Source organism: Triticum aestivum, chromosome 3A (assembly GCF_018294505.1).
Source record: "Triticum aestivum cultivar Chinese Spring chromosome 3A, IWGSC CS RefSeq v2.1, whole genome shotgun sequence".
NCBI classification, from domain to species: Eukaryota; Viridiplantae; Streptophyta; class Magnoliopsida; order Poales; family Poaceae; genus Triticum; species Triticum aestivum.
Genome location: NC_057800.1, coordinates 714,529,088 through 714,601,176, shown reverse-complemented (window position 1 = coordinate 714,601,176; position 72,089 = coordinate 714,529,088). Strand labels below are relative to the sequence as shown.

The window sequence follows — 72,089 nt, the reverse complement described above, 5'->3', positions numbered from 1 at the left end:
AGTAAAACTCACTTGAAGTTGTAAGGTAAGAGTATTATATCTTTGTTTTCATTTATTACCAACGATCGTAGCAAGTTGGCCTCGGTAGCTGCGGCATGAAATTTAACCTGAGTTGCATCTATGAGATATGTGTTAATGAACCCAATATCACGGACTTGTCTTTTCTTCAATTCGGCGATCTTCAATCTGCATAATATAGTGAGGATGATTATAAATACATACAATGAAAGAGCTGAGCTATATAGAGAGACTTAATGACAGAAGTAGTACTACTTACAGACAGTAGCAGGCGACCGTTGTTTTATCGAGGGCCAATTGATCGAAAAACTGATAGAACTCCTCAAATGGAACAGGCAACAGTTCAATTCCAACGAGGTCATGCTCCTTTTTAACTTTCACATACAAAGTACTCCTCCCCCAGAGTCTCTGCAGATTTTCAAGGACCAATCATGCAATCTTCGCATCTCGTTGATAGAGATCTTTCATCTTTGACAAGAGGCTTCCCGTACTCGTATCTTTGTATCTGCACCTCCATGGGTTCATAATGTACATTGTCGGGCAGGTAATCTGCAAGATTGCTATAACCGGGCACTATCCTCGGATCATTAGCGACATTGTGGCTAGGCACCTTGAGCGGGGGGCACGATTGCTTCGCTTGTTCGCCGAGCTGGGCAATTTGTTTCCCAGCTCATCGTTCTTTCAGCCTTTGATCACTGACAGTACTTCCCGACCGCTCCGCTTCGGCAAATTCCTTTCCAATAATGCGCTCATAGTTTCCTTTCGGCGGAGACTTGGGTGGTTTTGTCAGGGCAGCCAGAGTGCGCTTCGCTTTCACCGGATCTACCTTCTCCTCCGGAGGTGGATGTCTCTTTGCTTTCAACCCTTGAAACCAGTCATCCACTTCGGTTCGCGCGATCTCGGCGTTCTCCTCCGGGGTCCTCTCGTATGGTAACTTCTCTGGAGTCTTCAGAGAAGGACTGAATCTGTATGTCCTTCCGCCTCTGGCTGTACTGCTAGACGCCGACCGAGCAGACGGAGCGGTTGTCTTCTTTACTTGCTTACGAGGCGGAGGAGAAGGACTATGACGCGCCGGAGCAGCCAGAGCGGCGGCAGGTCTCTTCCGCCCTTGCTGACGAGGCGGAGAAAGAGGAGGCTGGCTGCTCGGGCGCGTCGGCGCAGGCGGAGAAGGAGGCGGAGTGCCGCCACACACTGGAGAAGGAGCCGATCGAGTGCCCTGATCGTCACTCGCCGGAGGAGGAGGCGGTGGAGGAGGCGGAGTGCCCTGACTCGCCGGAGGAGGAGGTGGTGGAGGAGGCGGAGTGCCCTGACTTGCCAGAGGAGGAGGAGGAGGCGGAGGCGTCCAGTTCGGAAGGTTGATGAGCTCCTTCCTTCATAGGCATGGAGTCTTCAGATCAGACCCCAGCCTAGTCTCCCCTTCACCGGTAGGGTGGTCAAGCTGGAGGTCCTCAAATCCCTCCGTTATTTCATCCACCATCACCCTAGCATATCCTTCTGGAATCGGCCGGCAGTGAAAAGTTGCGTCGGGTTCAGTAGGATAAACAGAGCCAACAGCCGCCTTAACCTTCAAATTCATCCATTGCGTCATAAGGTGGCAATTTTGAGACTCCGTGATAGCATCCACGGGATAGCTGGCAGTAGCCGTCAAGGCATGCTCCGGCTGAAGCAGCTCGGTGGAAGCCACGCTGCTTCTCCGCTGAGATGGCGGGGTAGCTTCGGGGGAAGCTTCGGTAGTACGTTTGCTGCGATTTGCTTCTCGTTCCTCTATCGCTTGTACCCTTGCTTGCAGCGCCTGCATTTGGGTCTGCTGCACTTTTTTCCTCCTCTCATGGGATTTGTAACCGCCTACGTCCGGAAACCCAACCTTCCACGAAATGGAGCCTGGCGTGCCTCGTGTCCGTCCAGGGTGCTCAGGATTCCTGAGGGCCATTGTGAGCTCGTCGTTCTCCCTGTCTGGAAAGAACGTCCCTTGCTGCGCTGCTTCGATATACTGCTGAAGCTTCCTGACTGGTATGTCTATTTGATTGTTCGTCCAAATGCACTTCCCTGTTACAGGGTCCAAGGTTCCGCTAGCCCCGAAGAACCAAGTCCGGCAACGGTCTGGCCAGTTAATTGTCTCTGGTTCGATCCCTTTATCAACCAGATCATTCTCAATCTTGGCCCACTTAGGCCGGGCTACGAGGTAGCCACCTGACCCCATGCGATGGTGATGCTTCTTCTTCGCAGCATTTTGCTTGTTTGTCATCGACATCTTCTTACTCTTTTCTAATGTCTTGTGGGCCACAAATGTAGGCCAGTGATCTCTGATCTTCTCATATCTGCCCTTGAATTCTGGTGTCTCATTATTTTCGACAAACTTATTCAGCTCTTTCTTCCACCTCCTGAATAGTTCTGCCATCCTCTTTAGAGCAAAAGACTTGATTAATTGCTCTTTAACTGGCTTCTCTGGATTATCCTCTGGCGGTAGGGTGAAATTTGACTTCAGCTCAGTCCAAAGATCATTTTTCTGCATATCATTGACATAAGACACCTCAGGGTCTTCTGTAGCCGGCTTAAACCATTGCTGGATGCTGATCGGGATCTTGTCCCTAACCAGAACCCCGCACTGAGCAACAAATGCGTTCTTTGTTCGGATGGGTTCAATCGGTTGGCCGTCGGGCGCGATTGCTATGATCTCAAACCTTTCATCCGAGCTCAACTTTTTCTTCGGGCCTCGTCTCTTTACCGAAGTTGTGCTCGATCCGGAGGGCTAGAAAAAAGAACAAAGACTTAATTAATATGTGTACATACCAAAACAATGAATACATCAATTAGCTAGTCAGCACAGGCTTAACTAATATATATACCTGGCCGGACTCGGTTCGGTCACCGGAGCCGTCATCACGGTCTCCTTCTTGCACCGGCATTGGGTCACCGGAGCCGTCCTCATGTTCTTCTTCTTGCACCAGCATTAGGTCACCGTAGTTAGCTTCTTCACCCTCTCCTTCCAGACCATCGGTGTCATTGAGAAACAACGAGACGGCATCACTTCCTTCTGCGATTATGTCCCTCAACAACGCTTCTTTTGCTTCGTCTCGGGCGGTGTCCATAGTTTCTACAAATATTGACAACATGGCAATTATTATTCAAACATGACAGATGGATATATTAGTGGCAAACGTAGAACTAGCTACCTAATCATAGTAAGGAATCATATATATTAATTAGTGGCCTCGACGCTGCTTCTCTAGGGTTTGGGGTGGCCTCGACAACGCTTCAAGGGTTTGGGGTGGCCTCGAGAACGCTTCAAGGAGGGGGTAATATCGACCCCCCCCACATGTTGAAGCTATCGAGAGGGGGTATATCGACAACGACGACACTACATCTATGTCCCTCGACGATCCTCGTTCCCGAAAAAAAAAGAGGAAGAAGAAGAAAAAAAGAGGAGAAGAAAGAATAGAGGAGAAGAACTCCTCTATTCTTTCTTCTCCTCTTTTTTTTCTTCTTCCTCTTCTTTTTTTATCCTCTTCTTCCTCTCATGTTCAAGAGGATCGCCGAGGGGTCGGGAGGTTGCCTAGTGTCAAAGGATTCAACAAAACCATGTCTTCATCATTAGGCGAAAGTAACAGGTGCATGATGGTACGAAGCTCTCCAAAGGAAAATTATCCTATCCGGGACACCATTCCAAAATAACTTTGGAGGACTTCGCCATGCCCTGATTACTTCCGGCTAATGATGAATCAATGGATTTCTTCAATACTTTGACACTAGGAAACCTCTCTCGACCCCTCGGCGATCCTTGACCCCTCGAACCCTCGACGACCCTGGAACCCTCGACCCCTAGATGACCCTGGAACCCTCGACCCTATAGAACCCTCGAAGAAAGGAATAGCTAGAGGAGAAGATCGAAGAAAAAAAAGAAGAAAAAAAAGAGGAGAAGAAGAAAGAAATAGTGGAGAAGAAGAGAAAATAATATTCTATTTTCTCTTCTTCTCCACTATTCCTTTCTTCTTCTCCTCTTCTTTTTCTTCTTTTTTCTTCTTCTTATTTATTTCTCCTTTTCTTCCTCTCCTCTTGTTCTTTCTTTCCTCTTCTTATTTTCTTCTTTCCTATCCTTCTTTTCCTTCCTTTCTTAATATCACTTAGCAAATGCACTAACCTAAAATGCAACAAACATAAAATGCAACAAACATAAAATGCAACAAATCGACCAACTAACCTAAAATCAGTGATAAAATGCACTAACCTAAAATCGATATCTACTAACAACTTAAAAAAATTAATACATATATGAAAAAACGCATATATGAAAAAAAAACATCATCATATCATCAACAGAAAAATAGTATTTTTTCTAAAAATCTATCTTTTCAGCACATACATATACTCATACATCATCATATACTCATACATATACTCATACATGTACATATAATCTACAGGAAAAAAACATATATATGTTTGCAAAAAAAGGGGGAATGAAGAGGGGGGCGGTGTCGGCTCAGACCACAGCGAGGCAGAGGCGACGGCGAGGTAGAAGCGGGGCGGCGACGGCGTCGGGGCGCGACGCGGGGAGGCGACGGCGTCGGGGCGACGCGGAGAGACCGCGACGGCGCGGGGTGGCGCGCAGCGACCACGTCGGGGCGGCGCGGGGTGGCGACGGCGTCGGGGCGGCGCGGGACGGCGTCGGAGGCAGGGTGACGACGGCGACGGCGAGGCGCAGAGGGGCAGCCTGCGGCGTCGTTGGGGCGCGATCGAAGATATGAACGAAATTTTTCACAAGTCTTGCTTATATAGACGGCGCATTGGTCCTGGTTCGTGGCACAAACCGGGACTAATGCCCCCCTTTAGTCCCGGTTGGTGCCACCAACCGGGACCAAAGGCCTCTTTTCAGCAGCCCAAAGGGCGGGAAGCGGCGGCCTTTGGTCCCGGTTGGAGGCACCAACCGGGACTAAAGGTGGGCATTGGTCACGGTTGGTGCCACGAACGTAACCAATGCCCCCTTTAGTCCCAGTTGGTGCCACCAACTGGGACCAAAGGCCTTGTGCGGCCCCGCGCCCAAATGTTTAGTCCCACCTCGCTAGTTGAGAGGGAGCCGCACCTGTTTATAAGGTGCGGTGCGCCTTCCCTCTCGAGCTCCTCTCTAAAGCAGGCTTTCGGGCCTAACCATGCAATGTGTGCCTGTGGGCCTACTGGGCCTCCCGCGGGCCTGAATCCTGGCCCATGGTAGGGTTTCTAGTCGTATTCAGGCCGTGGGTGCCCAGTAGGTGGCACTTTTTTTTGTTTTTTTTGTTTTCTTTGTTGCTTTATTTATTTTATTTTGTTTCTACTTACAACAAAATACTTATTGTTGCTATTTTTATTTTTTCTAGTTTTTTTGTTTTGTTTTCTGTATTGTTTATTTTCTTTTGTTTTTTGCTTTGTTTTTAATTCTTTTTGCTTTTAGGTCAGCAAAATTATAAACTTTATGTTGCTTTATTTATTTTATTTTGTTTCTACTTACAACAAAATACTTATTGTTGCTATTTTTTTCCAGTTTTTTTGTTTTGTTCTCTGCATTATTTATTTTCTTTTGTTTTTTGCTTTATTTTTTTAATCTTTTTGCTTTTAGTTTTAGAAAAATTATAAACTTTCTGTTAGTGCCATTAGTTTTCAAATTTGAAAACACTTTTTTAGTTTTTTTGTTTTCTTTGTTGCTTTATTTATTTTATTTTGTGATTAACTTTACTATAAAAATAGTTTTTTTCCTGTTTTTTTGATTTGTTTTTTCCATTATTTATTTTCTTTTGTTTTTTGCTTTAATTTTTAATTTTGTTTGCTTTTAGGTTAGCAAAATTATAAACTTTCTGTTAGTGCCATTAGTTTTAGAAAAATTATAAACTTTCTGTTAGTGCCATTAGTTTTCAAATTTGAATAGTTAAAATTTGAATTCTTTGAAAATTGTTTGAATCACAAGTTTGTGATTAACTTACTAAAAATGAGAATAGATGCGCTTATAGAGAAAATTCAACCTAAATTCCTAGTAAATTTCTATGAATTTCAGAGAAATTCACTATGTATTTAGGTTAAACTTTTCTCTATTAGGGCATCTATTTTCACTTTGAGAGGAGCTCAACAAGGCAGAGAGGGAAGGGCTTATAAACCGGTGTGAGCCCCCTTCGGTTGGCGAGGTGGGATTAAACTCTGCCTGCAAGAATTTGAAATGAACTCTGAAAAAGTTGAAAGTTGGGATGGTATCATAATTTCACCCACATAACATGTGCATGTACAAAACGGACAATGCTGGCATGTTCGTGTGTTACAAAGTTGGCATGGTATCATCATAATAGTTGCGGGAGAAAGTCTTCACTTTTTCTTCGCTTGTGTCATTTGCTTATTGCGCCGTAACCATGGATAATCTTCATTGTTTATCAGGATGCTTGGGTCAGCCTTGACATTGAAGGGAGGAATTTCATGAAACTTTTCATAATCTTCAGACATGTCTGTCTTGCCGTCCACTCTCAGGATGTCCCTTTTTCCTGAAAGAATTATGTGGCGCTTTGGCTCATCGTATGATGTATTCGCTTCCTTATCTTTTCTTTTTCTCGGTTTGGTAGACATGTCCTTCACATAGATAACCTGTGCCACATCATTGGCTAGGACGAACGGTTCGTCGGTGTACCCAAGATTTTTCAGATCCACTGTTGTCATTCCGTACTGTGGGTCTACCTGTACCCCGCCGCCTAACAGATTGACCCATTTGCACTTAAACAAAGGGACCTTAAAATCAGGTCCGTAGTCAAGTTCCCATATGTCCACTATGTAACCATAATATGTGTCCTTTCCGCTCTCGGTTGCTGCATCAAAGCGGACACCGCTGTTTTGGTTGGTGCTCTTTTGATCTTGGGCGATCGTGTAAAATGTATTCCCATTTATCTCGTATCCTTTGTAAGTCAATATAGTCAAAGATGGTCCCCTGGACAACAAGTACAACTCATCACAAATAGTGTTGTCACCACTGAAACGTGTTCCCAACCAACTGCTGAAAGTCCTGATGTGTTCACATGTAATCCAGTCGTCGCACTGCTCCGGGTGTTTGGAGCGCAGACTGTTCTTGTGTTCATCGACATACAGGGTCACCAAGGTAGAGTTCTGTAGAACTGTGTAGTTTGCTTGAGACCAAGAATATCCGTCCCTGCATATTATTGAGTCTCTTCCAAGAGTGCCTTTTCCAGTCAGTCTCCCCTCATACCGCGATTTAGGGAGACCTATCTTCTTAAGGCCAGGAATGAAGTCAACACAAAACCCGATAACATCCTATGTTTGATGGCCCATGGAGATGGTTCCTTCTGGCCTAGCGCGGTTACGGACATATTTCTTTAGGACTCCCATGAACCTCTCAAACGGGAACATATTGTGTAGAAATACAGGCCCCAGGATGACAATCTCGTCGACTAGATGAACTAGGACGTGCGTCATGATATTGAAGAAGGATGGTGGGAACACCAGCTCGAAACTGACAAGACATTGCGCCACATCACTCCTTAGCCTTGGTACGATTTCTGGATCGATCACCTTCTGAGAGATTGCATTGAGGAATGCACATAGCTTCACAATGGCTAATCGGACGTTTTCTGGTAGAAGCCCCCTCAATGCAACCGGAAGCAGTTGCGTCATAATCATGTGGCAGTCATGAGACTTTAGGTTCTAAAACTTTTTCTCTGGCATATTTATTATTCCCTTTATATTCGACGAGAAGCCAGTCGTGACCTTCATACTGAGCAGACATTTAAAGAAGATTTCTTTCTCTTCTTTCGTAAGAGCGTAGCTGGCAGGACCTTTATACTGCTTCGGAGGCATGCCGTCTTTTTCGTGCAAACGTTGCAGGTCCTCCCGTGCCTCAGGTGTATCTTTTGTCTTCCCATACACGCCCAAGAAGCCTAGCAGGTTCACGCAAAGGTTCTTCGTCACGTGCATCACATCGATTGAGGAGTGGACCTCTAGGTCTTTCCAGTAGGGTAGGTCCCAAAATATAGATTTCTTCTTCCACATGGGTGCGTGTCCCTCAGCGTCAATCAGAACAGCTAGTCCATCGAGACCCTTTCCAAAGATTACGTAGTGTAAATCATTGACCATAGCAAGCACGTGATCACCGGTGCGCATGGCGGGCTTCTTCCGGTGATCTGCCTCGCCTTTGAAATGCTTGCCTTTCTTTCGACATTGATGGTTGGTCGGAAGAAATCGATGATGGCCCAGGTACACATTCTTCCTGCATTTGTCCAGGTATATACTTTCAGTGTCATCTAAACAGTGCGTGCATGCGTGATATCCTTTGTTTTTCTGTCCTAAAAGGTTACTGAGAGCGGGCCAATCGTTGATGGTCACGAACAGCAACACCTTCAGGTTAAATTCCTCCTATCTGTGCTCATCCCACGTACATACACCGTTTCCATTCCACAGCTGTAAAAGTTCTTCAACTAATGGCCTTAGGTACACATCAATTTCGTTGCCGGGTTGCTTAGGGCCTTGGATGAGAACTGGCATCATAATGAACTTCCGCTTCATGCACATCCAAGGAGGAAGGTTATACATACATAGAGTCACGGGTCAGGTGCTGTGATTGCTGCTCTGCTCCCCGAAAGGATTAATGCCATCTGCGCTTAAAGCAAACCATACATTCCTTGGGTCCTTTGCAAACTCATCCCAATACTTTCTCTCGATTTTTCTCCACTGCGACCCGTCAGCGGGTGCTCTCAACTTCCCATCTTTCTTTCGGTTCTCACTGTGCCATCGCATCAACTTGGCATGCTCTTTGTTTCTGAACAGACGTTTCAACCGTGGTATTATAGGAGCATACCACATCACCTTCGCAGGAACCCTCTTCCTGGGGGGCTTGCCGTCAACATCACCAGGGTCATCTCGTCTGATCTTATACCACAATGCACCGCATACCGGGCATGCGTTCAGATCCTTGTATGCACCGCAGTAGAGGATGCAGTCATTAGGGCATGCATGTATCTTCTCCACCTCCAATCCTAGAGGGCATACGACCTTCTTTGCTGCGTATGTACTGTCGGGCAATTCGTTATCCTTTGGAAGCTTCTTCTTCAATATTTTCAGTAGCTTCTCAAATCCTTTGTCAGCCACAGCATTCTCTGCCTTCCACTGCAGCAATTCCAGTACGGTACCGAGCTTTGTGTTGCCATCTTCACAATTGGGGTATAACCCTTTTTTGTGATCCTCTAACATGCGATCGAACTTCAGCTTCTCCTTTTGACTTTCGCATTGCGTCCTTGTATCGACAATGACCCAGCGGAGATCATCATCATCGGGCACATCGTCTGGTTCCTCTTGATCTTCAGCAGCTTCACCCATTGCAGCATCATTGGGCACATCGTCTGGTTCCTCTTGATCTTCACCAGTTCCCCCCGTTGCAGCATCACCGTATTCAGGGGGCACATAGTTGTCATCGTACTCTTCTTCTTCGCCGTCTTCCATCATAACCCCTATTTCTCCGTGCCTCGTCCAAACATTACAGTATGGCATGAAACCCTTGTAAAGCAGGTGGGAGTGAAGGATTTTCCGGTTAGAGTAAGACCTCGTATTCCCACATTCAGTGCATGGACAACACATAAAACCATTCTGCTTGTTTGCCTCAGCCGCATCGAGAAACTCATGCACGCCCTTAATGTACTCGCGGGTGTGTCTGTCACCGTACATCCATTGCCGGTTCATCTGCGTGCATTATATATAATTAAGTGTCCAAATTAATAGAAGTTCATCATAACATTAAAACCAAAGTGCATACATAGTTCTCATCTAACAACATATAGGTCTCCAGAGCATCTAATTAATTAAACCATACATTGAAACTATGTAAAATATTTCAATGCGAAAACAAATGCGATCATAATCGCAACCAAGGTAACAATTGATCCAACGGCATAATGATACCAAGCCTCGGTATGAATGGCATATTCTCTAATCTTTCTAATCTTCAAGCGCATTGCATCCATCTTGATCTTGTGATCATCGACGACATCCGCAACATGCAACTCCAATATCATCTTCTCCTCCTCAATTTTTTTATTTTTTCCTTCAACAAATTGTTTTCTTCTTCAACTAAATTTAACCTCTCAAAAATAGGGTCGGTTGGCATTTCCGATTCACATACATCCTACATAAATAAAATCTATGTCACGTTGGTCGGCATAATTTTCATAAACAATAAATGAACCAATAGTTATAAAGATAATATATATACCACATCCGAATCATAGACAGGACGAGGGCCGACGGGGGCGGATACCAAAACCATCGCACTATATAAGATGCAATAATAAAAGTAAGAAAATAATACAAGTATCTATGTAAACATACAAGTAAGAATATTTTTCCTTTCAGAAAGAAGATAAGAACAAGAGGCTCACCACGATGGTGCCGGCAATGAGCTCGGCACGGGTGATCGACGGCGGTGAAGACGGGGACGGGGCGTGACGGACCGCTAAACCTAGACAAATATTATGGAAAATGGAGCTTGGAGGTCAAGCTTGGAGAGGAGAAAGCTTAAGTAGTGTGGCTCGGGCATTCCATCGAACACCTTGTGTGCATAGGAGGTGAGCTAGAGCACCACCAAGCCCTCTCCCCCTCGGCCAGAGAAAAACAGAGCACTGGGGTGCTCTGCTCGCGGGCGAGGGGTATATATAGGCACCTCATTGGTCCCGGTTGGTGGCATGAACCGGGACTAAAGGGGAGCCTTTGGTCCCGGTTCAAGCCACCAACCGGGACCAATGGTGGTGGGCCAGGAGCGAGGCCCATTGGTCCCAGTTCATCCCACCAACCGGGACCAAAAGGTCCAGATGAACCGGGACCAATGGCCCACGTGGCCCGGCCGGCCCCCTGGGCTCACGAACCGGGACCAATGCCCACATTGGTCCCGGTTCTGGACTGAACCGGGACTAATGGGCTGACCCGGCCTGGACCAAAGCCCTGTTTTCTACTAGTGGTAGTATAGCCTAGTAGTAGCATAGCTCACCTTGGGTGCCCCTCGTTAGATTTGAGGCTCCGTCAAGCTTTTCTTATCATCTCCCTCTGCTCAGTCACCGCCACAATCCTTCTATGTGTCGACTTTGCATTGTCTAGTCCTAGATGTTCCCATGAAAATAACCTCCCCTATTGTCCTGTTTTCGTTGTATCTAGCCTTTTTCCACCCCTGGTAGCATGCTATTGGGATTTAAAGTATGGTTCTTTGCTAACATATCGAGATATATTTTCATTGTTTTTATTCTCCTAAACTCCTTGCATTTTCTGCCAGTTTCTTCTCCAAACTTCGAGTCCTCGTGCTTTTGAGATCGAGCAAGGTGATTTGAAGATGGTGCATGTTGTTCGCTCCTTCTTCTTTGCATTATCTTCTTCTTTGTCTGGACTCACCGGTGTGAAGAAACTTGTTAGCAGGCGATGATGACACATGGATCATTCCTGGAGTGTTTTTGCAACACTCTCTCCCTCCAATTGAAGGCATATGAAGAGACACATGTTATTTGCTGGGTTGTTGCACACTTGTCAAGCTTATGGTTATTATTTCAACTTTTAGGGAAGCTTTTTATGCCCTAGGTTGGCAGGTTATTTGGGATTTTTTTGGTGCCAACATACTAATAATATAAGCAGTGGTATGTCAAAAAACAAAGTGGCAAAAAGATTGGGTCAACGCTGAGGCGAGTGAGACTCACATCACAACACATTGATAATAGGCGGGGGTTGTGAGCACGTCGAAGTTTCGAAACATCCTGATAGTCCCATCAATAAGGGGAACGACGTCTCCAACAATTTGGTGGACATGTCACCGCAGTGCTTTCATAGGGCGGCGAATTGTAGGCATGGAAGAGATGAACATTAGCATTCTTGGGGAATCTCCCACTAGCCTTCACCCAAACTAGAGAGCGAAACGACAAAGAAATATGACGTGGTTGACCGACTTAGAGTTCACACTATAGACGTGCAGATCACCTTAGCCACGAGGGGCCTCTTCCACGAAGAGAGAGATGCCTAGATGGGAGACTGAGAGAGGAGCCAACTGAAGAAGTTCTCCTTTGACGAATTGTAATTTCCTCGGAAAAATCATCAAAGAGGGAATCGACGCCTCTAAACCAAGCAAGATATTAGGGCAGAGATGCATTAATGGAACCACAATAGGGCACCCACACTATTGGAACGATGACTAGGAAGTCCTACTGCGGTGAGCCAACGAACGAGGGCGTACATTAACTAGTTGCTAACCAACAAGAATAGAATGTATACGTATTCAAAGCATGGGTGAACGTGCCTGGCATGTGGTGACCGATGAGTGATGACATTGTCATTCAGCTAATAGTCGATCTATAAAGCCATTTAGCACCTTCATACGTCTCCGTCGTATCTACTTTTCCAAACACTTTTGCCCTTGTTTTGGACTCTAACTTGCATGATTTGAATGGAACTAACCCAGACTGACGTTGTTTTCAGTAGAGTAGTCATGGTGTTATTTACATGCAGAAACAAAAGTTCTTGGGATGACCTGAAACTCCACGGAGATTATTTTAGAAATAATAAAAATACTGGCAAAGAATCAAGGCCAGGGGCCCACACCCTAGCCACGAGGGTGGGGGCGCGCCTGCCCCCCCTGGGCGCGCCCCCTGCCTCGTGGGCCCCCTGGAGCTCCACCGACCTCAACTCCAACTCCATATATTCACTTTCGAGGAGAAAAAAACAGGGAGAAGGATTCATCGCGTTTTATGATACGGAGCCTTCGGCAAGCCTAAACTCTCTCGGGAGGGCTGATCTGGAGTCCGTTCAGGGCTCCGGAGAGGGGAATCCATCGCCGTCATCATCATCAACCATCCTCCATCACCAATTTCATGATGCTCACCGCCGTGCGTGAGTAATTCTATCGTAGGCTTGCTAGACGGTGATGGGTTGGATGAGATTTATCATGTAATCGAGCTAGTTTTGTTAGAGTTTGATCCCTAGTATCCACTATATTCTAAGATTGATGTTGCTATGACTTTGCTATGCTTAATGCTTGTCACTAGGGACCGAGTGCCATGATTTCAGATCTGAACCTATTATATTTTCATGAATATATGGGAGTTCTTGATCCTATTTTTCAAGTCTATAGTCACCTACTATGTGTTATGATCCAACAACCCCGAAGTGACAATAATCGGGACCACTCCCGGTAATGACCGTAGTTTGAGGAGTTCATGTATTCACTATGTGTTAATGCTTTGTTCCAGCACTCTATTAAAAGGAGGCCTTACTATCCCTTAGTTTCCAATAGGACCCCGCTGCCACGGGAGGGTAGGACAAAAGATGTCATGCAAGTTCTTTTTCATAAGCACGTATGACTATATTCGGAATACATGCCTACATTACATTGATGAATTGGAGCTAGTTATGTGTCACCCTAGGTTATGACTGTTACATGATGAACCGCACCCGGCATAATTCACTATCACCGATCCATTGCCTATGAGCTTTCCATATATTGTTCTTCGCTTATTTACTTTTCCGTTGCTATTGTTACCATCACTACAAAACACCAAAAATATTACTTTTGCTATCATTACCTTTCGCTACCGTTACCACTACTATCATATTACTTTGCTACTAAACACTTTGCTGCAGATATTAAGTTTCCAGGTGTGGTTGAATTGACAACTCAGCTGCTAATACTTGAGAATATTCTTTGTCTCCCCTTGTGTCAAATCAATAAATTTGGGTTGAATACTCTACCCTTGAAAACGGTTGCGATCCCCTATACTTGTGGGTTATCAAGACTATTTTCTGGCACCGTTGCCGGGGAACATAGCTCTATTCTTTGAGTCACTTGGGATTTATATCTGCTTATCATTATGAAGAACTTGAGAGATCCAAAAACCAAGATTTATCCCTCAACTACAGGGGGAGATAAGGAACTGCCATCTAGCTCTGCATTTGATTCACCTTCTGTTTTGAGTAAGCTTGCAACACCTAGACCTGCTTCTGCTATTAATTCTGATCTGTCGCATATTATTGATGATGCCACTTCTGCTATGCATGATACTTATGATGAAACTACTTCTATGCTTGATACTACTGTGCCACTTGGTGAATTTCCTGATGAACAACTTGCTAGGGCTAGAGAGAATGAAATTATTGAAACTGATAATATTGATGAAAGTGATAATGAAGGCTCTCCTAATAAATATGAATTACCTGTTGTGCCCGAGGGCTATGTTATGGATGAAGAAACTGAAATAGACTTTCTTGCTTGCAATGATAGAAGTGATCTTAAGAAATTATTAGCTAAGCTTAAACAAAAAACTCTGAATGCTAGAATGAAATATGATCCTGCTTATGCCACTTCACCTATCTTTGTTACTGATAAGGATTATGAATTCTCTATTGATCCTGATATAATTACTTTGGTTGAAACTGATCCTTTTTATGGCTATGAATCTAAAACTGTGGTGGCACATCTTACTAAATTAAATGATATATCCACCCTGTTCACTAATGATGAGAGAACTCGCTACTTTTATATCCTTCAAATATTTCCGTTCTCATTAAAGGGTGATGCTAAGATATGGTTTAATTCTCTTGATCCTGGTTGTGTGCGTAGTCCACAGGATATGATTTATTACTTCTCTACTAAATATTTCCCTGCTCATAAGAAACAAACTGCCTTAAGGGATATATATAATTTTATGCAAATTGAAGAAGAGAGTCTCCCACAAGCTTGGGGGAGGCTTCTCCAATTACTTAATGCTTTTCCTGATCATCCTCTTAAGAAAAATGAAATACTTGATATCTTTTATAATGGACTAACCGCTGCTTCTAGAGATTACCTGGATAGTTGTGCTGGTTCTGTTTTCGGGGAAAGAACACCGGATGAAGCTGAAATTCTATTGAATAATATGTTGACAAATGAAAATAATTGGACACTTCCTGAGCCAGCTCCTGAGCCTATTCCTAAACCAACTCCGAAGAAAAAGGGTGTTCTATTTCTCAGTCCTGAAGATACGCAAGAGGCAAAGAAATCCATGAAAGAAAAGGGTATTAAAGCTGAAGATGTTAAGAATTTACCTCCTATCGAAGAAATACATGGTCTTAATTTACCGCCTGTTGAAGAAATATATGGTCTAAATCCATCACCTATTGAAGAAACACATGGTCTTGATAACCTGACATAGGTAGTAAAGGTAAATTCTCTCTATAGATATGATAAAGCTGAAATCCCTCCTACTAAGTTTGCTAGCCAATGTTTGGATGAGTTTGATAACTTTATGGTTAAGAAAGCAGACTTCAATGCTTATTTTGGTAGACAATTGAAACAAAATGCTTATATGATTGAACACTTGGGTGATTATATGTCTAGAGTTAAAGGTGAACTTAAACTCATTAGTAAATATGCTTCTATGGTCACCACTCAAGTAGAACAAGTACTTAAAGCTCAAAATGATTTGCTCACTGAATTGAATAGTAAGAATAATGACTATGTTGTTAGAGTGGCTACTAGAACTGGTAAAATGACTCAGGAACCTTTGTATCCTGAGGGCCATCCTATGAAAATTGAGCAAGATTCTCAGAGAAATAATATAGATGCACCTAGTCCTTCTAAGAGGAAGAAAAATAAAAATGATAGGACTTTACATGCTTCTAGTGAACCTGTTATTGACACACCTGAGAATCCAAATGATATTTCTATTTCTGATGCTGAAACACAATCTGGTAATGAACATGAAACTAGTGATAATGTTAATGATGATGTTCATGTTGATGCTCAACCTAGTAATGATAATGACATAGAAATTGAACCTGCTGTTGATCTTGATAACCCACAATCAAAGAATCAACGTTATGATAAGAAAGACTTTGTTGCTAGGAAGCACGATAAAGAAAGAGAACTATGGGTTCAGAAACCCATGCCTTTTCCTCCCAAACCATCCAAGAAAAAGGATGATGAGGATTTTGAGCACTTTGCTGAAATGATTAGACCTATCTTTTTGCGTATGCGATTAACTGATATGCTCAAAATGAATTCTTATGCTAAGTATATGAAAGAAATTGTTACAAATAAAAGAAAGATACCGGAAGCTGAAATTTCCACCATGCTTGTTAATTATACTTTTAAAGGTGGAATACCTAAGAAACTAGGAGATCCCGGAGTACCGACTATACCATGCTCCATTAAAAGAAACTATATTAAAACTGCTTTATGTGATCTTGGAGCCGGTGTTAGTGTTATGCCTCTCTCTTTATATCATATACTTGATTTGAATAAGTTGACACCTACTGAAATATCTTTGCAAATGGCTGATAAATCAACTGCTATACTTGTCGGTATTTGTGAGGATGTGCCTGTTGTGGTTGCAAACGTTACTATTTTAACAGACTTTGTTATTCTTGATATTCCCGAGGACGATAGTATGTCTATTATTCTTGGAAGACCCTTTTTGAATACTGCAGGGGCTGTTATTGATTGCAACAAAGACAATGTCACTTTTCATGTTAATGGTAATGAGCATACGGTACACTTTCCGAGGAAACAACCTCAAGTCCACAGTATCAATTCTATTGGAAAAATTCCATTGATTATTTTTGGAGGTTTTAAATTTCCTCTTCCTACTATCAAGAAGAAATATGATATTCTTTTTGTTGGGGATGTGCATATCCTTGTTGAGGTTACATAGTGTCATTCGAAATTTCTCCGGTTTCATGTTACTCAAAATGAGTTTGTTAACAAGACTTGATCAACCTTGTTAGTGGATTCCTTTTGGTGAGCATTAGATGGATGAAGTTAGAAAGCACAACCTTCTGTCTCTCTTTTTATACTTTCTGCTATTTATATTAAATAAAGCAAAAATAGTAATTTCTGTCTGTTTTCTGATTATCCGTGCAATATAAAAATACCCCGAAAATAAAAGTTCTCCAAATGCCCTGAAATTTAAATATGATTTTTTTTTGAAATATTTGAGAATATCTGGCACTAAGAACACATCAGGGGAGCAAGCACCTGGCCACGAGGGTCCATGGCGCCCCCACCCCCTGGGCGCGCTCCCTACCTCGTGGGCCCATGGTGGCTCCCCTCCACTTATTCCTGCACCCACACACTTCTTCTTCCTCCCAAAAAAATCACCATCCAGATCAAGCACGAGTTCTAGCTCAGTTTGTTGCGATTTTCGATCTCCTTGCTCAAAGCACCTCTCACAAAACTGCTTTGGGGGATTGTTCCTTGGTATGTGACTCCTCCATTGGTCCAATTAGTTTTTGTTCTAGTACTTTATTCATTGCAAATTTGTGATGCCTAGGTGACCATATTCTTGAGCTTGGATGTCAAATTTATATGGTTCCAAGTAATTCTAATGCATGATATAGGTCCTAGGCACTTGTAGGAGTAGTTGCTATCAATTTTGTTGATCCTAGTTCACTTTTATTTGAAGTTACTAAAAATTTCAGAATTTTTCAAAAAATAATGAAGAGATTTTTGAGGGGCTCATCGAGCCAAAGCTCTAAGGAAAAGAAAAATGAAGAAGCAGAGAGGCCCAAATATAATCCGCCTCGCACCACGGAGAATGCAGGCCTCACCGATTTCCTACGCGACCAACGCGAACAGCAAGTACCTTGTTCTGTTTGAGGCCATTCACGCCTACCGGAACCCTACATCAGCTGCAGAGCCAGAGCCGGAACTACAGTTTGAGCCTCCACGACAGTCTGATTACCAGTGGGATCCGGAGGTGATTGCCAGCCAGTGGCAATCTGACTATGCATCACAGTACGACCCCAGTTACAACTTTGGATATCCGCCAGGCCATCCGTGGCATTAGACCAACTTAGGCCAAAAGCCTAAGCTTGGGGGAGTACATATTTCCCACCGACATTACATTCATGTTCACACAATCATTGCTAGTTGTTGGTGCTCATACTTTTTCATTATATCATCCATACTAGTTTATTTCCTTTTTATGCTTTCTTCTTGTGTGTTTGATAAACCTTAAGAAAAACCAAAAAAATTAGTTGTAGCTTTTAGCTAGCTTTAATTCTATGCATGTAGTAGTAATTAAAAAGAAAACCCAAAAAGATTTCCTGTTCTTTTTTCGCTTGTTGGGAGCTTTCCTGTATAAATAGTTTTATTTCTTTTCTTTTCTTTGGGGGTTGATAGGAGAAGACCATAATTAAACTGTTAAAGTGGCTCTTATATGCATTATTGTTGATCAGACAAAGGAGCCCATATTGCCTTGTCTTCTCCTGTTTACTGAATGCTTGCAGATTCCAGCTTAGTCCAATGCACGTGAACTGTTATTATTATTCAGATCATTTGGTCGTGCAAGTGAAAGGCAATTATGACGATATATGATGGACTGAGTGAGATGGGAGAAACCGGTATGAACTCGACCTCTCTTGTTTTTGTAAATATGATTAGTTCATCGTTCCTGATTCAGCCTATTATGAATAAACATGTTTGCAATGACAATTAAAGATTATAGTTGTTTATTCCATGCTTAATTAGCTAGGAGCTTATAATGGTTTACCTTGCGTGCCAACATGCTATTAAAATGGTTGTGATGTGGTATGATAGGGTGGTATCCTCTTTTGAATGATTCGAGTGGCTTGACTTGGCACATGTTCACGCATGTAGTTGAAACAAAATCAACATAGCCTCTACGATATTTATGTTCATGGTGCATTATATCCTACTCATACTTGCATTCAGTGTTGATTAATTTTAATGCATGTTCATGACTGTTGTCGCTCTCTAGCTGGTCGCTTCCCAGTCTTTTTCTAGCCTTCACCTATACTAAGTGGGAATACTGCTTGTGCATCCAATCCCATAAACCCCAAAGTTGTTCCATATGAGTCCACCATACCTATCTATATATGGTCTCTACCTGTCGTTCCAAGTAAATTTGTATGTTCCAAACGCTAAACCTTCAAATAAACATTCTGTTTTGTATGCTCGAATAGCTCATGTACCAACTAGGGTTGTCCGTATCTTCCATGTTAGGCGGGTTATTCTCAAGAGGAGTGGACTCCGCTCCTCACTCACGAGAAAATGGCTGGTCACCGGGATGTCCAGTCCCATGCTTTATGCAAATCAAATCAAAATAATTGCAAACAAAACTCCCCAGGGACTATTGTTAGTTGGAGGCACTCGTTGTTTTGAGCAAGCCATGGATTGATGCTTGTTGGTGGAGGGGGAGTATAAACTTTACCATTCTGTTTGGGAACCGCCTATAATGTGTGTAGCATGGAAGATATCGCCATCTCTTGGTTGTTATGTTGACAATAAAAGTATACCGCTCAAAATATTATTCATCTCTATTTCAAAATCGAGCTCTGGCACCTCTACAAATCCCTACTTACCTCTGTGAAGGGCCTATCTGTTTATTTTTACGTTGAGTCATCATCCTCTTATTAAAAAGCACCAGTTGGAGAGCACCACTGTCATTTGCATTCATTACTGTTAGTTTACATTGAGTATGACTTGACTGGATCTCTTTTACCATGAATTACAATGTCTAGTCAGTCCTTGATCTTTGAAGGTGCTCTGCATTTATGTTTTGCGGTCTCAAAAAGGGCTAGCGAGATACCATCTTGTTATATCATATTATGATTGTTTTGAGAAAGTGTTGTCATCCGAGATATATTATTATTGCTCGCTAGTTGATTATGCTATTGATATGAGTAAACATGAGACCTAAGAGTTATTGTGAATATGGTTAGTTCATAATCTTGGCTGAAAACTTGAATGCTGGCTTTACATATTTACAACAACAAGAGCAAACAGAGTTTGTAAAAGTTTTTTTATCACTTTCAGTTTATCAACTGAATTGCTTGAGGACAAGCAAAGGTTTAAGCTTGGGGTAGTTGATACGTCGTCATTGTATCTACTTTTCCAAACATTTTTGCCCTTGTTTTGGACTCTAACTTGCATGATTTCAATGGAACTAACCTGGACTGACGCTATTTTCAGCAGAATTGCCATGGTGTTATTTATGTGCAGAAACAAAAGTTCTCGGAATGACCTGAAACTCCATGGAGATTATTTTTGGAAATAATAAAAAAAATACTAGCAAAGAATCAAGGCCAGGGGGCCCACACCCTAGCCACGAGGGTGGGGGGGGGCGCCCCCCTGCCTCATGGGCCCCCTGGAGCTCCATCGACCTCAACTCCAACTCCATATATTCACATTCGGGGAGAAAAAAATCAGGGAGAAGGATTCATCGTGTTTTACGATACGGAGCCGCCGCCAAGCCCTAAACTCTCTCGGGAGGGCTGATCTGGAGTCCGTTCGGTGCTCCGGAGAGGGGAATCCGCCGCCGGCGTCATCATCAACCATCCTCCATCACCAATTTCATGATGCTCACCGCCATGCGTGAGTAATTCCATCGTAGGCTTGCTGGACGGTGATGGGATGGATGAGATTTATCATGTAATCGAGTTAGTTTTGTTAGGGTTTGATCCCTAGTATCCACTATGTTCTGAGATTGATGTTGCTATGACTTTGCTATGCTTAATGCTTGTCACTAGGGCCCGAGTGCCATGATTTTAGATCTGAACCTATTATGTTTTCATGAATATATGTGAGTTCTTGATCCTATTTTGCAAGTCTATAGTCACCTACTATGTGTTATGATCCGGCAACCCCGAAGTGACAATAATCAGGACCACTCCCGGTGATGACTGTAGTTTGAGGAGTTCATGTATTCACTATGTGTTAATGCTTTGTTCCGATACTCTATTAAAAGGAGGCCTTAATATCCCTTAGTTTCCAATAGGACCCCGCTGTCACGGAAGGGTAGGACAAAAGATGTCATGCAAGTTCTTTTCCATAAGCACGTATGCCTATATTCAGAATATATGCCTACATTACATTGATGAATTGGAGCTAGTTCTGTGTCACCCTAGGTTATGACTGTTATGTGATGAACCACATCCGGCATAATTCTCTATCACCGATCCATTGCCTACGAGCTTTCCGTATATTGTTCTTCACTTATTTACTTTTCCGTTGCTATTGTTACCATCACTACAGAACACCAAAAATATTACTTTTTGCTATCGTTACCTTTCGCTACCGTTACCAATACTATCATATTTCTTTGCTACTAAACAATTTGCTGCAGATATTAAGTTTCCAGGTGTGGTTGAATCGACAACTCAGCTGCTAATACTTGAGAATATTCTTTGGCTCCCCTTGTGTTGAATCAATAAATTTGGGTTGAATACTCTACCCTCGAAAAATGTTGCGATCCCCTATACTTGTGGGTTATCACACCTGCACCAAACTGGACAAATAATATGTCCCGATAGGTGGGAATTAGGCAGATATGCTACAAGGGATTTTCTAGGCACCAACATGGTGAAAACATTGGCCAAGTGTAATTAGCACATTAACCTCTGCAATTAAACTCCTGTATTCCTCATCCACAAAAAAGGCTTACCAGTGCATGCAATCCTTGCGGAATTAACTTCCCTCTTTCACCCCACGAAAAAGCCTTGCCCGGTGCATGCAATCCGCGGAAATTAACACACCGATTTCGTTGATATTAATCACCACACTAAAGTCGTGTTGGTCGCATTGGACTGCATAGGACCCAACCCACCCGAATGGAGGGGGTAAGGGCTCTTTCAATGCAAGTTTCTTAATTACTAGTACAATTTCTTATGTATTTTTGGTGATATGGCATAATAGTTAATGAAGAGAGAGAAGAAGGTTGTATATTGGCTAAGATACAACCCTTGCACGTGGACATAGGCAACAGAATTATTTCTAGCTCAATCACATGTATGCATGAGCCTCAAATCATTAAATTTATATACAACCTCTAAGAAAAATGTATTATGGTAGTTGTCTCTTTAACTCTTATAGCTCCTATGATAATTTGCTAAGAATTTATGCATTGGGAGACCACTAAGGATAGCCACAATGATCCAAGGTGTACTATATATATCTAAAGCATGCCTCATAGGTACAAATCTGATATGGCACCATGTTTAATGAGGAAAGAAAGTACTATTTTATCTTAATCTAGAGATGTCTCTTAGCACCAAAACCAAGGAAACTAATGATTTTCTCTCACAAACATATTAAATGAGGGTACTTTTAGATACAAATCTAAGATATAGTCCATTGGTATCAAAACACACAAATTATGTATATGATATAGCTTAAGATATAGTAGTGCATTGGTAGTGCCCAAATAATGGTTGTATTCAATGTTCTACTGAGCTGTCGGTTTCAAAATTTGCAACACATGTTTTCATTACGTTTATATTCTAAAGAAGAGATATGACTATGATCAAAGAACAAATATGTCAACATTAACCCAGGGGCGTATATGAATGTAGTGCAACCATTTGTCTTTTTTGTTCCATTAATGTAGAACGGTCATGCCGCCAGGAAGATAGGTTGATCAAGTGTACATGAATGGGGGAAGAGCCCGCCAAGAAACGCTCACAAATCCAATCATGAAAATATATTTTCACTACATTTATATGCCAGAGAAGAGGGTTTGACTATGATGGATGAGCAAATATGTTGACATTGTATAGATGCGGTGGCAGCAGAATAGGAGAGGAGATTGTGCCAAGAAGCAATTACAAATCTGACCTTTAAAATATGGTGCCCTTGCACTAGTGTTAGTGTGCACTTTTGTAATTTCACACATCGAGAATCTATATCTATATCTATATCTATATCTATATATCTATCTATATCTATATACCAATATAAAAAATTTAAAGGGGCAGATTCAACTAATGTCGGCCATCAAACCAGGCCAATTCAACGACTCAGGTTGCTTCAATTGTAAGCGCTTAAAATATTTAGCGTGCATTAATACCATATCAAATATTAGCTCCAGCGTATATCAAATAATATCCTACCTAAGATATGTATGCAATTAATATACTGCCTAATATTAGGTGCATCGCACGCGGGCATTTAGTAGTGAGTATAAATACATGGTTGCCCAAGCCGTTTGTGATATGCACCAATAGTACATTGCATTGTTAGAGTAGAGAACAAAGTAAATCGGGGCTGTCGAATACAATGCGGAACATGCGAGGCTTTTCTTCGGTGTTTGCGGTGGCTTTGCTTGCAGGAGTTTTCCTCGCTTCCCTTCATTCAGGTATGTCTTTGTATATATGTGGTTTTGTATGTATCTGTATTTAGATGTTTCTGTAAGTATGTATTACTGAATTTTGATTTAAATGACCCCTTCTTGCCGGGTTCTACTATATTTTGTCTTCTATAAAGTAGAGCGTGTTTGTAAAGCAGTTGTATGTTTGTACTGTTTTTAATATATGACCCATACATTCTTGTCGGGTTCTACTATCAAAGCAATAATACAAGAGTCTGTTTAGGACACATATCCACTATGTTTGTGGTCTATTTTTTTTGTCCCAGCTTTTTTTTCTGTTCCTTGTTGCTGCGTTATTTGTGGGAGCTTAGATGTGACATCCTTAGAAAACATCTAGATGTGAATTAGACAAACTGATAATACAATTGTTGGATATGTATATTGATACCGTTAAGGTTTCATAACTATATCCACGGGAAAAAGGATTCATAGCCACATCCCGCGAAAAACAATGGTTTCATATCCACACGAAGAGTTCCATCGAAAGTATTGTGACATCAACCAACATATGCCTTTCACTTAGTTTGCTGGTTTATTGTGGTCAATATTATGTTTAAAGTACAGTAGATTTTAGCCATTTTTATATCTGGATATTAATTTTTCTTAATAAATTATGGGTCTGTTTAGGACACATCTAGATGTGACATAGTTATGTCACATCTAAGCTGATAAGCACTATGTTTGTGGTCTATTTTTTTTTTGTCCCAGCTTTTTTTTTATTTCTTGTTGCTGTGTAGTTATTTTTAGGAGGTTAGATGTGACATCATTAAAAAACATCTAGATGTGAATTAGACAAACTGATAAATTATTATACGGTGCAGGCGTGCAATCCATTGGCGTGTGCTACGGCATCATCGCAAACAACCTCCCACCGCCGAGGGAAGTGGTGCAGCTCTACAGGTCCAAGGGCATCACCAACATGCGTATCTACTCCGTCCAGCTCCAGGCGCTCGACGCGCTCCGTGGCTCCGGGATCAGCCTCATGCTCGGCACCACCAATAACGACGTCGCCGTCCTTGCCGGCAGCCTGTCCGCCGCCACCTCCTGGGTGCAGGCCCACGTAAAGCCCTACCACAGCACCGGGGTGACCATCCGGTACATCGCGGTCGGCAACGAGGTCACGGGCGGCGCCGCGCAGTACATCCTGGCGGCCATGCGGAACCTCAACAAGGCCCTGGCGGCGGCCGGCCTCGGCGGCGCCATCAAGGTGTCCACGGCGGTGAGGTTCGACGTGCTCACCAACTCCTACCCACCCTCCGCCGCCGTGTTCGCTCAGCCCTACATGGTCGACATCGCCCGGCACCTGGCCAGCACCAGCGCGCCGCTGCTCGCCAACGTGTACCCGTACTTTGCCTACAGCAGCAACCCGAGGGACATCCAGCTCGACTACGCGACGTTCCAGCCGGGCGCGACACCCGTGAGGGACGCCGGCACCGGGCTCGTCTACACCAACCTCTTCAACGCCATGGTCGACGCCATGTACTTCGCGCTGGAGAAGGCCGGGGCGCCGGGCGTGAGGGTGGTGGTGTCGGAGAGTGGGTGGCCGTCCGCCGGCGGCCTCGCTGCGACGCCGGAGAACGCGCGGGCGTACAACCAGGGCCTCATCAACCACGTGGCACACGGCACGCCCAAGAAGCCTGGACCCATGGAGGCATACGTGTTTGCCATGTTCAACGAGAACCAGAAGCCCGGGGCTGAGACAGAAAGGCACTTTGGGCTCTTCTACCCCAACAAAACGCCGGTGTACCCCATCAATTTCCCAGGAGCAACATTGGCGGCGGCCAACCACACGAACTCGTATGGATTCGGTGGACACTAGAGATTAATTGATGCACGTTTACTAACATAATAATATGCTTGTAATAAAGAGAATAAAAAATAGTATGGAATAAATTACGCATACTGGCAAACATCTTCTCTGCCTAATCTCTTCTATATCTCTATATCTGTCTCTAGAGACCATATCATGACACCATGATTTTACATTGTTCTCACTTCATTTTCATTCTTTAAATTTTCAAAACCCAAAAACTCCAAGTAGGTGTTTGAGTTTTCCCATTGAAATGTTTTGATTGTAAAAAGGTTTATTGGATAAGATCTACAAATAAACTCAAGAACTTAATTGTGATCTATAACCAACTTTTGAGCAATTTTTCATGGCCTTGTATTTCAAATCTAGCTTATACACATTAAATACCCAGAAATCTATTTATATTTAGGAACGGAGGGAGTAGATTAAATGTACATGAATAGGAGAAGAGACCACCAAGAAACAATTACAAACCTATCCTTTATAATATGGCGCCCTTACACTAGTGTCAGTGTGCACTTGTGTAACTCCACACACCGGGAATCAATATCCATTCTATATACCAATATAGAAAGATCCAACGGATTTTTTGTCCAAAAGGACCCCCTGCCGAACGCTATTGACAAAAAAGACTACCTACGGATAAAAATGTCAAAAAAGACCCCCTCACCAGTGGCGGCAGGCGCGGCAGGTGACACGTGTCACCTGCCGCCACACCAGGAGGCGGCGGGCCCGGCCGCCACGACAGGAGGCGGCCGCGCGCGGTATAACAGATTCGGCACAGTGCAACGGAACGGGTGAGGCCAGGTGGGCCACGCCGCCACTGGCTGAGGCGGCCGCTGCTGCCCATGCCGCGCCCAGGCCGACAGCAGCATCTTCACGGGAAGCGAGGCGCGGGCCCGGCCGCCACCGGGTGAGGCGGCAGCGCGCATGCGGCCCGACAGCCCTGACGGCGCTGATTTCTACGGCGCTGATTTCTATGACAGCGACCTGACGGCGCTAATTTGGACGGCTGCAGGGCGTGATTTCCGCAGATGCTTTGTAAATTGGAATCTGATTCCCGCAGCCTGCGTGATTTCCGCTTCTTGCCGACACCCGAGAGCGGTGTAGTTGCTGTGTGTGATGAGACAACGCAATGCTGGAATCCGAGGCTGCGGTAGCTGAGTGTACCTCGTTCTGCCGACAATACAGTGCTCCTCCTCTTTATATACGGACAACCGCGGCTGCGCATACACTCTCTCGAATATCTCTCCTTGCCTTCACTGCCTCTCTACTCTGTCTAAGTCTAGAAGAATACACAGAAGGAAATACTTGGTAGCTACTTTCACTCGTGATTTTGGCCGATTTAGAGTTGGTTTTCGAAGATGGTGAAGTTGAAGAAAAGATAGATTAAGGTAAGATCTATCCATTTTTGTTGGTTTTGTTTGCATGCATGATGTTTTAGTTCTGTTTGATTAGTTCCTAAGTGTGTACTCTATGTTGTTTTAGGCATTATTTCAGCACTTGGAGGAGTCATTTGGAGTTTCTGGAGTAGGATTTGCCGTGCTAAGTGAAGTACGAAGGGGGAGATCAAGGTATGAGCTTTGCAATACATGGATTTTTTTGTGATGCACGGTGGTAATTAGTTAGTCATTTAGCTCGTCATTAGCTATGTGATGTTAGTGCTTAGAGGTTCGGAAAAAATTCAAACGACGGATACAACATTTAAACTATTTTTTTGATAAGAGTAGGTTGAAGATGTTGTATCAATGTTAGTTGCATACATTTGTATTGACATGCGAGAAGCTCTTAATACGGTAATTAAGAAAAAATTACACTGTAATTGTTCATTGCATGTGGTATGATATTTCATGTGGTATGTTTATTAATAAGTCTATGGTTAGGAAATCGTAGGTCTACTTTGTTATGTCACAATAATCTAAATTTTATATGTTAAGATTAGGTGGTAATGTACTTAATGATAAATGTAATTAGGTAAAATAATTCATCTTAGTAGCAAACAAGGAGGAGATGACGTGATTGAAGAAATTGTGTTACCATCTTCGCTATCCCTTTTGAGATGATGACCACATACATGCAAGTGTTATTTTCATACTTTTGATAGCAGAAAGAAAAATCCGTGTGTAATATTGATGTTCATGTGATAATAGGTTGACTCTGTTCATATTTTACTGGTGACGGATATTTATTCGAACTATTTGGACGCTTAATTGCATTTGCAAGCACATCCATATTGGACCTAAGGTATAAAATGACGCCGTAATTTTGTTAATATTTTTTATATTGATGTACTGTCATGCCGCTGCAAATATTATTATTTGTAAATAAATGAAATTTATCGTATGATATGAAAAACATTATATCATGCCGGAAGAAATTAGATATTTTACTCATATGATATTTAAATGTTATTATCGTAATATTATGTTTAGTGGTTGTTTGGATAGCGAGTACTTACCCTCAGTTTTGTCATAACCTGTTGTAAGGAAATTATGTAGAAAACCATATTTTACGAAAAGTCGTTTTTCCAGAAGCTAAGTTTTTGCATGTTACGAGAACTATTTTAGGATATTTTTGGGGTAGTTAGAGAAAAGCAAACAGAGTTTTAGTTTGTTACGCTCATAGACAAATTTGAGAAAAATAGATCTTTAAATACCCGTTAACCAAACAACCCCTTAAAGTCTAAGCAAATGATTCTAAAAACAAACCGAATATTTATAACGAAAATACGGTTATTATTTTAGTCATAAGATATGTAAATGTTGTCATCGTTACTAAATGTTCAGTTACTAATTATTTGAAATGTAAACATGTATGTTGGTTAGGTACTATGGAAAATTTAGTAGTGTACTATGGGAACGTCTTACGCGACGGTCCATGCGGGGTGGATGTGTCCTTCTGTGAGTCGACTACAGTAGTGGTGAGAGACATGGTCAACGTGGGTTACGCAGCTGTTAGAAGGTGCATCCGAGCGGTGTTTGGCCCAGTGATGCAGGAAAAAAAATGACAATGGAGGCCTTCGTCGTTGACGGAGGAAATGATGGGACAGTTGCCCGTTGGGGTTTGCGGCCTGTCACAGGTGATCGGTCGTGGGGGTCGTACATGAGGTTTGCAAGCAATCCCAATAACTCAATGTATGGTCAGCCGATGGTGTATGTGGAGTTCATTTCAGTCACTGATGTTGCCGGATGCAGTAGCAGGGGTGGTGAGGTCGAGTTGGCCATCACATCAGCCCCTAGCATCGGCCCATCGGAACCGACGGGCGGCCAGCCTGTGTATGACACAGGATATTGGTCGGCGGCCGTTGACATGAGCGAACACGTGGAGGGATTGCCGGAGGCGCTAGATGATGATGATCATTCTTCTGCGTCTTCGGAGTCAAGCGGAGAAGAAGATGTTCCTCCTCAGAGGGCGGTCGCGGCGGCACTGCAACCTGGGTTTTTACAGGATATGAGCATCACCAACGAATTTCACTCTGCTTCTGGCCTAGGAGCGGGAAGCCTGGAGGTTGGGCAAGTTTTCCCAGATAAGAAGTCTGCTTACCAGGCAATGGGTAGCTATGCAATCGGCATCCACCGCCAGCATAGAGTGAAGCAGTCTGATAAAAAAGAGTTGAAGGTCATATGCATCCACACCGCGAAAGGTTGCCGCGGAAGAGTTCTCGCTAGACTGAAGCCTGGGGTATGTCAGTCATGGCATATCACAAAAATAGTGGAGCATACCTGTGAGCAAACTGGGACTCTTTCAGATCACTGCAATGTGACAGCAAAATTTGTGGCACAGACGATGGAAACAATTGTGCAGGGAAGTCTCAACATTAGTGTTAGGGCTCTGCAAAAAGATGCAGAGGATCTAATTGGATTCCCTGTTAGCTACAGCAAGGCTAGGCATGCGAAGGAAAATATATTCAAGAACTTGTATGGTACCTATGAGGAGGCATATTCTTATGCCCCTAGAATGCTTCATCAAATAGCAAGTGCTAATAGGGGGACTCAAGTTTGGCGGAGAGAACGTCCAAACCCAATGAACCCGGGTGAGCTAATCCTGGACCGCTTATTCTGGGCATTCGCCCAGACTATACAAGCCTTCAGGCACTGTCGCCCGGTATTATCTGTTGATGGTACCTTTCTCACTGGAAAGTACAAGGGCACACTATTGGTGGCGATTGCAGCGGATGCAAATAATCAGCTTCTTCCTATTGCATATGCATTGGTCGAGAGCGAGAACAAAGATAGCTGGTTGTGGTTCCTGAGCTGCGTGAAGATTGGTGTCGTGAAAGAGCGTAAAGGTGTTTGCATCATTTCTGATCGCAACACTGGATTATTAAGCGCTCTTGAAATAATTAAGGCGTCGGAAGAAGAGTGGGGCTGGCCCGATCTAGAGGGAAGGTGGTGCATGAGGCATTTGGCAGCAAACTTTTACTCCAAATTCAAAAACAAGGATTGGTTCAAGTTATTCAAGAGGATGTGCATGCAAAAAACTGTAGCCAAAATGAATGCGATATGGGCAGGTATCAATGGTGAGATCGACCGCGCGGCCTTGCCGCAGAGAGAAGACCGGAGGGGTCGTAGGACGGCCATAAATTTGAGCCAGTGGATCACCGAGAATTGCCCTCATTTGGAGAAGTGGGCACAAGCTCACGACACCGGGGCTCGGTATGGAATAATGACCAGCAACATGTCAGAGGTGTACAATGGTGTTCTTAAAGGGGTGCGAGCACTGCCTATCACAGCCCTAATTGAAGAAACTTGGAACCGGACCCTGTCATACTTTGCAGACAGGGTCACCGTCGCCAAAGCACAAGTTGAATTGAACAAGCCATGGTCCGAGAAGATGCAAAGACATCTGGACGAGAAAGCAAAGAAGTCCCAAAGTCATGGCTGCAGGAAAGTGGACGCACTTAGGAATAAGTGGGAGGTCAATGTGCGAGCCAAGTACGTTAAGGGTCACCACAGAGGATCAAAAAAGCAAGCTGTCACCCTTGGCTCAACCTCCTGTGAGTGCACTTGTAACAAGCCCAAGCTTGAGGGCTACCCTTGCAGTCATGTGCTCCGGGCGGCTGCTGTTCAAAAAATCAGCGTCGAGCCATACATATCGCCGTACTTTAACATGTACAATCTGTACAACACTTGGAACGGTGAGTTCTGGGCTTGGGGCATTGATATGAACTACAAAATGTTGTGGCCAGATGGGCCGAAATGGGTTCCGAACACCGACTTGATGAGAACCGCAAAGGGACGACGTCAGTCTAGGCGTCATCGCAATGACATGGACCATAGCCAGATGGGAGAACCAAGGCGATGCCGCGTTTGCAGGTGTCCTGGACATTCACGCAAAGACTGCCCGTATCGAGCCAACAACAACGCATGATGTTGATATATATGTACTCGCCATGTCTATTTATATTTGTACTCGTTATGTGTACTTATATTGAATTTAAATTCATTCTCTTTGTATTATTGTACTCCTGATGTTAACTTCAGATAATTAATGTAAATCGTATCTCTTTGTATTTTTTAAGTTAATTTAGATTTGCATTTGTATTTCTGTCTTCCTCGTAATTTATATTTGTATGTTTGTGTGCAGGTTATGGGTGAAGTGCCAGTGCTTTTGCAGGGGCCCCATGACGCCGGGCACCGTTGCCACCTATTTTTGAAACCAAATACTAAGCATGATTATCGGCCTTTCAGACTTCGAACCATAAAGAAAACATGGCCAATACACAATCATTTCCTTGCTCACCTTGACGCTTATGGACTACAAGGTTTTGCTAGGCTCACATCATGCGACGACCAAGTACGTTCGGACCCATCCCTTTTGACATCCCTCGTTGACCGGTGGAGACCTGAAACCCACACCTTTCACTTTCGTTTTGGGGAGCTTGCACCTACACTGAAAGATGTTTCTATGATCACTGCTCTACCAATTAGAGGTGAGCCGGTAGTCTCTCCACGAGTGTCTCCATCTTGGGCATTAGATATAGCAGCCCGTCTTGGGATGGAAATGCCAGAATCACAACGTTCTGGTAACCCTCGGGGCATCCCACTCGTCTGGCTTCGTGATAACTTTCTTAATTTATCTAGCTTCGCCAATGAGGAGACGAGAAAAAGACATCTGTTTGCATATTTGTTGTGGCTCCTCGGGAATCTATTTCCAAATTCACATGGGGACGTTGTTGTCCCTGGTCTCATCTACATTGCAGAGAATATGGTAGATGAACCTTTACCCGAGCAGCCAAAATACAGCTTCGGTTCTGCCATGCTATCTCATACATACAGAGGCTTGTGTGATGCCACGCAAAAAACCTCTTTCGCACAAAAAGCTCCATTACTTTGTGTCGCCTATGAGTTTCTACAGTTGTGGTCCTGGGAATACCTCCCTGTAGGACGACCTCGTATAGTACAACCCATATACCCATATGACTTTGGCGAGGGTGCTAGCGCAACTATGGCCACCAGGTGGACAAAGGCACGGAAACGTTGGTCTCCAGATATTGCGAAAAATTGTTACCCTATGTACCACCAGCAGTTTGAGATACTTGATGAGGCAGAAGTCACATGGAACCCGTGGACTCAGGACCAGCTAAAAATGGTCTTTGATGCTCGACACTTCACACCAGGCATGTTGACCGATAGTGCATTCTGGCTGACTCGCTGCAACTTATTGTTCCTGTGGTGTGTTGAACCTTACAACCCAGAGCGTGTAATGAGACAGTTCGGTCTCTATCAAGAAATTCCACCACCTTTTCCCAGACGTATCGATGAGGAAACACATAAGTAAGATGTGACATCCCTAAATAGTTAGTGTCATTTTTAATTTACTAAACTCACACTTTGTTACATAATTTGCAGGCTAACCAATATGGGCAGGGGTTGGAGTTTATACGATTGGAGGGAAGAGAACAGTGAATGGGTACACAAGTGGACAAATGAAGCGCTAGCAGATATAGTGCGTCAACTTAGGTATATTTTATGTACATTATTTTTTTACGATGATCATACGATGCGTGAAGATGCTTTGCTTTCATCACAACGGTTTATGTAATTATTTAATTTTGCAGGCCGTACGATGGAAGTACAGATCAAGCGTACAAGCAGTGGTACTGCATGAACACACGTGCTAGCCTGGCCAGTCAGCCAGCTACTATACCAACACATCTCACACAAGAGGAGCAGGCGCGGAGACATGTTGAGCTGCATGCAGCTTACTATCGTGACCACCTGGTAATCACTTGTAACTTTTTTAGGTCCATCATTTCATAATCATTGGAACTAAATAACATCCAAATATTGTTCAGCTTGAAAATGTCAACGAAGTAGGGCAGATGGCTACGGATAGCATGCCGGCCCAGGGCCCATATCGCAAGACATTCCAGAAACTTTTGCAACAATTCGTGGCAAAGAAGTTCAGATGCGGTAGAGGCGACGACGTTGCCACTGGAGCATACATGCCGGTAGCGAGGTCAGCCAGACCGAGTGCGGCACCGTCGTCCAGACCGAGCGAGGCGCGTACGAGCCATGAGCAATGGGGGGAGGGTCCGAGTACTAGAACGACATTGCCACGACATGACTCATCTCTGCCACTGCATCGCTCTTCTTCGATGCAGCTTCGTCAGGGGCAAACATCTCAGGACCATGGCACGGGCTTGGATTCGATGCCCGAGCAGTTTCTTTCCCCTAACCCATATGCGTACACAGGATATGATGCATACACCCAAGGTGAGGGATCTCAGCCGTTTCTCTCCACGCGAGGGATCCCCATGCCCGAGGAGACTCGTGTACCAGATTTAAACCAGCACCAAGTACAATGGCCAGACAGTATAGGAGAGGGATATGCTCAGGTAGTCATGTTTACATTTCAATGCATTTACAATGATATCATATATTATCCTCTAACAGTTTGTTTAAAATGTTTCTATGTGCAGGACACACCTGATGTTAATTGGGGCGATGAGAACACCCAACGCGGCGTCAACACAGGCCTCCGAGGAGCATCACATGATCATGGCGTCAACACAGGCCTCCGGGGAGCATCACATGATCTTGGCGACACGGTTACATCATTAGTTACAGAGTTCTTCGGAGGGGATGTTATTGGCCCATCTTTTATCCCCCCGGAGTCACAACCATACGCCTACAATTACGCTTCAGGTTCGCAACAAGGATTCGCGACTCCACCACCTACGCAGGACTCGCAGACACATGAAGCCGAAGTGGAGTACGGCCGCGGTCTTCGTGTGACCCGGCCACCTAATCGCTTGTCGCCTTCCGGTCGTAAGGAAAGGCCAGGTGGTCGTCGTTAAGTAGGGTGATTCATCTATGCACGTGCGCGACCCATTGTATCTATATATGTGTGTATCAGACTTTTCGATTTGAACATCTATGTTTGCTGAAATAAAAATGCACCAGTCAACGCTTTCCCCTCAATATTTTCAGGCAACGCTTTCCCCTCAATATTTTCCCGCCAACGCTTTCCCTCCATATGTTCCGCCACCCGTTTCCCGCCAACCCCTTCCCGCCATATCTTCCCGCCACTCGTTTCCCGCCATATGTTCCCGCCAACCCTTTCCCGCCATACTGCACTCGTTCTTTCCCGCCATTTTCTCCTCTCTACCTATAAAACCCCATTCAGACGGAGGTGGATAAGCATTCGAGTGTAGTGTAGTCGAGATGTCCCATTATCCTTTCGATCGTAGTTTTCACCCTGGGATGAGCAGGACTCTTCTGAGGCTAGCTACCGATTTCAGGATGGACAATAGGATAGTTCCATGGGACGAACTCACCGGTAGTGACACCATAATGAATGAGTTGGCTCACCAATTACGTAGGTCTGGGTGGCCTGAAAGGACCTATGAGGAGGTACGTAAAGAACTTCTTAGGTTGCATGCAAGGTGGAAGAATGTAGTGGAGCCGAAGAGTGAAACTTTCAGAAGGACTGCAGAAATGCATCCATTTTTATGGACTGAGGAGAGCGAGGATGAAGATGATATCTTCATGCCGCCGCTTCCGGGTGCTGCATCATCAAAGGGCAAGAGTTCTGCATCGTCTAAGGGCAAGAGTACTGCATCCTCGAAGAGCAAGAGTTCTGCATCGTCCAAGGGTAAGAGTTCTACATCCTCGAAGGGCAAGAGTTCTGCATCGATGGAGGATGACGATGATGCCTTCATGTAGTTTTATTCCAGTTCTACCGTTTAATTCGGATGTACTTGCATTATTAGTTTGTACTCTGTTATTGTAGGGCATTATGTTCTATCTTAATTTTATTTTGTAGTTGTTGCACGATGTTCGATATTAGTGGAGGGAAAGAAAATGCCACTACTTTATTCTTAAACTATATTTTTTTCCATTACGACACGGCACAACTGAAAATAAGATACATTGTAGGAATATACCTACATTTAACTCCTGAAATAAAGCTACATTAAAGTGCAGAAATAAAGATACAAATGATTGCGGAATTTTAAATACTACCACAGGAATCTACTGAGTCCAGCGTGGATATTTTCCTTTTCCATCGCCAGCTTCTTCTGCTGCCTTGGCCTGACGAGCCCTTTCTTTCTTTCTCTGCCTCTCTGCCTCACGAGCCTCCTTTCGCTGTCGTTCCTGCTCCTCCATGCGACGAGCCTCTTCCCTGTTTTTCTTTCCCATTTCCTCAAAAAAACGGTGTTGCTCCGCATAGTATTCTTTTAACTCTCTCTCTTGCTCTGCTTTCTCCTCAGCTTCCGCCTTCTCGCGTCGCTCTTCCGCAAATAAACTATTCCACGCACGGCGACTTCTTTCACGAATCTCAGTCACTGCCCAAGCCGGCTTCTCCGTGTCAATCCAATGATAGTACATGCACAGAGGCGGAGGAGACTACAACAAGAAACAAGAATGTTACTAAAGAATCAATGAAAATACCAACAATATCTATTCGTGATGGTTAAAGCATACCGGAGGCTTGTCGTACTCTGAAATAGCTACGGCAGGATCTTCCTCATAATTGGCGCACATGAAAAACTTCATGCCCAACCAATCTGAAAAATCCGTCACCTCCTTCACCTTGCAAAGATCGCCACACCAACATCGCAGGACTGCCACCCCAGGAGGCAAACTTGCGTTCTTCATTTTCCTCGGCCTAATGCTTTGATCCGAGCAAGGCAAACTCATACCGACTGAAAAAATTGTGTTATACACTTTGCGCAGTGGCGATTTCAAGGATGGCTGGACGAGAGCCTCGGTGTCTCCTTTTATAAGCCCAGACGATAAATAATGGCGAGAAAATTAAGCAGTAAATTTTAGGATCCCTGTAGTGTCGGCACAATAGCTTCCCGCAGTATTGGATTCCCGCAGCGAGTGACTGATGCCGTCGCATCCTCTCAAGCAATAGCCAGAGCGATTCTCACAGTGCGGTCCTATCCGCTGAGGCAAAAGAAGCTAAAGCAAGACTGTTTCTTGGGCGAAAGAAGCATCAGCGTGCATTTTCCCGCTCGTGGGAATCACCGCCGTCAGGGTCGCTGTTGCACACGGGAATCAGCGCCATCTGCAATAGGAAAATGCGTCGGGCGTGAAGAAAGATGCCGCCTCCTCCGGTGGCGGCCTGGCCCACGCCTCGGCCCGCGCGCAGCTGAGGCTGTCGGACGGGAAGCGACAGCGGCAGAGCCCGCCGCCTCACCTAGTGGCGGCCGGGCCCACCGCTCCTGGCCCGTTCCGTCGCACTGTGCAAGAACCCGTTGTGCACCGCGCGGCCGCCTCCTGCGGTGGCGGCGGGGCCCGCCCCCTCCTGGCGTGGCGGCAGGTGCCACGTGTCGCCTGCCGCACCTGCCGCCACTAGTCAGGGGGTCCTTTTTGACGTTTTTATTTGCAGATAGTCTTTTTTGACAATAGCGTTCGGCAGGGGGTCCTTTTGGACAAAAAATCGACCCAACGAGGCTCATGCAACTAATCTGGGCCATCAAACCAGATCAATCCAACGACTTAAGCCTCTCCATTGGTGAGCGGTCAACATGTTTAGCATGCAATTAATACCATATCAAATATCAAATCCAGCATTAATCATATTAACGCGCAAACAATATCTTACCTAAGATATGTGTACAATTAATATACTATCTAATATCAAAAGATACACATTTACTAGCGAGTATAAATACATGGTTGCCCCAGCCAGTTTGTGATATGCACCTGTACACTCGTAGTACATTGCATTGTTAGAGTAGAGAGCAGAGGAGATCAGGGCTGTTTGGATACGATGCTGAGAACGCGAGGCTTTTACCCGTTGCTTGTACTGGCGTTGCTTGCCGGAGTCTTCCTCGCTTCGCTTCCTTCAGGTATGTTTTTGTATCTAGGTGGTTTTGTGTGTACATGTATTTAGATGTTTTTGTATGTACGTATTCAGAGGTATGAAGTGGACCTGTGAGATAATGCATTTTTGGGTAGAAGTAGAGCATGTATTACTGCATTTTGATTTAAATGTGCCCTTCTTGCCGGGTTCTACTATAGGCGTGTTGGTAAAGCTGCTGTATTTATATACAGTTTTTGATATACGAATCATTTCTTGTTGGGTTCTACTATCAAGGCGGTAATAAAATTGCCGGATATGTATATTGATGCCGTTAAGGTTTCATAACTACATCCATGGGGAAAAGGTTTCATGGCCACATCCCGCGAGAAACAAAGGCTTCATATCTACATGTAGAGTTCCATCAAAGTATTGTGACACAGACCAATCAATCTCTTTCACTTAGTTTGCTGGTTTAATCTGTCGCCAAAATTATGTTCAAATTATAGAGGATTTTAGCTACCTTTTGGGATAGATTTATTAGAGAGGAGCAGAGCATGTTTTGTAAATTAGTTGGGTATTTATATCTTTTTAAATATGCAACCCCCTTTTTTTTGAGGTTCTGCTACCAAATTGATAACAGATTTGTCTGTATCATTACGGTTTCGTATATAAATTCACGAGAAAGAGTTGCATAGCCATACCCCCACAAAAATAATGTTTCATAGCCACAACCTCCCTAAAAAATTGTATCATAGCCACATGTTGGGTTCCACCGAAGTATTAATTGTCTTTCACTTATAGTGCCGTATATAAATTTCAATGAATGTCTTTTTAAAAGTATCTGTTGAGTTTAGTGGTAAATTTGTATTTGGTATGATGTACTAATGTGTAAATTATAAATGTCAGGAGGACAAGAGTGTAAAGAAGGAAGAGAGAGATAAGGAAAGGAATGGACGGCAGCTCATGATGTTGCTCCAGTTCTCTGTATTGTGAACTCCTCTCTCAAATCCCCTCTCAAATCCCTAGTTGATTCACACCAAAATTCGTTTCTTTTTGAGGGATTCAACATGGTATCAGAGCAATCGGTCCTAGACCCGGATTTGATCTGATTGAGTTTGCTGCTCGTCGTGGTCGTAAGCGGTTGTCCGCCTTTGTGCGTGGCAGCCAAACTTCGCCAAGGTCGCCGTCGTCCTCGTGCGGGGCCGCATCTTCCGGCTGCGCCGCAGTGCCTTTGTGCCGCTGTCCTCCTGGCAGGCGGCATCCTCCTGCTGTTCCGCTCCACGTTGCCTTTGTGCTGCTCCGCTGCCGTCGTCGTGCTGTACAGGTCTGAACTCTAAAGTGTTCCTGTGCTGCACTAAGTAGGAACTGCCACGGACCAGCTGGTATTGCCTTTTCTCTCAATAAGGTAGAAGTGTTTTTAGTCCAGCAGCTTGTGGTGGATTGAATCTTCCTGCTTTGTGGCAACTCGGTGTAGAGAGGATTGAACTGTGTGAAGGTTTCGTTTTTTCCAGAAATACACTAATTGTTCAGTGGTCATGGGAGATACCAGTAGGGATTCCGGTATTGAGAAATTGTGTGAAAGTATGCAGCGTATGATTTCACAGCTGATGGAGCAGGCACAAACAAAGACAAGCAGAACTTCTGAAATTTTGAAGACCATGGAACCCAATCCTGTCAGGTTAACTGGTCCAGGTGATTTTTTTAGCTGGTCTCGGAACGCCACATTGATTCTGGAGTCACATGGACTTCAGAAATTTTTGAAGGACGATGAAAAAAAACCAACGGATGTCACACAAGAGCAATGGGATCAGAATCAAAAGCGAGTTATGGTATGGCTGTTGGGGTCGATGGAGAATACTGTTAGGGAACAAGTTGAAGGGTTTCAGTCTGCAGCTGAGGTGTGGACAAGCATTGAGAAACAGTTCTCAGGAAAATCGAACAAGATGCAAGTTAGTAGGATTTTCCATGAATTGAGGCAGATCAAGCAAGAGCAGAAGACAATGACTGAATTTGCGGGAGAAATCAAGAAACTCTATAGAGACCTGGAGTATTTTAGACCATTTAAGACATGATCCCAGGGATGTACCCCTCCTTCGAGAGTGGTTTGAACCATTGTTGGTTCAGACTTTTCTTGATGGTCTGAACTCAGAGTTCAATCTCCGTTCCCAACTCATACAAGCCACAGCAGATTGGCCTACATTGGATCAAGCCATCTCAAGTATACTTGAGGAAGAAACACGGCTAGCCAATCAGATCACAACTTCACAAACAAATGTTGATAGCAGAGCTGCACTATCTTCAGTTAAGCAAATTCAGTCTCCTGGTACTTCAAGAAATGAGCAAGCAAATGCTACTAGATTCGACTACACGAGAAAGCCTAAGATGGTGTGTGACCACTGTAAAAAACCAGGCCATTTGAAGAAGAGTTGTTTTGATATAGTTGGTTATCCTCCTGGATGGCAACCGAAACAATTTAACAGATTCACTAGTGGCGGTAGTAATGCAAGAGGACCAGATCGAGCTCATCTTACTTTATTTGGGGGAGAACGGTCTGCTGTAACAGCCCAAGCACTTCAAGAATTTAAAGGCAAACTTATGGCAAATACTTCAGAAGGCCCTGCTGAAGCTACATCTGATGCTCATTCTGGGAAAGGTACGAAGAATTTTTTAACATCTTGGATAATTGATTCAGGGGCCACAAATCACATGACAGGCTCATCTAAGAACTTTTCATCATATACCCCTTGTTCTGGAAGGGATAGGGTACGCATAGCTGATGGATCCTTAGCTCCGATAATGGGTTATGGGAACGTTAATTGTACTCCATCTCTGTCCTTAAGCCCAGTCTTACATGTCCCTAATTTGCCAGTGGACCTCTTGTCAGTTAGTTCAATTACAAACTCACGTAATTGCAAGGCATCCTTCGACCCTCACTCATGTACATTTCAGGGTCTGAAGACAAGAAGAAATCTTGGGACTAGAATTGAGCATGACGGCCTCTACTACCTTACCAATGCCTCGTCTGCATCTCCATATGCCCTCAGTATGATGAATAGCTTGACCACTGATGAATTTCTACTGATGCATTATAGACTAGGGCATCTGTCATTCCAAGCCCTTGGTCGCATGTTTCCATCTCAAGTTAAAAATTATTGTAAGGAGAAGCTTTTGTGTGATGTGTGTGAACTGGCTAAACACACTAGAACCAATTATCCTAGTAGTAATGAGAGAAGTAAGATACCTTTTGATGTGGTGCATTCGGATGTATGGGGTCCATCAGTTGTAACTGCCCTCACAGGGGATAGATATTATGTGACCTTCATTGATGGTTTTAGTAGGTGCACATGGCTGTACCTCCTAAAGCATAAATCTGAAATTCTCCCTGCATTCAAAGATTTTTTTAATATGGTGCGTAACCAGTTTGGCATGAATGTGAAAATATTACGCTCCGATAATGGTACCGAATATATCAATGGTAAATCTAGTAATTTCTTGTCTTTTATGGTATTATACATCAAACAACTTGTGTGAATACTGCAGAACAAAATGGGGTGGCAGAGAGAAAGAATAGACATCTACTGGAAGTTGCTCGAGCTCTCATGTTTATGATGAATGTGCCAAAATTCCTTTGGGGAGAAGCGGTCAAAACTGCTGCCTATCTAATAAACCGTATGCCTTCTAGAGTTCTGGGCCATAAGACTCCTATTGAATGTTTGTATGGCTCTAACTCATTTATTGTGCCACCAAAAATATTTGGATGTACCTGTTTTGTTCATGATTACGGGAGTTCAGTACGAAAACTTGATCCAAGAGCCGTCAAATGTATCTTTGTGGGCTATTCTTCCACAAAAAAGGGATATCGGTGTTGGTCGCCTACTGAAAGGAGATTCTTTGTGAGTATGGATGTTACCTTTCACGAAAAAGAACCATTCTATTCCTTAAAAGGGAATGACAATGGTACAGGCAACAAGGAGGAGAATATCATAGGAGAGAGCAATGATAGGGGAACTGTAATAATACCTATTGGGGATATCATACGCTCAGAAGATGAAATCGAGGGGGAGGAAACTACCAATACAAATGTAGAAGGTGATAATACATTAATATCTGAAGCGTATGAAAATCTTTCAGGTCAAGAGGAGATGGAAATAGAAGATGGGGAAGGTGTACCTTAGGAAGTTGATGAAGAAGTTGTGAATCAATCACAAGTACTAGAGGAGGCACCAACAAGTGAAGAAATGGCCCATGATGAGGGTGATGTTGAAGGTACTGAAACCCATATACCATCCTCTAGTACTCAAATAAATGATGAGCCAATTGCCTTACGAAAGAAAAAAAGAAAAGTAGATGTACCCGCGCGTCTGAAGGATTGTGTTGGATATAAACATGATCTTGCAAAATTTGTTTCGTATGACAGGTGTACTTCCTCTTTTAGGAGCTTTATTGCATCCTTGGATTCCATATCAGTACCTAAAGATTGGAAGGATGCAGTGAATGATCCTAAATGGAAAGCAGCAATGTTGGAGGAAATGTATGCTCTAGAAAAGAATAATACATGGCAATTGGTAGAATGGCCGAAGGGCAAGGAACCAGTCGGATGCAAATGGGTTTATACCATTAAGTGTAACCCTGAAGGTAAAATAGAAAGGTATAAAGCTCGGTTGGTGGCCAAAGGCTACACACAGACTCGTGGTGTTGATTATGAGGAAACATTTGCCCCTGTAGCAAAAATGAATACAGTAAGAACTTTGATATCTTGTGCAGCTAATCTTGGATGGAATTTGTTTCAGCTGGATGTAAAAAATGCATTCTTACATGGAGACCTTCAGGAGGAAATTTATATGCATATACCACCAGGTTTCAACACGGTACAAACTGAAGGAAATGTCTTGAAACTCCGCCGTTCACTGTATGGCCTAAAACAATCTCCTCGTGCGTGGTTCGGTCGGTTTAGAAAAGCTATGCTGAAATTGGGTTTCAGCCAGAGCAATGCCGACCATACTTTATTTTATAAAAAATGTGGTGGAAAATTGACGATATTAATTGTCTATGTTGATGATATTGTTATTACAGGAGATGATGATCAAGGTATTGAAAGAGTGAAGCAACATTTGAGGAACGAGTTCGAAGTCAAGGATCTAGGAGAAATGAGGTACTTTCTTGGAATTGAAGTCTCACGAAGCTCAAGAGGTATCTATCTATCTCAAAGAAAATATGTGCTAGATCTGTTGTCAGAAACTGGTATGTCTGGGTGTCGTCCAGCATTAACACCAATTGAACAAAAACACCGATTGACTAGTGAGTCAGGGGAACCTGTTGACCGGGAACAATATCAGAGACTTGTTGGCCGTTTGATCTATTTATCGCATACTTGTCCTGATATAGCTTTTGTCGTAAGCGTGGTGAGCCAGTTTATGCATAGTCCTAAAACTCACCACATGGATGCAGTAAATCGAATCATTCGGTATTTAAAGGGGTGCCCAGGTCGAGGTTTATTGTATAAGTCAAGTGGCAATTTACAAATAGAATGTTATACTGATGCTGATTGGGCTGGTTCATTAGATGATAGAAGGTCTATGTCAGGATACTGTACGTTTGTTGGAGGAAACATAGTTACTTGGCGTAGTAAGAAACAAAATGTTGTTGCAAGGTCCACTGCAGAAGCAGAATTCAGAGCTATGGCTCATGGAGTATGTGAAGTCTTATGGCTAAAAATCATACTGATGGAGTTGGGTCTATTCCAGGCAAGACCATTGATGATGTATTGTGATAATAAGGCTGCGCTAGATATAGCAAATAACCCGGTTCAACATTGTAGAACAAAGCACATAGAAATTGACCGACACTTTATCAAAGAGAAACTTGACCAAGGAATAATATGTATGCATTATGTGAGCTCTTCAAACCAACTAGCGGATATTTTGACCAAAGGTCTCGCTGAAAAAGTGTTTTCTAGCTTATGTAGCAAGATGGGGTTATATGATGTGTTTGCCCCATCTTGAGGGGGAGTGTTGAGTTTAGTGGTAAATTTGTATTTGGTATGATGTACTAATGTGTAAATTATAAATGTCAGGAGGACAAGAGTGTAAAGAAGGAAGAGAGAGATAAGGAAAGGAATAGACGGCAGCTCATGATGTTGCTCCAGTTCTCTGTATTGTGAACTCCCCTCTCAAATCCCCTCTCAAATCCCTAGTTGATTCACACCAAAATTCGTTTCTTTTTTAGGGATTCAACAGTATCCATACTCTTTTAGACATATTTGCTCAAGATTAACTAATGTATCCTAATCAATGTACTACCTCCGTTTGAATTTACAAGGATTATTTGATTTGTCTTTAGTAAAATATTTTTAAGCCCGACTAAATATATCAACAGAAAATTAACATCAACAGCTTCATATAAATACAATATATGAAAATATAAGTCATTGTTACATCTAGTGATCTTGATTTACTCATGTAGATGTGGTTTTTTTAATAAACTCATTCAAACTGTAAAAGGTTTGACTTTAAGACAACCGAAATGAGCCTTGTAAAACGGAGGTAGTATGCTTTTTTTTATTTTTTATTTCCCCTGATTTCATTCTTCGGTGCAGGCGTGCAATCCATCGGCGTGTGCTACGGTATCATCGCAAACAACCTCCCGCCGCCGAGGGAAGTGGTGCAGCTCTACAGGTCCAAGGGCATCACCAACATGCGCATCTACTCTGTCCAGCACCAGGCGCTCCACGCGCTCCGTGGCTCCGGCATCAGCCTCATGCTCGGCACCACCAATAACGACGTCGCCGTCCTTGCCGGCAGCCGGTCCGCCGCCACCTCCTGGGTGTGCGGGCCAACGTAAAGCCCTACCACAGCGCCGGGTGACCATCCGGTACATCGCGGTCGGCAACGAGGTCACGGGCGGCGCCGCGCAGCGCATCCTCGCCGCCATGCGGAACCTCAACAAGGCCCTCGCAGCGGCTGGCCTTGGCGGCATCAAGGTGTCCACCGCGGTGAGGTTCAACGTGCTCACCAACTCCTTCCCGCCCTCCGCCGCCGTGTTCGCTCAGCCCTACATGGTCGACATCGCCCGGCACCTGGCCAGCACCAGGGCACAGCTACTCGCCAACGTGTACCCGTACTTTGCCTACAGCAACAACCCGAGGGACATCAAGCTCGACTACGCGACGTTCCAGCCGGGCGCCACACCGGTGAGGGACGCCGACAGCGGGCTCGTCTACAAGAACCTCTTCAGCGCCATGGTCGATGCCATGTACGCGGCGCTGAAGAAGGCGGGGGCGCCGAGCGTGAGGGTGGTAGTGTCGGAGAGCGGGTGGCCATCCGCCGGCGGGCTCGCGGCGACACCGGAGAATGCGCGGGCGTACAACCAGGGCCTCATCAACCATGTGGCACACGGCACGCCCAAGAAGCCTGGGCCCATGGAGGCGTACGTGTTCGCCATGTTCAAGGAGAACCAGAAGCCCGGGGTTGAGACTGAGAGGCACTTTGGGCTCTTCTATCCCAACAAAACGCGGGTGTACCCCATCAATTTCAGAGGAATATTGGTTGCGGCCAACCACACAAACTCCCATGGGCTTGGTGGACACTAGACTGATGAACATTTCGTAACATAATAATATACTGGTAGAGAGAATAAAAAATATTATCAAATCAATCATGCATAATGGCAAACATGGAACCCCTTCCCCTCCTCGGGCTCTCGCGACCGCGTCACCCCCGCGGGCGACCGGCCGCGCCCCGATCTCCTTCTCCAGCGACCCTCCCTCCTCCTTCCCTCCCCGCAGCCGTCGTCGGCGCTCGCCGCCGGGCCTGGCCCGGGCGACGTTGGCGGCGGCGGCCCCCTCGCAATTCCCCTCTCGGCACTCCTCTGGCGCGGGACGGAGTGGGCTGGGGGGGGGGGGGTGTCCCTAGGCGGCGGCGGTCCGGCGTGGCGGCGGGGTCCTGGCGCTGCGCGGGCGGATGGCTGGGCGGTGGCGTCGCCGTTGGCGGCGGGGTAGCGTGGCGGCGCGTTCTGGCGGCGCCCGCTCAGCCCAGATCTAGGCCCTTCAGGCCCCATTTGGGCCCGGGCGGGCTGGCGGTGGGGTGCGGCTGCGGCGCGTCCTCCAGGAGGCGGGGGGAGGCGAAGAACGGCAGGGTGCTGGCGGCGCCATCGCCGGCTTGCTGCAGCGTGGCGGCGGGGCTTAGCGGGCCCGTTTCGGGCCTGGCCGGGCCAGGGGTGACCTGGCATGCCCTACTGCCGCGTCCGGACGGCTACCACGACGGTGCCGGAGGTTCTGGCCTCCCGCACAACGGCGGTGGAGGTGGTTCCCTCCCGTTCGGCTTCGGTGTTGCTTCTCCCTCCGCGGGGCGCTTCTCTCCGGTCCTCTTGGCCTCGTGTTGGTGTCCGCAGTGAGGCGGCGTGGGTGGCGGCGCAACCGTGATGACGCATGGTGGTGGGCGGTGGTCTGGCTGGTCGGCTCCGGTCCGTTGGGCGGTGGGGATGGAGTGCGGGAGAAATCCTTGCCGGTTCTTCGGCTTCGATGCGGTGACACCTGCGGGTGCCACCATTCCTCCCTGGAGGGTGTCGGTGATATCCATCCCCCACCTCCCTCCACGTGCCGGGGGAAACTCTAGGACATGTCCGGGCAGCAGCGTCGTCGGCGTCGCATTCCTTCTTGGAGGTGCTGCTTGGTACGCGGTGGTTCGGAGCCTCAGGTTGTGGTGGTTTGTGTCTGGAGGGCGTAGCGGTGACGGGTCATCCGCGCTTTGTCGAGCAGCCGTTGTTGGCATTTGTTTCTTCTTCTTTTTCTTTTAGGCTTGCTGTGCTGTTCGCCCCAGCTTTCCTTGTATCGATGTTGGTTGATTTGGAATACAAAACGGGGGGAAACCCTTTTTCGGTAACATCCTCTCTGCCTAATCTCTTCTCTAACTCTATCTATCTTTAAGACCATATCATGGCACCATGCTTTTACATTGTTCTCACTTCATTTTCATTCTTTAAAATTTCAAAACCCAAAAACACCGGATAGTGAAGACGAAATTTTAATAAGTGGGCTCACGCATTATCAGGCTCGCTCGCCGGACCACATTCGAGCCCATAAGTATCAAAATTCCGTTGGCACTTGGGCCGTCCTGTACCCCCAATTCGTGCGGCTCGCTCGCTCGACGCTGCACACGTGACACGACCGCCTGTGTCTCACAAAAAAGGAAAAAAGTCTAAAATAAAACCTTGAAGTTGTAGACGAAAGCTAAATCAAACCCTGAATTTTGAATCCTGAAAATTGACACTCTAAACTTGTAATCCTGGTCTATTTTGGACCCTATACCTGTTTGCCACACCGGGAATACTACAATCCCGGCCGGGATAATCAGCTACTCTCATGGGCAAGAATTTGGCCCGGCCCACTATAGCACAACAAGAATTCATGAAGCTTAAAAATGTCCACACATTTCTAAAATTGTTCAGAAGTTAAAAAATGTCCCTGTTTTATATTTTTGGCACGAATTCAATTCATTTTGTGTTTTAGAAAATATATTTGGAATTATGAAATTCTATTCGCATTTTAAAAAACTGTTCGCGATTTCAAAAAATTCACATTTATCAAAAAATGTTTAGAATTCCAACAGTTTTTCACATGCTATGAAACATGTTTCGGATTTTCAGAATTGTGTCATATTTTTTGAATAATGTTTTTGAAATCCCATAAATTATTTCTTAAATAATATTTTTTTAAAATGTTTCGGATTGTTGGCTGTGGACTTGACTGGGCCGGCACACAAGACATAATGAGAGTATTTGTTTTCCTATCACGCACCATAAAAATTCTTTCTTTCTTTTTTTTGACGCGCGGCATAATAACTTCGAAAGAGAAAAAAATGCCGTGGAGTCAAACTTGGGACCTGGAAGGTTTGATCTGATTTCACTAGCCACTGCACCAGACGACTGTGACTGAAAAAATAAGAGGCCAAAAATATTTAATCCGAAACCAAAGCGTGACACGACCGCCCACCCGCCCGTGACGGTTTAGCTTTCGCCTACAAATTCATGGTTTGTTTTGGACTTTGTCAAACAAAAAAAAAACGTGACAGGACCACCCGGAGCTCCTGCTCTGCTCGCCGCCGCAGCAAGCATTCCACCTGCCGCCTTCATCCACGCTCTCACCGCCACGGCCGCACCACCACCCTCGCCGACTAAATCCATCAGGCCTCCCACCGCTCGGAGCCGCCGCCCGTCGCCGGGCGTGTCCTCGACCTCGCTTCTCTAGGGACCGCTTGACCTACCGCCGGATAGATGCTGGGCACGCGCCCGTCTGTCCTACCTCCGTCGGGGCGGGTCGTCCTCAGATTCATCGGCCGCGGCGATCCTGTCTTCTCCTCCTCCTCAGATTCATCCCTATTCTCCTTCGAGTCTTCGAGCTCCTCGCTCCCGCATGTCGATGGTGAACTATCTCAATGTTAGATTGGGTTTGTGTGGAATCCTTGCTAATGTAGTATAGTTCGATTGGATGCTGCATTAGCCCAGTGGAATCTTGCCCTTTCGAGATTGATGACAATGAGTCAGTGACATCCAGTAGCAGGAGTATGTGACACCAAAAATTCCTCACTGGTTCCATTGCAGTACTTGGAGTATTACTAGCTACTTAGGATTGATTAGCATTTGAGAATATGAGAGGCAATAACAATTTATCATGCTATTTTCCTCTGATGTGAAATGTGATGTGAGCATCCATTTTTTATACTGTACTAACATTCTGTATTCTATTCAGCATGTCATGTTCAGTTAATCAGTTGGACGCTGGATCATAGCAGCTGTTGTGTTACCCTATGAGTATATCATCGTAATGTTGCCGTTTTCACATTTACTGTCACCACTTTGTCCATATATTTTTCATTAGCTTAATGGAGTGTAAACTTCTGGAATTGGCTCTTACCATCCTGCTTGCTGGTTACTAAAGGTTGCATAATTCAGAATTCAGATGACCTGATCAACTGATGCACCGTTTTCTTCCTATATCTTGGCATTTCAGCAATGGAACAAGTCAAAGCTATATACAGTGAACTACTTTTGAAATTGCTTCATACTCGAGCCAAACTCATCTGAAATGGGTTAGAATAAATGAATAAATGGCGTGCATTGATACACACAGAGGCCAGCGGTTTATCTCTTTTTTGGAAAGAAAAAAACAAACCGAAGTGGGTTAGAAGACGTCTGCAATATCCTTTTTAATCTGAGTTTATGGCATGAAGTTTCAGGTTCAAGCTCTGGTGTAAAAGTAGCAATATGTACTTAGAAATTAGAATATAGACCAGAAAGTTTTACTTCCATTTCTACTTGCAAATAGTTCAAGCTCTGATGTCAAAGTCACCGGAGTATCTTTATCTCTTTGATTTGAGCTTTACTGTTGGTGTTGGGAGTTATTCTCTCCAAAAAAAAAAATTGGTATAAATCATGGTAATTAAGAATATTGACCATGACATGGAAATGTTATTAATACTCCGTCCTATCTCGGGAATAAGAGAGAGACTCTTCAGATTATTGCCTTGGGAATATAAGAAGTCTGCATGCAATGCACGCTTAAATGACTATACTTTTGACCTGGACGCTCCTTCATAAGTACACAGATTAAGACCGAACCACCATTCGCTTGATACATTCTGCTGCAGCTCTCCAACCTTCAGCACCGCAGTGAGCTTCTTCTGCGAAGCTTGTTCAGGTTTGCAATTTATTTACTCTTCAACGCCTGCATAGAACATCAGTATTTGTTTTTTAGTTTTATCGTTGTTTTTTGGTTTCCTTTTATTTCTGCTGATTGTCAGCAACTGGTAGGATATAGAAATCAGTCTCGTTATACAGTGATAGGAATTTCAGAAACTGAATGTTCTATGGTGTTTAACCATCAGTGATTTCAGAGAAATATTTCATGCATCAGAAAATTATGGTTGACACAGTTTCTTCTGCCAAGTTGCTCTCTTTGTTTACAATTTAGTCATTTCTTTCCTTCTACCACGCCTGCATAGAGCAGCAGTATTTGTTTTTGTATCTTATTAGTTGTTTTGCTTTCTTTTTATTTCTGCAGAATTTCAGAAACTGATATAAAAATAGTCATGTTGTACATTGATAAGAATTTCAGAAACTGATTGTTCTATGGTTATTAATCAGTGTTTTATTTCCCATGAGCACAGGAAACCTTCTTGTATTCCCAAGGCATTAATGGCTTTTGAGTTCTTCACAATCTTGCTCTCAAATTCGTTGAAGAAACTGGTACCGAAATACATCCTACTCGCACAATCTAATCTATTTCTATGCATTGATCTTTGATCTGTTTGGCCGCTTGAACACCTGCTTTCAACCACTGCTCAATCTTCGTCGCAGAGGCTGCCAGGCAAGTTCGCTAGGGTGTTCGACGGCCATGAGCCCTTTGAAGTGAAGTTGCGGGAGGCCGGGCGCTGGCATCGCTTGTGGGACGTGGAAGTTGTGTTCGACGCCGAGGGCCACATTTACCTGGGGCGCGGCTGGGAGCAGTTCGCCGGCGCTCATGATCTGCGGCTCGGGCACTTCCTCGTCCTAAGCTATGACGGCTGCCACGCCATGCTCACCGTGAAGGTGTTTGACGGGAGCATGTGCCGCAGGCACTACCAGAACGACAGTGATGCTAGTATGCGGCTCTTCTTGCTTTTCTTTGTCTTCCTCTCAATATGGTGGTTGTAGCTTCTAAGAATAAGTTAAAGAAGCCTTTATTGCATTTCTCCAGGCAGTGGAAGCAGCGGCGACAGTGGCAACACCTTGGTAACCTTCTTCTGCCATGTTCCACTCTTTGCTTGAAATTTAGTCATGCTCTTCTCTTCTTCAATACTGTAGTGTTGATCTATGGACAGAGTTTCCCCCCTTCAACCATGTACCCCACTTTAGTTTGACATGAATCTTCTTACCCCATTTTCAATTACTTCAATTATTTTCAAATACTTTGCCTAGTTTCTCATCATGTACATGGTTCGACTTCTGGGACAGCAGGGAGCGGAGGGGGAAGGGCAAGTGCCACCACAGACAGGCAGAGGAAGGCGACGGAGAGCAGGTACCCCAGTTCTCTAAAGTCTTCACCTCTAGCAAGTTGTGCACTGTCCAATTTATGCTGCTGCCCAAATCAAGGATGCAGTTTATAAGTGTATATATGCGCTCAAAATCAAGCTCTGATGCATAGCGTAGATATTAGATGCCTGAATTATATAGATTTTTTTTACAAACACCTAATGAATGTATTAGGAATCGTATAGCAGTGCATATGTAGATGCCTGAAGTATCAACTTTGCATATATCCAGGGGGCACATAATGGCCAGTTGCATAACTGTCACTTGCAGACATCCAACATACATGCTTTGAGTAATTGCATAATTTTCAATTACTCTCTCCGTTTAAAAGTAATTGAATTTCTAGGTTGGTTGTTAGTCAAATTTTCTTAAGTTTGACAAAGTCTATTGGAAAATGGCCTAAGATCGACTTACAAACAAAATTGGGGCATATGATCAAATCCCACCAAAAGGTCTTAGGCCATCATTTGGACCGCTAACGGCATGAGCTCTGCTTTTGCATTTCGAAGAGGGCATCATACTGATCTTGAATAATTTCAGGGTATCAAATTAGTTATGCAAACACCTTTGAAAAATTTCACCTGATATAATATATGATTGGTTTTATAGGGCATATCCAAGATGAGCAATCCATGTGATTCAGATGGAAGCCAGAAGGGAAGATCTTATTGTTCTGAGAAATTGTCAGGTTAAGTTTTGTACTCAGATTATTCAGTTACCCTCCGGCACATGTTGTCTTACTGTTGAAACATTTTACAGCAGAAGACAGTCTATCTGTAGACAATTCTGTGGAGTTAGCCAATCTACAGACGCTTTCCAGTAACTATGTCTTATCAACGCAGTGCTATCTTACAAAAGCACAAAAGGTGAAAATAGACGCGCTTATAGAGAAAATTCAACCTAAATTCACAATGCTAGTTGTACAGATGAAGAAGTCGAACGTAAAACGGCATGCTACTCTGGTACGTAAGTTTTGCCATCTGCATTTTGTATGAAAATTGCTCACTGTCTGTACCTACACACATTGTCTTGTTATATGACACTATTTAAGTCAGTCAGTGTTCTGGTTCTAACTCAAAACTCTGAACGATATGCAACGAAATGCATATGCATTACTAAATCAACATTATCGATGCCTTTGTTACAGTCTTAGCTTCTTAACTCTTTACTACTTCAGGTATCAGATATAACAAGCATAACAGTATCACTATCCATTTTGTCCTTTTTTTCAATTAGATAATACATAAGGATTATGCACTCGAGCACTTTCCATGTGAAGATACTACTGTCATACTCCAGCTGCCTGGGAAGAACAAGGATTGGAAATGCACATTCCGCATCAGGCCATCCGGCGTGTCTGATGCTGGTCGGCGCAACCTCTTTTTGTACAACTTTGCTTGTGACAACCATATTAATGAGGGTGATATCTGCCTCTTTCAACCAATGACAAATGTGAAGCAGAAAAGGTTCATAGTGACAGTCCATGTCCTTCACAAAGCAAACATTGATCATTCCTCTGGTGGAAGAACTGACATTGGCTCAAATTACGGAAGAAAAAGGGCCAAGATGGGCGCCGTTAAGGGCAAACCACACACCGATGGTAAGTCAGCACGACACTAAGCTGTTCCCACTGCTAGGATACATGTCGCACACTTGGGTTCACATTATATATGTCTAACATATGAAAACTTGTCTGTGTGAAGAGCATGAAGTCTCTGAGGGTTCCGAGGGAGCTTCTGGGCGTCTCTTCATGCTGTCAGAGAAAGCTTGTCTAACACCAACACAGCGGAAGAAATTGTTAAAGAAAGTTAAGAAGATTAAGTTCAAACCACCCTTTTATGTTGCTATCATGAGCAAGAGCACTGTCTGTCAGCGTGGCAGCCAAAACAATCCCATGCTAGTAAGTTCAAGGAAAACATTTCTTTTGCTTTCTATCAGTTCCTGGATTGCATCCGTATCCTTTGGTAAAATGATAAGATAAATAGGAATAAATTTGCCACGTATGTCTGCATCTGTGTCATTCTAACATTTGCCCTCTGTTATGTATATGAACAGCGCTTTGGCTCGCAGTACGCAACCAGGTATCTTGTTGAGAAGTTTTCTGGTGGCCATCCTTGTGGAAAACGTAGAGGAGTCGAGTTGGTGCTTCTGCGGGAGGGCAAGAGTAGGTCATGGCCTACCAAGCTGCGGCATAGCTCGCAAGGCTCGAGGGTTCTCAAAGGATGGCCATCTTTCGCCCGCGACAACCACCTGCGGGAGGGGGACCTCTGCCTCTTCAAGCTGCTGAAGTGTGAGGAGCTTCTGACAATGTGGGTTTACATCGTCCGCCGCTAGAAATGTTATCCTGAAGCATGTCTTGATTCTGCTGCTCCTACAACAATGTTGAACTTTGGGTCAGTCTGGGAGTGGAAAACTGTGTGGCTCGTCTCCAAAACAAGGGAGTCGTTGAGCATGAAACTCTAATCTATATCATTGGACGATTATCTTGTTGGGTTTCTTAGTTCTGTGAGACTTTGTTAATTTGAGAGTAATTTGGATGGGTCAAGTTTGAACAACCTGTGATTTGTTGCTAACTTGCTCTTGTTTGAGGGCACTGTTTTTGCTTGTGGGTTCTCACAGAATTTGAGGCAGTGCATAATGGTTGTTCAAACTGTTCTGCAACTCCTGCCGGCGATAATGGGATTTTGTCCAACATACTAGCTAATCTGCAATGACACCCAGACCCAGTAGCCAGAGTATGTGATTAGAAATTACACACTGACTCTATTACATTATTATTATCTAGTACTACTTGCCATTGTTTTAGCCGATAATGGGATTTGGTTAACATGTGAGAATATGAGAAGCTATAATATTTTTCTCTGTTATGTGAGAGTCCACATTGATATCATGTTCAGTTAGTCAGTTGGACGCTGGATTATAGCTGTTGGTAATGTCTTGGTTGTGTTACCGTATTGCATCGTGAGAATATCTTTGGTTTCCCATCTATTGTTAGCACTTTGTCCACAGTGATTTTTACTAACTTAGTGGGTATAAACTTCTGAAAGTGGTCCTTGCTACTTTCTGGTTACTACACGCAGTATTTAGAATTTGGAATTCACGTGACCTGATCAATGGATACAGCCGTTTTAATTTATTCAGTACTCATGGCACCAATGAAACATGTCAAAGCTATACAATGAAATAATTTTGAAATTGCTTAATATGGACCTAAAGCTACACACATCTTCTGAATGGGTTAGAATAAATGAACAAACGGTTTGCATTGATTTATGCAGAGGCCAGCGGTTTAATCTCCTTTTCATTTCAGAGAAAAAAATCCAACATAGGTTAGAAGACACAATCTCCTTTGAATCTGAGTATATGGCATGGCATTTTCCGGTTCAAGCTCTGATGTGAAAGTAGCACCAATATCAAGAAAATAGGCAAGAAATATTTTGCTTCAAAATAGGCGATGATTCGGTTGCGTGAGGATGGCAGGCGGGGAGGGCGAAGGATGGAGGTGCGACCATCATGGAGAGTCGTGCTCGGCATCCGCCTTTGCGTCTTCAAGCCGCCCTCAAGGTCCAAACATACTAGCTAATCTGCAATGGCGCCCAGACCCAGTGGCCAGAGTTTGTGATTAGACATTCCTCATTGGTTCTAGTACAATATTAGCTAGTAATTGTCACAGTTTTAATCGGTAATAAGATTGGGTTAACTTGTCAGAATATGAGAAACTATAATATCTTCCCCTGTTGTAATTGAGCCTCTTGTTTTCTTTGACCTGTTTGAGCATCTATGTTGATATATGTTGTATGTTCTTTTCATTAGTTAATCAGTTGGACACCGGATTATATATAGCCATTGGTGAAGTCTTGGCTCTGTTACCCCTATTTTATCATGAGAATCTCTTCAGTTTCCCATCTATTGTTAGTACTTTGCCCACAGTGATTTTTATTAGCCTAACGGGCTATGAACTTCTGAAATTGGTTCCCACCATGCTGCTTTCCGGTTCATACAGGCAGTACTATTCAGAATTTATAATTCAGATGAACTCATCAATGGATGCACCATTTTGTGCATACTGTGCACATCCGCTTTAATTAAACATGTCAAAGCTATGTACAATGAAATAGTTTTGAAATTGCATAATTTGGACCTAAAGCTAGACACATCTTCTGAATGAGTTAGAATAAATGAATAAACGGTGGAGGCCAGCGGTATAATCTCCTTTTTGGAAAAAAAAATCTGACATGGGTTAGAACTTAGAAGACACCTGCAATATCCAATCAATCTGAGTATATGGCATTAAGGCTCAAGCTCTGATGTGAAAGTAGCATTATCAAGAAACAGGCAAGAAATATTTTTTTGCAAATTTTCCACGCGTGGGCAAACTACTTTGAGTTTTGAGAAAGCGGCTATAGGGAAACTGATTTTTGGGGAATATGAGAAGTTTGCATGCAGTGTTGCCTCTTTGATAGTTTGATTTCAGTAGTACTGTTGGGAAATAGCCTCTCTAGTTTTTTGTCAAATCACGGTAATTAAGGAGGGTGAGCATGACATTAATCTACTCGATAGTAGTACTACTCAGATTTATGTCTTGGAAATATGACAAGACTGCATACAGCTCCCTTCATAAATGACTTTTGACCTGTGTGTGCCCTTGCAGTGCCTGGACGCCCCCCTTCATAAGTAAGCCCAGACTGTAGTATTCCCTAGTACAGCGCAGCAGCCTTCATCACAACGGTAAGCTTCTTCTTCCAAGTTGCTCTCTTTGTTTGCAATTTAGTCACGTTTTTTCTTCTTCTACACCTCAATGGAGCAGCTGTATTTTTTTTAAAAAAATTGTTGTTTTGCTTTCCTTTTTGTTTTAGCTCATTGTCAGAACTTGGTAGGAATCTTGTTTGTTTTTTTGCGGGGTTAGGAATCTTGTTATACTATGTAGGAATTTCAGAAGCTGATTGTTCTATGGTTGTTAACCATCAGTAATTTTTTTCCCTTTTAAAGAGATATCAGTTATTGATTTAGATCTGCATTTGTCCCCCTAGTAGCATCACAAACGGAGCATAGTAATCACTACATCCACCTAGAAAACTATTGCATGCATCAGAAAGATTTCTTTGTTTACAATTTAGTCACGCATGTTCTACTTCCACACCTTCATAGAGCAGCAGTATTTTTTCCTTTGTTATTCGGCCTGTGCCAAGAGGTTCTGGGTTTGAACCAGCCTCTCTGCATTGAACTTTGCAGGGGTAAGAGTAGGTTCCTATAACCCCTCCCCAAATCCCACCTTGTGTGGGAGCTTCTATGCACAGGGTCTGTCCTTTTGTTATTCGGCTTCCCTTGTATTTGTGCTAAATTTCGAAAACTGATAGGAATGTAGTATAAAACAGTCATGTTGTACACTCATAGGAATTTCAGAAACTGATTGTTCTATGGTTGTTAACCATCAGTCTTTTAGTTCCTCTAAGTCATATCTGTGACTTATTTAGATCTGCACATGCAACATCAGAAACGAATCGTAGTGATCAATAGACCCAGTCAGAAAATTATTGCATGCATCAGTGCTTCTTCTGCCAAGTTGACCTCTTGTTTGCAGTATAATCATGTCTTTTCTTATACTAGCACACCTTCGTAGAACATCAGTATTTCTAATTTTATTTTCTTGTTCTTTTGCTTTCTTTTTACACAAGAATCAAAACAGATTCTAAGGCCAGCATTAGTTATGTAGTGTTCACAGCATTTTGTTGCTTCTGTTATATATTTAAACAAAGAAAGACTCACCTTACCCTCAAAAGAGTTTAGGACATAGTTATCAATCTTAACTGATTTTAGGGTAGTACTAGTTACGCAAACTGAAATTTGAATAGTACCATAGTTTTAAATAGCGGCACCCTGCTCAAATAGCTATAGCGGTGCTATAGCCCACCATTTTGCAACTTTGTCGGACAATTGTACATGAATACCATTTAGAGGCACCCTGCTCAAACCACTATAGCCGACTATTTAAAACTTTGCATTGTATGTGATTCATATTACAGGATCCAAGATGAGCAACCCTTGCGAATACTGTGAGAGGAAGATAAGGTTCATCAGAAAAATAAACGGAAATTTTATGCATAGCTTGGTAAGCCTTTTCTAACTTCCCTACTTCAGTGGTTGCCTGATGTTTTTAGAGTTTTTTCGTTGCATTGAAACAATTACTGCTTGTTACAGGTCATGCCTAAGTGGTTTGTGAATCAGTTTGGAGGGAAGATCTCGAGATCCATCAAACTACAAACCCCCAATGGTAACATATATGATGTTGCAGTTACTGAGAATATGAATCGAACAATGCTGAAATCTGGTTGGGCATCATTTGTTGATGCCAATCAAATAGAAGAAAATTATACCTTGATGTTTCGGTACCTTGGAAACGCCCTCTTTGAGGTTATAATATTTGATTCCAATGGTAAGGAGAAAGTCTTATGCTGTGCCGGGTGAAAGCAGCCTCTGATGTTAATGAACCAAGCAGTCGCTATGTTGATAATTCGAGCAGTTCTCATGATGGTACTACTCAGTCATCAGCAGATGAATGTTCAGATTCAGATGGAAGCCAGAAGGAAAGCTCGTACTGTTACAGAAAATCAGCAAAGATGCCTGCAATGTGTAATTCTTCTGAGGAATTCTCAGGTTAAGTAGTGTCCTCAGATTATTCAGTTACTCTCCACCACATGTTCTCTTACGGTTGGATTTTTTTTACAGCAGAAGACAATTCTTTGGAGTCAGATCGACAGAAGCTTTCAAAGTATTATGTCTTGTCAGGGCAGTGCTATCTTACAGAAGCACAGGAGGTAAAAATGCTTGGACTTGTAAAGAAAATTCGACCTGAAATCCCGGTGCTTGTTGTCCAGATGAAGAAGAGCATTGTAAACAATAGCCATACTCTGGTACGTAAGCTTTACCATCACATTTTGTATAAACTGCTCACTTTCTGTAGCCATGTACAATTTGTTTTCTATTTATGGCCTTACTCTATAGATGTTTGCACAAAATGAATATATGCACACAGTTGAAACCATGGATATACACAAAGTTCAGAACTAAATCAGTATTATTGTTGCCTTATCAGTTGAAACCATGCGTATTGGAACGATTTAGACTTTCTGGTAGTCCTAATGTCTTATCTATTTAGTACTTGGGCTATGAGATGAAACAGCTCAACAGTATCACTATCACTTTCTATAACTTTTTCAACTAGGCAATATGTAAGGATTACGCACTCGAGCACTTGCCATGCTGGAGTATCACTATCATACTCCAGCTGCCTAGGAAAAACAAGGTTTGGAAGTGCAAACTCTATAACAGGCCATCTAGAACGTCTGATGCTGGTCGGCGCAACCTTTATTTAGGGAACTTTGTCCGTGACAATCCTGTCAGAGAAGGCGATATCTGCCTCTTTCAACCAATGACAAATGTCAAGCAGAAAAGATTCACAATGACTGTCCATCTCCTTAGCAAAACGAGCATTAATCATTCCCCTGGTGCAAGAACTGGCATTGGCTCAAATCATGGAAGGACAAGCACAAAAAAGGCAGGTGATGTGGAGGAACCACCTACCGATGGTATGTCAGCTTGACACTATGTCTTGCCACTGCTAGGATGCATGTGTCACATTTCATTTCGCATTATACTTCTCTGATTCATGTGACAACTTGTCCAGGTGAAGAGTACTCTTCGGAACATGAGGAACATGAAGTCTCTGATGATTCTGAGGGAGGTTCTGAACCTCCCTTCATGCTGGCAGACAAAGCTTGCCTAACATGGGCACAAGAGAAGAAAGTCTTGGAGAAAGTCGAGGAAATCGAGTCAGAACTGCCCTTGTATGTTGCTATCATGCGCAAGTCCAATGTCTGTCGGGGTGGTTCCTATAACACCCCCACCCTAGTAAGTTCATGGATAACATTTTCTGTCGCTGCCTATCAGTACTGTACAGATGGGAAAAAATCTCCATGTATCTCTATATTTGTGACATTCTAACTTTTGCCCTGCCTTATCTGTATAAACAGCGCTTTGGCTCGCAATACTCAAGCAGATATCTTGTTCAGAAGTCTGCTGCTGGCTATCATCGTGGAAAGAGTAGTGTGATCAGTTTGGTGCTTCAGCGGGAGGAGAAGAGCAGATCATGGCCAACCAATTTGAAACACAACATGCAACACACAACTCATGTGGTGAAGGTTCTCAAAGGATGGACGTTTTTCGCCCGCGACAACCGCCTGAGGGAGGGGGACCTCTGTCTCTTCAAGCTGATAAAGAACAAGGAGCCTCTGACTATGGTGATCCATATTATTCGCCGTGAGGAATGTTAGCCTGAAGCATGTATTGCATGCTTCTGCTTTGGTGATCATGAACCCTGGTGGTGATCATGAACCCTGGTGGTGGAAAACTATGTACGTTGGGATGTGGCATATCTTGAACGAGGGAGTCGTAGAGCAAGAAACTTATCTGCTATTATCTTAGTATTTTATTACTTCTACCAGTACTTTGTTAATTTCAGAGTAATTTGGACGGTTTGAGTTTGAAAATTTTATTATGTGTTTCTAAGGTTGATTTGAGTGAACATCTTTATTTTTCATGGGATTTATGTGTTGAACTTTGAAGATATACATCATTCGCTGTGAGAAATGTTAGCGTGAAGCATGCTGCTGCTACGCTGGCCTTGAACTCTGGGAGCAAAAGTTATGTGGTTTATCTCCAAACGAGGAAGTCATTAAGCAAAAAACTTATCAGTTATCTTGGTGGTTTCTTAGTCCTGTGAGAAATTTGTTAATTTGAGAGTGATTTGGATGGGTCAAGTTTGAACGACCTGTGATGTGTTGTTTGAAGGCACTGTTTTTAGCTTGTGTATTATCCGCAGCAGCGAGTGGATTCGTTTTGTGATATCTGTAGCAGCGAGTACCGGAAGAAAAGCATGCAACAGTCTTTGTCGAACCCTGGCGTCAAGATCTGTTTCCCAAGGTGTCGAACCAACCGACCGAAGGTCTGCTGTACAGGCTCACGAAGTAAAAAATAAATGAAATAAGAGAGGCAGGAGAGGCACTGCTTCCTGCCAGAGTAGGTGAATTTGGTTGCTGAAGAAACAAACTGAAGAATAAGCAGCTTGGCTTAGGTATGTATAGTATAGTGCCCAAACTGCCACTTATTATCAACAGCAACATGATGACTTATTTCACCCTTTTGGTATTGAAGCATTCTTTGGGTTCGTCTATTAAAACATGGCTATTATATTTGGTCTAGATGGGTTAGGTTTAGGTCACCCCCTTTGCTGATTTTGTTCTTGATGTTGGTGTTGCAAATATTATGCATGTAGAATAGCGTGTGCTTTTTCTTACTTTTCTCACACAGCAGCCAACCACCGAACACTCACAGCCGACCTGGGTGTAAAAAACATTCAACATTAACAACTACATGACCGGATCATAAGGACTGTCCATCGACGTCATCATCATCAACCATCTCTCTCTGATCCGACGACTTCGACTTACTTTGGACACCAACTTAACAAGCACGAGCACCCCCCCCCCCCCCCCCCCCCCCCTCCCGCGCGCGCGCGCGGAAGAAATCAGACCCGCCTAACAGTCGACCGCTGCGTTGAGGACAGGGCAACTCCGGTTCATCCGATGAGTCTCGCTAGAGAAAGTTGCAAGGCTCATTCGAAACAAACCAGATGGAATAACTAAAAGCTCAAACCGCTTAAACCACCCTTGACGAGTCATTGTTGCGGCCATGACGCCCCGACATGAAGCTCCAAAGTCACTGCTACAAAAGCAAGGACTCACCTGTCAGCATGTCAGACAAAAGAATCCCATACTAGTAAGATCAAGGAAAACATCTTCTTTTGCTTTCTATCAGTTCCTGGATTGCATCTGCATCCTTTGATAAGATAAAGAGGAACAAATTTCCCAAGTATCTCTGCATCTGTGTCATCATCAAGGTTTTGGATCCCAAGTAGACCTTTTTTCTCGCGCGGCACCGAAATTCTCGGTTACCATGGTAACCATGAAATACCGGAAAATTTCATACAGAATTTAAAATTTGAATTGAAATTCAATTTTTTTAATCATACTATAGGTTAGTCCTGAACCCCTTTGTATCAGAAAATACATTCTGGCACATTGGTTAGGTCGTGTATATCCATCTCTTGCCTTTAGATCGAGGTATCGAATCCAAAACCATGGTCATCATTCTAATGTTTGCCCTGCGTTATGTATATAAACAGTGCTTTGGATCGCAGTGCACGGCCAGGTATCTTGTTGAGAAGTTTCTGTTGGCCATCATGGTGGAAAGCATAGTGGAATCAGTTTGGTGCTTCAGCGGGAGGGGAAGAGCAGATCATGGCCTACTAAGCTGCGACATTGCTCACGAGGCTCGAGGGTTCTCAAAGGTTGGCCATCTTTCGCTCGCGATAACCGGCTGCGGCGAGGGATCTCTGCCTCTTCAGGATGATGAAGAACGAGGAGCCGCCGACGATGATGGTCTACATCATTTGCCACTAGAAATGTTATGCTAAAGCATGTGTTGCATGCTGCTGCTGCTGCTACGATGATCATGAACTCTTGGTTAGTCTGGGAGTGGAAAACTGTGGCTCGTCTCCAAACGAGGGAGTGTTGAGCATGAAACGCTTAGCGGCCGATTATCTTGTTGGTTTCTTAGTTCTGTGAGAACTTTGTTAATTTCAGAGTAATTTGGATGGGTCAAGTTTGAGAGCACTATTTTTGCATGTGGGAATTACACACACATCATAGAAGAATAACCAATCATCTCAGAGAAAAATCTAATGAAAACCATATCAATAATACTGTGATGATCCACAATAAGATGAATGATTAAACAAGTCTCAATCTCCAGATCAGTATGAATAGAGTCATACACCCTAATCTTACAACTTGAAATTTCTCTTACAACGATCATGATGAAATGATATAGAATAAAGATGAGAAACAAGACGAAGAAGCTCTTCAATGGTTCTTCTTCTCCGGATCTCTTCTCTCCCTGTTCTGGATGGAGTGGCGACGACCAGGTCTTTCTGATGATGAATGCCCCTTCAGGAAAGTTCTTCCTATATGAAAGGATCGATATGATTGACTAGAGGGGGGGGGGGGGTGAATAGGCAACTAACATTTTTTAGCTTTTCTTTAGCAATTTAAACTTTGCATCAAAGTAGGTTGTCTAGATATGCAACTAGATGAGCAACATATATGATGCAACACGAATAGGAACACAAGCAAGCAAGATATATGAAACAAATAAGCTACACAAGTAAAGGCATGAGATAACCAAGAGTGGAGACGGTGGAGACGAGGATGTGTTGCCGAAGTTCCTTCCCTTTGAGAGGAAGTACGTCTCCATTGGAGCAGTGTGGCGGCACAATGCTCCCCAAGAAGCCACTAGGGCCACCGTAATCTCCTCACGCCCTCACACAATGCGAGATGCCGTGATTCCACTATTGGTACCCTTGGAGGCGGCGACCGAACCTTTACAAACGAGGTTAGGGCAATCTCCACAACTCAATTGGAGGCTCCCAACGACACCACGAAGCTTCACCACAATGGACTATGGCTTCGCGGTGACCTCAACCGTCTAGGATGCTCAAACGCCCAAGAGTAACAAGATCCGCAAGGGATTAGTAGGGGGAATCAAATATCTCTTGGTGGAAGTGTGGATCGGGGCCTTCTCAACCACTCCCGAGCAAATCAACAAGTTTGGTTGGCTAGGGAGTGAGATCGGGCGAAAATGGAGCTTGGAGCAATAATGGAGCTTTAATGGTGGAAGTGGTAAGTCAACGGGGAAGAAGGAGACCCCTTATATAGTGTGTGGAAAAGATCCAACCGTTACCCACCAACCAGCCCGCGGCCAGCGGTACTACCGCGCCTGGCCAGCGGTACTACCGCAAGGCCGCGCAGTACTACTGCTTGCAACCAAGCGGTACTACCGCACGGCAGTGCGGTACTACCGTACCGACCCACGGTACTGCCGCGACCCCATCACAGAATTAGACGCAAAGCTGGGGGCGGTACTTCCGCACGCGCGGTACTTCCGCACGCGCGGTACTACCGCGCCCCCCATGCGGTACTACCGCAAGGCAAAAGTCCCAGCCAGGGGGAAGGGAAACTTCCGTGCCTACTTCCGCAAAAAAAATGGAAGTAGCAAAAACCCGACACAGTAGTACTGCCGAGGGGCGGTACTACTGCCTGACTGCATAGCGCGGTACTACCGCACGGCGAAAGAGGTACTACCGCGGCAGGTGCGGATGTAAAAAATTACATCCGCTCCTACTACCGCAAAGGGGCGGCACTAGCCTGGTGGGCAGCGGTAGTGCGGCTCCAGGGGAGCGGTACTACTGTGGGCACCAGCGGTACTACCGCGCCACCGCACGGTACTACCGTGGGTGCCTACGGTACTATCGTTGATCCAGGAGCAGTACTACCGCAACCACAACAGCAGCCAGTCAAAGGAGGCAGGAAAACGGAGGAAGCTCCAAGGAAGAGGGAGGGGATAAAAGGAGACGTGTACGTGATGATTCCACCCAAACCTTTCCAACGCGGACCCCCTCTTAATAGTACGGCTTTCATACGACTCAAATCCACCAAAAAGAAACGTAGAAAAGACGCCGTCTTCGTCAGTCTTCGAGGGGCACCCAATCGTCTTGTACCTAGCAAAGAAGTGTCTGGAATACTCATGGCACACGATTAGTACGCAAATGCGTTGTCATCAATCATCAAAACACTTAGGGATAAATATGTCCTTACAATCTCCCCCTTTTTGGTGGATTGATGACAAAACGGGATTTGCACAAGGAAAATACTATTAAGTAAATGCAAACCCCTCCTCTATAATATAGACGGGCTCCCCCTAAATGTGTGCCACCTAGATGAGCACGAATAGGAACAGAGCTCCCCCTATATTATAGAGACAAGGCATATCTATCACTAGACAAGATAGTACAAACATAAGATAACTAAGATAGATAGAGTGCATATGTCTTACACCATATGGAGGATAGGTCTCGAAGGCACAAACCAAACAAAAGCAAACGAGGCAAACGAGGTCCAAACGACAAAGCAAACAAACACACCAAGCACGACACAACGCAAATCCCTACACTCTCTTCCCCTTTGGCATCGAGACGCCAAAAAGGCAGAGAGGACACCTACACACACGGGGTGGCTCAGGCAGAGAAGTCGTCCCACTGCTCCTCGTGCTCCTCGTCAGACTCAACGGCGGGGATAGTCTCCTCGAGGTCATCCTCTAAACTGGTCCACTTGTAGCCCTGCTTTGACATCCAGGCAGCCTCAAGTGTGATGACGTCCTCAGACCCGCCAGACACATCCTCTCCAAAGAGCCTCATCACCTTCTTGTCACGGCGGCGACTCTCCTTGTCAGTCACGTGAGCCTTGTATTGTCCCTTCGCCTGCATGCAGAAGAGAGTCTTCATCTTGTCCTTCAGCTTCTTGGCCCATGACGGCTCAGAGGAAGAAGTGGTGGACCTAGCAGCACGGTCCTCAGCAACAGTCTCAGCAGCAGCAGCCTCCCCCTCACCAGCAGTCCTCCTAGTAGAAGATGCCTCAGCACGGGTAGTGGTGTTGGCCCAGTTGGGCTTGACGCGGAGGCTGATGGACTCATGGCGAATCCAGTCTGGAGCAAGGAACTCATCACCTGGATACGTCTTCTCCCAAGTGGTGGAGAGCAGCAGAAACAGGTACGGTCCATAGATAGGTACCTTGCGAGTGAACACCGCAAACCGAAGCTCACACCACATGATGTGTGAGACATCAAGTGGCTGAGTCTGAGAAGAACGTGCATCTGCACACAAGAGCAACATGTCCACTAGATATGCATGTACCTTGTCCTTGTCGCCAATGCGTGGGAACAGAGTGTTGCGGAAGATGAGATGCATGATATCCAGAAAGGAGTTCAACACCCAAGATGACTTGCCATTGGGGAGTACCTTCTCAACAAGGAAGGGCTGAAGCTGGTTCTTGTTGGCAGACTCAGAGTTGGCATGGGGCCGAACGCCAACGGGGGTGTGAAGCCCGTCATCAGGAATGTGCAGCAGATCCATGAACTCTTTTCATGTAGCAGACAGCTGACGGTCATTGGTCATCCAGGTCATCCTCCGCTCCTCCCCGAGATGAAAGTACACTGAGGCAAAGAACTGACAGATGAGCTCAGGGTCATAGTCAAGGTGAAAGGAGATCACCGGCTCAATAGCAAACTGCTCCACCAAGTCCAGAGCCTCTCCAAAATAGTCACAAAACTTGTCCTTCCGCAGGTGATGCATGTCTATCCACTTGACATCCACAAAGGTATTCTGCTTGTTCTTGATCACATCCAGATAGATGAGAGCCTGTTGCTTGGTCCAGAACAACTCGGTGCCTCTGAGGATAGCCCGAGGATTCACATAGGGATTGATCTTCCGGCGCTCGACATACTCAGTGGTTGAAATGTCGTCCATGCCCTTAGCTAGTTCCTTTTGCTTGCTGGCAGTGGTCTTGACATTGCGCTTGGGGGCATTGGAGCCCTCTGGGGCTTCATCTTGGGGGTTGCGCAGACGCTTGGAGCTAGTGTCACGACTGGGATTGGAACGGCGAGAGCCACCACCTGAGATACAGAACGCAAAAACACCCATAACAGCCAAGAGAGATTAATGCAAAGACCACAACAAAGCAAGTGAAACAAGCAGAACGCACACATGATAAATGCCTAGAGAGAGATTTGATCCCTACGGTAGCACTGCCAAGAGCTGTGGAACTAAGATAGTAGTACGTCTCTTAGACGCGGTAGTACCGTGCAAGATCACGGTAGTACCGGGTGTAGGAGCGGTAGTACGACCTTAGCGCCGCGGCCGACACGGTAGTACCGCGTCTACAGAGCGGTAGTACTGCATGGTACGGTAGTACCGCACCTGACGGGCGGTAGTACCGCACATCGGGCACGGTAGTACTGCACCACATCAGATCTGAACTGGTTCAAATCTGAAAAAGCTCGCGAAACCACGGCGGTACTACGGTTGGACAAAGCTACCACAAGACAGCATATCAAGTATGTTTCCTACGCATCACGACTCTCCTACATCCTACTCTTGCATAGATTTGGCCTAAAATCTCAAGAACGACAAGTTTCTCCCCAAAAACCTAGAAGCAAGAGAACAGCCAAGAAAAAGAGGGATTTGGGGAAAAACCTTGGTCCATGGCAAGAGGAAGTGGTGGGGAACGATCCCACCGGTCGGAATCCGAGGAGAGTGGCCGGAGACGGAGATCCGACGAGGGCCTCCGGCGCCGTTCCTGAGAGGGAGAGACGTGGAGAGAGAGAAAATGAATGGGTATGGGGAGTTGGAACTCCCCTGCCCGAGTCATAACCCCCACGCGCCCTTGACGGCGCGGTAGTACCGTGCCCAGACACGGTAGTACCACCCGGCGCGGTACTTCCAAAGTACCGCACGAGAGCGGTAGTACCGTGCTGTGGCGCGGTAGTATCGTGCCTCCCAAAGCGGTAGTACCGCACACAGACGCGGTAGTACCGTGGGCTCAAGAAGATGCACGTTTCGAGCGGGAAAAACTGGATCTTTGCACAAACCACTCCGAGCCAACACGACACCACAAGACCACGCACACACAAAACCAGAAAGGCACACGACAAACGAACCAACCACGAGACACCACCTCTCCAAAAGAGAGGGCGGTGGCCGTAGCCACCTATGTTTGAGTCAATTGGTATGGCACCGCGAAGAATTATCCTTGGGTCCATGACCAAAACTCGTCTTTGAAGCACAAGTACCATCAAACATAGCTAATGTGAAAGACTTGATTGATTTAAGCATAATGGGGGGAGGTAGAGTTCATTGAGAGAACATCACTCCCCCTATGTCCATGCCTACATCTAAATAGGACAACACGTTGAGTATGGTGGGGTGTGCAAGGGTTCAAGCAACATTGCTCGAATCGATGATATTTAGCTCATGCCTTAACTCGCGAAATCTTGCTTCATCCAAGGGCTTTGTGAAGATATCTGCAAGGTTATCATGAGTGTTGACGTAGTTGAGATTGATCTCTCCTCGCCTAATGTGATCCCGGATGAAGTGATACCGGATCTCAATATGCTTCGTCTTGAAGTGTTCCACCGGGTTGAGAGAGATCTTGATGGCAGTTTCATTGTCACACCAAAGAGGCACTTTGTCACAAGTGACACCATAATCCTTTAAAGTTTGCCTCATCCATAAGAGTTGTGCACAACAACTACCGGCTGCCACATACTCCGCTTCGGTGTACGAGAGAGACACACAACTTTGCTTTTTGGAAGACCAACTTACCAACGAGCCACCAAGGAATTGGCACCCTCCAGAAGTGGACTTCCTATCCACTTTGTCTCCCGCCCAATCGGAATCCGAGTACCCTACAAGCTTGAAGTTTGATCCTCTTGGGTACCATAAGCCAAAGTTTGGGGTATGAGCCAAATATCGAAAGATTCGTTTGACCGCCACAAAGTGACTTTCCTTAGGTGCGGCTTGAAATTGTGCACAAATTCCCACACTCAACATGATGTCCGGTCTAGATGCACAAAGGTAAAGCAAGGATCCAATCATGGAACGATATACCTTTTGATTCACCACTTTACCATTGGGATCTAAGTCAAGTTGGCACTTGGTGGGCATTGGAGTGGAAGCCGGCTTGACGTCACTTAGCTTGAATCTCTTGAGCATGTCTTGAGTGTATTTGGATTGATTGATGAAGGTTCCTTCTCTTCTTTGCTTCACTTCGAACCCTAGAAAAAGAACTTCAACTCTCCCATGGAGGACATCTCGAACTTTGAGGTCATGAGAGCGGCAAATTCCTCATTGAAAGCTTTGTTAGGAGAACCAAAGATAATATCATCAACATATAATTGGCACACGAACAACTCCCCTTTGACCTTCTTAGTAAAAAGAGTGGGGTCGATTAGCCCAACTTCAAAACCACGGTCTTGTAACAACTCGGTAAGGTGGTCATACCACGCACGTGGGGCTTGTTTAAGGCCATAGAGTGCCTTATCGAGTTGATACACATGATCGGGAAAGTAGGGATCCTCGAACCCGGGGGGTTGCTTGACGTAAACCAATTCATTAATGGGACCATTAAGAAAAGCACTCTTCACATCCATTTGTTGTAACTTAAAGTTATGATGAGAAGCATATGCAATCAACATGCGAATGGATTCAAGACGAGCAACGGGAGCAAAGGTTTCACCGTAGTCGATACCCTCAACTTGGGAGTAGCCTTGTGCTACCAAACGAGCCTTGTTGCGAATGATAATCCCATGGGCATCTTGCTTGTTCTTGAATATCCACTTGGTTCCAATGACATTGTGGTTCCCCGTTGGCCTTGGCACCAATCTCCAGACTTTGTTGCGCTCAAAGTTGTTGAGTTCTTCGTGCATGGCATTGAGCCAATCCGGATCTTCTAGCGCCTCATAGACCTTATGGGGTTCCACACAAGAGACAAACGCGTGATGCTCACAATAATTTGCTAATTGTCTACGAGTGCTTACCCCCTTTCTTAAGCTTCCAAGGACATTCGTCATGAGATGATCCTTGGTGGAGAGCTTGGAAGCAACCTTGGCGGCACGACACTCTAATTCCTCCGCGGTGGTGAGTTGAGGAGCGGTTACTTGATCATCTTGAGCGCCGTCATGAACTTGTTCTTGATCTTGAACTTGCTCGGGGGAGAGAACTTGTCCTTGGGCATCACTTGGTGTGTCAACACCGTCTTGAGTATGATCTTGCCCTTGGTCTTGTTCATGAGGTTGAGGGCCTTCACTTTGTTCTTCGGAAGCGTGTGGGCCTTGGGTTGGTGATGGCTCCACTTGAGTGGAGCATTGTCCTTCTCCTTCGGCCACAAGGGGTTCCTCAATGGGTAGGATGAAACCAACACCCATTCTTCTTATGGCTTGAGGAGGAATTTCATCACCTACATCACAAGTGCCACTTTGCTCCACTTGGGAGCCGTTATTCTCATCAAACTCCATGTTACACGTCTCCTCAATAAGTCCCGTGGATTTATTGAGGACACGGTAAGCATGAGAGTTTGTAGCATAACCAACAAATATGCCCTCATAAGCTCTAGCCTCAAATTTAGACAACCGAACACCTTTCTTGAGAATGAAACACTTACACCCGAATACCCGGAAGTACTTGAGGTTGGGCTTGTTACCGTTGAGTATCTCATATGGAGTCTTGTTCAAGCCCTTGTGGAGGTAGAGCCGATTTGATGCATGACACGCGGTGTTGATGGCTTCGGCCCAAAAGTTGTACGGAGACTTGAACTCCGCCATCATGGTCCTTGCTGCATCCATCAATGTCCGGTTCTTCCTCTCCGCAACACCGTTTTGTTGAGGGGTGTAGGGTGCGGAATATTGATGCTTGATTCCCTCGTCACTAAGAAACTCATCCAAGGTGTAGTTCTTGAACTCGGTGCCGTTGTCACTTCTTATTGTCAAGATCTTTGCATTGTGTTGACGTTGTGCTTCATTTGCAAAGTCAATGACGGTTTGTTGGGTCTTGCTCTTTGTAACACCCTCGATGCGACTATATCTCCCACGTGTCGAGGCACGACTTAGAGGCATAATCGCATTGAAGGCGTATGTCGCAAGTCAGGCAATCATCACAAACATCCCATGTAATATATAGATAATGAAAAGGGATAACATAGTTGGCTTACACTCGCCACGTCAATCAAGTACATAAATAACATACATCATCCAAACACTCATGGCCCGACTACGGTGCCAAAATAAAAGACAACCCAACAAGCGACATGATCCTGATCACCCCCAATTGGGCACCACTACTGATCATCAGGAAAGGAAACATAGTAACGTTGAGAGTCCTCGTCGAACTCCCACTTGAGCTCGAGCGCGTCACCTGGAGCGGAATCATCTGGACCTGCATCTGGTGTAATAGTAATCTGTGAGCCACAGGGACTCAGCAATCTCGCACCCTCGCGATCAAGACTATTTAAGCTTAATAGGTAGGGTAAGGTAAATAAAAGTGGAGCTGCAGCAAGCGACTAGCATATATGGTGGCTATCTTATTCGCAAAAGAGAGCGAGAAGAGGAGGCAAAGCACGAGCGAGAAACTAGAGAACAACCTGCGCAAGCATTACTCCAACACCGTGTCCACTTCCCGGACTCCGCCGAGAAGAGGCCATCACGGTAACACACTCGGTTGATTCATTTTAATTAAGTTAACGTTCAAGTTATCTACAACCGGACATTAGCAAATTCCCATCTGCCCATAACCGCGGGCACGGCTTTTGAAAGTTCAAATCCCTGCAGGGGAGTCCCAACTTAGCCCATGACAAGCTCTCACGGTCAACGAAGGAATAGACCTCCTCCCGAGACGTTTCGATCAGACTCGGTATCTTAGTTCTTGAAGACACTTCGACAGGTTAAAACTAATCCAGCAACACCGCCCGAATGTGCCGACAAATCCCGATAGGAGCTGCACATATCTCTTTCTCAGGGCACACTCAGATTGTCCTAGGTACGGGTAGGCCATCCCAGAGATGCCCCTGGTGGCCACCGGCAGCTGACAGGTGGACCAACACTCAGAGGAGCACTGGCCCGGGGGGGGGGGTTAAAATAAGATGACCCTCGGGCTCCGGAAACCCAAGGGAAAAAGAGGCTAGGTGGCAAATGGTAAAACCAAGGTTGGGCATTGCTGGAAAAGCTTTAATCAAGGCGAACTATCAAGGGGTTCCCATTATAACCCAACCGCGTAAGGAACGCAAAATCCGGGAACATAACACTGATATCACGGAAAACTAGGGCGGCAAGAGTGGAACAAAACACTAGGCGAGAGGCCGAGCCTTCCACCCTTTACCAAGTATATAAATGCATTAAGATAACATGGCAATATAATGATATCCCAACAAGTAAATAAATGTTCCAACAAGGAACGACCTTCATTCTTCACCTGCAACTAGCAACGCTATAAGAGGGGCTGAGCAAAGCGGTAACATAACCAATCAACAGTTTGCTAGGACATGGTGTGTTAGAGGTTTGACATGGCAATTTGGGAGGCTTGAAAGCAAATGGTAGGCATCGTAGCATTGGCATAGCAAAAGAGCGAGCAAACTAGCATAGCAAAGATAGTAGTGATTTCGAGGGTATGATCATCTTGCCTGCAAAGCTGTCAGAGTTGACTGGATCCTCGAAAGCAAACTCAACGGGCTCCTCTTTAGCAAACTCGTCTCCTGGCTCTACCCAAACAAGACAAACAAGCAACAAGGACACAATAAACCACGTGCAAGGACCAAACAATATGATGCAATGATGATATGCTATGCGGGATGCGATGCGGGATGCATATGCAAGATGTGACAGGAAAAGCATGAACCTGGCCTCAACTTGGGAATCCAGGTGTTCCACTGTAAAGATGAGATGAAATCGCTTGAAAACGATATAAAGAACGCCGGAATCGGAGTTACGCTTTGAAAATGGCAAGCGATTCAAATATGACACTGGTCTGCGATTTACAGCAAGTAGCCATCTAAATGCAACGAAATGGACATGCTACAGCACCCAAACATGGCAACAAAATACATAGCAGGGATGCATTCAAGATGCTTAACAAAAGTCTAGCACTGAGCTACGGCCAAATCATCCATTAACAGGTTCAAACAAGCATGGCAAAAATGCATATGGTAAACAGATCTCAGACTTAACAACATGCTACAGGACCTGAACATGGCAAAGTAAAACATGGCATGGAGCTACTCAAATAGCTTAACAAAAGCCCCTTAGTGACCTTGAGCCAAAAGGGATCAGAAAATATACCAACAAGCACGTGAACATAGCAAAAACATAATCAGTTTTCAGACTTAGTGAAAACTGGCACAAGCTGAAACACAACTCAAGTAGGCATGTTTACGAGCTCGATGCACTCACCACGGTGCAAGTCATGAAAATCTAAGCATACATCTATCAAGAACACACAAAATTCAAGCTATACATGGCAAGAACAAAAACATAGCATGCACGGATCAACTACAACATCATCGGCAAAATTGCAAACAAGTTGACAATCTGCCCAGATTCACAAAGTAGCAAAAGTAGAGCTTGATTGACTCAAGCTAGGGTGCTCCATAATTGCAAACAAAGACATGGCTGGATAGAGCACTACAAGATTAATAAAATATCCTTACTGATCATCCTCAAAAGAGGCACGGATCACTAGGAAACAACATGAACATATGACAACATGAGATAAACAGGACAAAGACTTAGTGGAAATGCTAAGTCCCTGAAAACAGAGTTACCAAGTGCACCACTTTGCAAACTTGCACTAGTCACCACACACATTACAAAAATACATGGGTTGCACCTCTGGAAAGATGAAAAAACCCTTAACAAAACATATGTAGAGCATCAGGGCATATCATGCACATAATAATCATGGCAAAAATGACAAATGTCTAAATGGAGTAGCAGATCAGACAATTAACTCAAGTAGCCCTCTTCTAACAGCATTTTGGGCATCAAGATGAACTCAAATGAAAATGATGCAATGGAATGAAATGATGTACTCTCTGAGCGAACATTTTGATATGCTATATGCATGAATCGGAGCTACGGATGCGGAGATACGAGGCTATGAACAGGAGCACATGGATTAGGAAATCTCCGGGACTTAGAAGAAAATTCAACCTCCGGATCTAGGGTTTCGGTGGCACGCAAACCGAGGCACGGTCGGGGCACTGTAGCAGCTCGAGGATCGCCGGAAAAAAAGGAGCCGCGGCGGCCGGATCTCTCGCCGGAGAGGCCGCCGGCGACGAGGAGGCGGTCACCCGGAGCTTCACGGAGGCGGGGCGCGGGGCTGTCGGCGTCGAGCTTGGCGGCGGAGGCGGCGAGTGTCGGGGCGGCGACAAGTTGCAGGGCGGCAGTCACCGGCCGGTGCGGCGAGCCGGCAATGGCGCGCGGCGGCGCCGGCCACCGGGCGTGGGGACGGAGGAGGCGCGAGGCGCGGGGCGGCTCGGGCCCGGGGCGGGCTCCCCGTGGGCCGAGCGGGCCGCAGCGGCGGTGGGTGGCGGCGTGCCACGTGGCAGCCTACGACTGGCTGCGGGCGGCGGCGGAGAGGCATCCGACGCGGGCGGCGGACATGTCCATCGGTGGCGGGGCGTTTTAGGGTTTCGGGGGAGAAGGAGATCCGAATTTCGGGGGGGGGGTCTTTATATAGACATAGAGGGAGCTAGGAGAGTCCAAATGAGGTGCGGTTTTCGGCCACGCGATCGTGATCGAACACTCTAGACGATGGAGAGGGTTTTGGTGGGTTTTGGGCCAAATTGGAGAGGTGTTGGGCTGCAACACACACGAGGCCTTTTCGGTCCCTCGGTTAACCGTTGGAGTATCAAACGAAGCCCAAATGATACGAAACTTGACAGGCGGTCTACCGGTAGTAAACCAAGGCCGCTTGGCAAGTCTCGGTCCAATCCGGAAATGTTTAATCCCCACACACGAAAGAAAGCTATAAATGACCACCGGAGGAGAACGAAGTGCCGGAATGCAAAACGGACAACGGCGAAAATGCTCGAATGCATGAGATGAACACGTATGCAAATGCAATGCACATGATGACATGATATGAGATGCATGACAATGATAACAACACATGGATACAAAAACCCGAACCCGAGAAAATAAAATAACTTAACGCCAGAAACGGCAAGAGTTGGAGTACAAATTGGGTAAGTTACATCCGGGGTGTTACAACACTCCACCACTATGAAAGGATCTCATCCCGAGATCTAGGACTGAAAGAA

The 72,089-nt window shown here is 44.7% G+C and overlaps 2 protein-coding genes and 3 pseudogenes across 3 annotated transcripts; all 5 read left to right on the top strand.

The window, feature by feature from the left end:
* The first annotated feature begins 22,946 nt into the window (after positions 1-22,946).
* On the top strand, positions 22,947-25,048 carry LOC123063425 (glucan endo-1,3-beta-glucosidase GIV). The gene is made up of 2 exons (XM_044487205.1): positions 22,947-23,126; positions 23,960-25,048. The coding sequence occupies exons 1-2, from the start codon at positions 23,048-23,050 to the stop codon at positions 24,955-24,957; spliced, it is 1,077 nt and encodes a 358-aa protein (XP_044343140.1). The 5' UTR covers positions 22,947-23,047; the 3' UTR covers positions 24,958-25,048.
* A 1,164-nt stretch (positions 25,049-26,212) lies between these two features.
* Positions 26,213-33,317, top strand: LOC123063424 (protein MAIN-LIKE 1-like). 2 transcript variants are annotated; one of them, XM_044487203.1, is made up of 8 exons: positions 26,213-26,342; positions 26,437-26,522; positions 27,099-27,192; positions 30,535-31,724; positions 31,800-31,910; positions 32,009-32,171; positions 32,246-32,788; positions 32,873-33,298. In XM_044487203.1, exons 4-8 carry the CDS (start codon positions 30,538-30,540, stop codon positions 33,248-33,250), a joined length of 2,382 nt encoding a protein of 793 aa, XP_044343138.1. In that variant the 5' UTR covers positions 26,213-26,342; positions 26,437-26,522; positions 27,099-27,192; positions 30,535-30,537; the 3' UTR covers positions 33,251-33,298. The 2 variants fall into 2 exon arrangements, with proteins under 2 accessions (XP_044343138.1, XP_044343139.1); XM_044487204.1 differs by lacking the exon at positions 32,246-32,788 and having other exon boundaries at positions 32,873-33,317.
* A 2,860-nt stretch (positions 33,318-36,177) lies between these two features.
* LOC123057235 (glucan endo-1,3-beta-glucosidase GIV-like) lies at positions 36,178-43,798 on the top strand (annotated as a pseudogene).
* Positions 43,799-48,399: 4,601 nt separating this feature from the next.
* On the top strand, positions 48,400-51,714 carry LOC123059366 (B3 domain-containing protein Os03g0620400-like; annotated as a pseudogene).
* Positions 51,715-52,864: 1,150 nt separating this feature from the next.
* Positions 52,865-57,605, top strand: LOC123057234 (B3 domain-containing protein Os03g0620400-like; annotated as a pseudogene).
* The last annotated feature ends 14,484 nt before the right edge of the window (positions 57,606-72,089 follow it).

Bases quoted from the DNA above. Each gene is read 5' to 3' on its own strand.
- LOC123063424 (XM_044487203.1), top strand. From the start codon at position 30,538: ATGGGTGAAGTGCCAGTGCTTTTGCAGGGGCCCCATGACGCCGGGCAC. The intron at 31,911-32,008 runs GTATATTTTATG...TTAATTTTGCAG, and splicing joins GATATAGTGCGTCAACTTAG to GCCGTACGATGGAAGTACAG. The intron at 32,172-32,245 runs GTAATCACTTGT...AATATTGTTCAG, and splicing joins CTTACTATCGTGACCACCTG to CTTGAAAATGTCAACGAAGT.
- LOC123063425 (XM_044487205.1), top strand. From the start codon at position 23,048: ATGCGGAACATGCGAGGCTTTTCTTCGGTGTTTGCGGTGGCTTTGCTT. The intron at 23,127-23,959 runs GTATGTCTTTGT...TATACGGTGCAG, and splicing joins CCTCGCTTCCCTTCATTCAG to GCGTGCAATCCATTGGCGTG.